The sequence below is a fragment of the Salmo salar genome, unplaced genomic scaffold (genome assembly GCF_905237065.1).
Source record: "Salmo salar unplaced genomic scaffold, Ssal_v3.1, whole genome shotgun sequence".
NCBI lineage: Eukaryota > Metazoa > Chordata > Actinopteri > Salmoniformes > Salmonidae > Salmo > Salmo salar.
Window position 1 is genome coordinate 109,558 of NW_025547441.1, and position 72,089 is coordinate 181,646.

Sequence of the window (72,089 nt, forward strand, 5' to 3'; positions counted from 1 at the left end):
ACTATAGTAGTTATTTATAAATGTGAGAATACCTAGCTGAGTAACATTTCATAAATGTGGCCTTAATATTTAAAGGTGAGCAAACTGTAAATTCCTTACAAATGGTTTATTACTGAATGTTATTATAAAGTGTTACCCATAATTGCATATTCTTACATTTTACCATCAACAAGTTACCCAATACAGAATTTATTTAGACCTGGACGTTATCTGTTATCATGCAGTATTGCACATTTCAACTTTACTAAACTTGATGAAGACGTTGTGTCACAATTGAGCCACTAGAGGGAGATGTTAAACAACATATAGAATGACTCATGACGTCCTCAAAATGTACTATTAGAAGGCTTACTATTTGTCATTAAGTAACACGGAACAACCACAGCCTTAGGTATTTGGAGTACACAATCCATAATGACTACAGTATCCTTTATAAAACAAGCGCCTTCTCCAAGTCATTCCATTCCAATCCAAATCAATCTGAATCAACACCACATGTATCTATGATGACAACACTGAGGTAAGTAATGCCAGTGTTCTGTTACATGAAATAAATACTTACAACAATTGTAGAAAAAAAACTATCAAACCTATGATTGCCAACGTAGGGAATAAAATTTTAGGATCTACGAACGTCTTAAATTCAAAGTTATTAAAAGTTTAGCTGTCACTTTGAACCATGGGTAAAAGAAAGCATAAATTATTGGATTCATTAAGGAATTAACAAGTGGCAGAAAAATGATGAAATATGATAAAAAATGGTCAACTAAAAAATAAAAAATAAAGTTAATAAATAGAGTTGGAATCCAACAAATTAAATAGTTCAAAACAACAATAGAAAGAGTTTTTGCTGCTTTTCTCTCAGACTTATTAGCCTGTAGAGTTTTAACACCAGACACACTGGCAGCCTATTTAGAAAACACCTTTCTGGCCTGTGATCTGGCCACCACAAAGATTTTCACATAGAGTGTTATAATAATAGAGCATGGGACAACCATTGTAATTACAATATCAACGATATTACCCCAGATTGACCCTTCAACAATTAAACATTCTGTCAAACACCTACTTGGTACCTGTACATTTACTAAGTTTTTTATAATAGCAGCATCGTATATGATAGAACAACACCAGGTAACGGATATACAACACATCATTCTTGTTGTTGTTATTTTAGAGTGGTACATTAAGGGATCAGACACAGCAACATAGCGGTCAATAGATATCAAGACCAAATTACCCAGAGATAAAGAAGTACATAAGAAAGTACTGTAGATCTGAAACACACAGAAATATTCCCCAAAATCCCAGCATGATTCCATTACTGCTACAGTCGTTGCTGGTATCACAATCAGTCCCACCAGGAGATCTGACGCAGCCAGAGAAAGGATGAGCAGGTTGGTTGGAGTGTGGAGCTGCTTGAAGTGAGAGATGGAGATGATCACCAGTATGTTCAAAAATACTGTAACTGCTGAAATCAATGAGAAGAAGATGTACAGTGTTATGTAGATAGATGTCAATAGCAAAGCCTTTCTGCAAGAAGAGTTTCCGTCTTGAAAACAGTACTGAACATCTTTGTTTTCCTCCATTTGTAATAAAAGGTAAAAATGCTGAGGTCCTTCTCCTGCTTGGTCCTGTGTGTGACCCTGTCAGGTCCACCGTCTGACAAACTCTGAGCTCTGCCTCTCTATTTATCCCTGAGTTACTGACAGAAACTCTCCTCCCCAGGATCTCACTACACACACACACACACACACACACACACACACACACACACACACACACACACACACACACACACACACCACCACCAACAAAACATACACAAGTGAGCACAGAATTGAACAAACGGTTTGTTAAACACATTTTTTGTGAAAGCATGATGTAATGTATGACAGGATTGGATGTTGCTGTGCCCACCTAGCCTGTCCTTCAGCCTTACTGATAGAGCTGAGAGAAAAGGTACATTTACCCAATTGAGCATTTTAATGGGGAAAATACAACATGGGTGATGTTTTTGTCACTCAAAGGCTATTTTACATGGGATGTCAAAGCTCAGTTTGGACCAAAATCCACAACCTCAGGACACATGACGACACGTCACATGTCAGCTGGCCAGTGTGTAGGAAAGTTGACAGTAGGGAAGTTGATAAGCCATAAGTTTATGGTGTACAAACGTATAGCAAATGCTATCAAAATTGTGACATTTCATAGGAACATTCCATAGACATTAAAATGTCCATCTGAACTGTTTTATTAATACACTACAAAATCAAATTAAAATCAAATGTTATTGGTCACATACACATATTTGTCAGATGTTATTGCGGGTGAAGCGAGATGCTTTGGTTCCTACAGTATCTCCAACAGTGCAGTAGTATCTAACAATTCACAATAATACACACAATTCTAAAAGTAAAAGAAGGGAATTAAGAAATATATAAATATTAGGACAAGCAATGTCTGAGTGGTATTGACAAAATATTCAGTAGAATACAGTATATACACATGAAATGGGTAAAATAGTATGTAAACATTATTAGAGTGATTAGTGTTCAATTTAAAGTCACCAGTAATTCCGTGTATATGTACATAGGGCAGCATCCTCTAAGGTGCAGGGTTGAGTAACCGGGTGGTAGTCGGCCTGTGATGGCTATTTAACAGTCTGGTGGATTTGAGATAGAAGCTGTTTTTCAGTCTCTCGGTCACAGCTTTGATGCACCTGTACTGACCTCGCTTTATGGATGGTAGCGGGGTGAACAGACCGTGGCTCGGGTGGTTGATGTCCTTGATGATGTTTTTGTCCTTCCTGTAACATTGGGTACTGTAGGTGTCCTGGAAGGCAGGAAATGTGCCCCCGGAGATGCGTTGGGCAGACCGCACCACCCTCTGGAGAGCCCTAAGTATTTTGACCCTTTACTCTGTACCTTGTTGAAGAATCTTTGCCAGCGATTGCAGGGTATGACGCTACAAGCTTGGCAGACCTGTATTTGGGGAGTTTCTCCCATTCTTCTCTGCAGATCCTCTCAAGCTCTGTCAGGTTGGATGGGAAGTGTTGCTGCAGCTATTTTCAGGTCTCTCCACAGATGTTCGATTAGGTTCTAGTCCAGGCTCTGGCTGGGCCACTCAAGCACATTCAGAGACTGGTCCTGAAGCCAATCATGCATTGTCTTGGCTGTGTGCTTAGGGTCGTTGTTCTCTTGGGTGGTGAACCTTCGACCCAGTTTGAGATCCTGAGCTCTCTGGAACAGGTTTTCATCAAGTGTCTCTCTGTACTTTGCTCCGTTCATCTTTCCCTTAATCGTGACTTGTCTCTCAGTCCCTGCCACTGAAAAACATCCCCTTAGCATGATGCTGCCACCACCATACTTCACTGTAGGGATGGTGCCAGGATTCCTCCAGAAATGACGGTTGGCATTCTGGCCAAAGAGTTCAATCTTGGTTTCATCAGACCAGAGAATCTTGTTTCTCATGGTCTGAGTGTCCTTTAGGTGCCTTCTGACAAACTCCAAGGCTATTATGTGCCTTTTACTGTGGTGTGGCTTCCATCTGGCTGCTCTAAAATATGCAGTGTTGTCACACAACACAACACAACAGATGTCTCAAGTTTTAAGGGAGCATGAGAATTGGAATGCTGGCATGCTTTCCGCAAGTATGTATTAAACCGGTGAGGAATGCCTAGATAGTTAGCGGGGTGGGCGCTAACAGCATTTAAATCGGTGATGTCACTCTCTCTGAGACCCGGCTTTTGTGGAGCGATGGGTAACGGTGCTTCGTGGGTGACAATTGTTGATGTGTGCAGAGGGTCCCTGGATTGAGCCCAGGTATGGGCGAGGAGAGGGACGGAAGCAAAACTGTTACATGTACCCCAGAGCTGTTGTTGGAGAATGTAATGTTAATTTCTCTACCATAAGCTGCCTCCCCATGTCATTTTAGAGAATTTGGCAGTACGTCCAACCGACATACTGCCAAAGTTCTCTTAATTCCCACATATGCTGAGAACTTGTTGGCTGCTTTTCCTTCACTCTTGTTGTAATGGTCAACATAGTATTTTGCATGCACAAACTACCACAGCGTTTTCCATAGTGGCCTTTATTAAGGTGTTTTATTTCGCTGCCATGGGCGAGCTTCTAGAGTCATCACAGAGTCACCCCAGACGGTTCTTGGAGCTTGCGCATGTGCAGAGTAATTTATGACCCCGTGGTGCCAGGGCAGATCTGATAAGAACTCAGCCTGGCAGATTCTGACACAAGGCTGGAGAGAGAGGGTGCCATGAATCTTGACCCTTTGTCAATCCAAGTAATTCGTTTCTCTCTCTCTAAGAGGTGAATTTTTAAGTTTATGTTTATATTGATGCTGTGTTTATAGCCCTTCATAGTCATGTTGTAAGTGTAATTCTATTTCCCAATTATTCATGTACATATATGTATATTGCATAGTCATAACCCTTATCATCACCACCTGGTAAGGCAACTGCAACTGCTTAAATCTATTTCTTGAACCGCATTGTTGGTTAAGGGCTTGGAAGTAAGTGTTTGACAGTATTCGGTATATTTGATTGAACTAATACTGTTTACATGTGTGTATATTTGTGCCTTACAGAACCACAACAATATGATTCTAAGTCATTCGGATGACCAAAATCATACAAACATCCTCAAATGGAAACATCTGTGTCTGTGTGTGTGGTGGTGACCACCAAGAGTACAGTGATGGGCCTAAACATCATGTTCTAACAGGACAGCACCATAGAGGACAGAACCAGACCAATCAGTTATAAGTATATAGCGTGTGAGGGAATTCACAGCCGACCGCTCAGATGGGTGAGGGCATACCAGCCAACCTTTTTTACGTTGTCCTTCTAACCAGAGATAATGACCACCACAGCTCCTGGCCTCCCCGGCTGGAGCCATCGTCTCCGCCACTGGAGCGTCATCACAGCCGGGACTCCCCAAGTCGCCAGTCTACTCCCCTGACAGACACTAGAGATACCTCCTGTCCTGAATGGGACAACAGCTATTTAACAGATCTTTGTCATTCCCCTCCGTTCTGGTAAGGTCAGAGTTCCCTTCCTTCCTTGTAGGGTGAAAGTTCCCCTCCTTCCCTGTTGGGTCAGAGTTCCCCTCCTTCCTGGTAAGGTCAGAGTTCCCTTCCTTCCTTGTAGGGTGAGAGGTTCCTTCCTTCCTGGTAGGGTCAGGTTTATAGTCCCCTGCCTTCCCAGAAGGCCAAGTATGTTCAGACCCTCAAGTAGGTCTAGTGTATCCTGCCATGCTAGGCCATAAGTTAGCTGCCATGTCTGAAGTCTCCTGTCCAGCTCAGATCGCAGCCCCTTACAAAAGCGGCAGCTCTAGCCTTTAGCTTGATGCGGATATTGCCTGTAATCCATGGCTTCTGGTTGGGATATGTACGTACGGTCATTGTGGGGACGACGTCTTCGATGCACTTATTGATGAAGCCGATGACTGAGGTGACATACTCCTCAATGCCTTTGGATGAATGCCGGTACATATTCCAGTCTGTGTTAGCAAAACAGTCCTGTAGCGTAGCATCTGCGCCATCTGACCACTTCCTTATTGAGCGAGTCACTGGTACTTCGTGCTTTAGTTTTCTTTATCTAGTCCTGGGCCTATCAATGCACTGAAGTTGTAAGGCAGAGATTTCCGAGTTGCTAAAAATATTAGTTAGCTAATATTAGGCTATAACTAGCAATGCAAATGGCTTTCTGAGATACGAGTAATATAACTACAAAGATCATGGATGTAATGTTATCTAGCAAGCCAGCAATGAAAACTACATTTTGACAAAATTAGAAATGTATACTATCTGTAAATTTTACTTGCTAGACTCTTACCCATTTATAGTACATGGATGAGTGCAGATAGCATACACTGTCATGGAAACCATGGTTGTAATCCGGAGATAGGTGTTTTATACAACATCCTTCTCTGCTCTCTTTTGAATCCCTCTACATATTTGCAATCAAAGCCATAATTTTTCTCCATCTCCTCAGCTATCATACTCTGCTTCCACCGGGCATCTCGGTCAATTTCTTCCATGACAACAACACTGTTGATTGTCATTTCTTCCCCATCATTGTCATCAGAAGACTCTACAATGTCTGGTTCAATGAAAATGTTTTTACATAAATCATGGATTTCCTCATAGTCTGATTAATTTTCAGAATCAGAGAGAGTCAACGTGGCATGATCGTCCTCCAGAAACTGGGCAGCAGTAGTAACACTTGCAATTCTTCAGGATATCTTTCAAAAAAGCAGAGGTAGAAAGGATTATCTACACATACTGAGCAGCTCATGTTATAGTCAGAAGCATGCTACATGGAAAACCAATCCAAACTCATCTCTCGACATGTCCAGCCAATCCATTATCTCAGCCAATCATGGCTAGCGGCAAGGTTCCTGTCTTTCTCCGTGACTAAAGCAACTAAGCTCGTAATTTTTTGTCTTTCGTATTTACAGATAGCATACACTTTTGTTACATGAAAGTTGCACATGAAAGTTGCACATATGTTCCAGAACGCATTTCTGCCAACCCCAAAAAAAGGATATTGATTAAAGTAAATGTTTACGGTCAAATGCCTCTTCTGGGAAGTAATGACGTGCGACATATGCCTAGTTTCCTGAAATGAGTCACATATAGAGAGTCAGTAGTAACACTTTAAAATAACACCATGTAATAAAGCATTTGTAATGGATTAGTAAGTTGTTTATTCATCATAAATGTATCATTACTCCCACATCTGTAACTGTTAGTAAGCTAGTTATTCACACATGTATTAATAAGTTATAACTAGTAAGGTGGTCATTCACATATTTATTTACCTCTTAAGGATCAGACCCTTAAATTTCCGCCTAAAATGACATCAAATCAACGTTTATTTGTGACTGACCAGCTCAAATCGGTCTTAAATTGCAACATTTGAAATATATTTTTTTACATTGGATAAAAGGAGCGACTCTAGAAAATGGTATATCATACATCGCAATTGAGGAAGAATAGGAAAGTAATTCTGCCTTGAAAGTTGATCAACTTGTATACTCATTTTTGAGAAAAGGGCCTTTGAAAGTTTTGGTACCTACTGGGGTGCTCTCCTTTGTCTATACCCATTCAGCATTGTTCACAACCTCTTAAGCCAGCCCCACCCATCTCTTCAAGGATTCACGTGTGAGGTCATGTGCTAAACAGTGAGTAGTATAGTAAAGATTAAGACTAAAAGTGGTAGTAGCCTACAATAAGGAACAATTCCAGGTAAACATAGTGTCCAGATATTTTTTAAATAAATATTACACACTTACACAGACACACTTCTTTAAATTGATGGGTCATGTTAAATAAATGCTATAACATCCAGTGTTGCAAAAAGTACTAAATTGTCATAGAGTAAAAGTATAAATAATTTCAAATTCCTTATATTAAACCAGACGACACAATTATTTTTGTATTGACGATAGCCAGGACTACACTCCAACACTCAGACATAATTTACAAGACAAATTCCAGATACAAATATTTTAGCATTATTATACAATAGTTGCGAAAAGGCAGGGTAGCCTAGTGGTTAGAGCGTTGTACTAGTAACCGAAAGATTGCAAGTTCGAATCCCGAGATGACAAGTTACAAATCTGTAATTTTGCCCCTGAACAGGCACTGTTCCTAGGTCGTCATTGAAAATAAGAATTTATCCTTAACTGACTTGCCAAGTTAAATAAAGGTATAATCAAATTAATTAGTTCTGAGATATCACTACACACAGTTCATACAGGGAATGTTAGCTACTGTAGCTAACCAGCCATCTAACAGATGGCTAGCTAACAGCAAGCTTTAACTAGCAATACAAACCGATAGTCATAGCTAACTAAATGAAGGTTCAATGGTTCAATGTTAGCTAGCTAACATTAGGCTATAACTAGCAATGCAAAATGCCATTCTGAGAAAACTACACTAACATTACACACACTTCATACACATAAGTGAATGTTAGCTAGCCTCTCTGGGCTAGGCGGGACGAATTTGTCCCACCTACGCAACAGCCAGTTGAATCCCGTGGCACGATTTTCAAATACCTTAGAAATGCTATTACTTCAATTTCTCAAACATATGACTATTTTACAGCATTTTAAAGACAAGACTCTCGTTAATCTAACCACACTGTCCGATTTCAAAAAGGCTTTACAACGAAAGCAAAACATTAGATTATGTCAGCAGAGTACCCAGCCAGAAATAATCAGACACCCATTTTTCAAGCTAGCATATAATGTCACAAAAACCCAGAAGACAGCTAAATGCAGCACTAACCTTTGATGATCTTCATCAGATGACACACCTAGGACATTATGTTATACAATACATGCATGTTTTGTTCAATCAAGTTCATATTTATATCAAAAAACAGCTTTTTACATTAGCATGTGACGTTCAGAACTAGCAAACTTCCGGGGAATTTACAAAAAATGTACTAAATTACTCACGATAAATGTTCACAAAAAGCATAACAATTATTTTAAGAATTATAGATACAGAACTCCTTTGTGCAATCGAGGTGTCCGATTTTAAAATAGCTTTTCGGTGAAAGCACATTTTGCAATATTCTCAGTAGATAGCCCAGCCATCACGGCTAGCCATTTAGACACCCACCAAGTTTAGCCGTGACCAAAGTCAGATTTACTATTACAAAAGTTTGATTACCTTTGTTGTCTTTGTCAGAATGCACTCCCAGGACTGCTACTTCAATAACAAATGTTGGTTTGGTCCAAAATAATCCATCGTTATATCCAAATAGCGGCGTTTTGTTAGTGCGTTCCAGACACTATCCGAAATGGTAAATCAGGGTTATGAGCATGGCGCAATTCGTGACAAAAAAATTCGAAATATTCCATTACCGTATTTCGAAGCATTTCAACCGCTGTTTAAAATCCATTTTTATGCCATTTTTCTCGTAAAAAAGTGATAATATTCCGACCGGAATCTCCGTTTAGGTAAACAGAGGAAAGAAAACAAAGCATTCGGTCGACGCGGGCACGCGCCTGAGTCTCACAGTACTGTAACCAGCCACTACCCAAACGCGCTACTTTTTTTCAGCCAGAGCCTGCAAAGCCACGATTCAGCTTTTTGCCACCTTCTGAGAGCCTATGGCAGCCGTAGGAAGTGTCACGTAACAGCAGAGATCCTTTGTAATGGATAGAGATGGCAAAGAAGGCCAAGAAATGGTCAGACAGGGTACATTCTGTACAGAATCTTCTCAGGTTTTGACCTGCCATTTGAGTTCTGTTATACTCACAGACACCATTCAAGCAGTTTTAGAAACTTTGGAGTGTTTTCTATCCAAAGCCAATAATTATATGCATATTCTAGTTACTGGGCAGGAGTAGTAATCAGATTAAATCGGGTATGTTTTTTATCCAGCCGTGTCAATACTGCCCCCTAGCACTAACAGGTTAATATCAAAACCAACGGCATCAAGAAAATAATCAACATGGGTACAAAACCTCATGCGCACCAGTAAACATGTGCACAAGCACTTACAACAAACAATCCCACACAAAGACATGGGGGGAACAGAGGGTTAAATACACAACAAGTAAATGAGGGAATTGAAACCAGGTGTGTGGAAAAACGAGACAAAACAAATGGAAAATGAAAAGTGGATCGACGATGGCTAGAAGACCGGCGACGCCGACCGCCGAGCGCCGCCCGAACAAGGAGAGGACCCGACTTCGGCAGAAGTCGTGACAGTAATGTTACTAGCAATACAAACCAATTGTCATAGCAAGCTAAAGTCAACCAAATAATGTTAGGTTCATTGATAGTTAGCAAGCCAGCCATCGAACTCCAGAGACTGCAACCCCTTTTATAAGACCTCCTGTGTTGTTTCCGTTTAGTTTGCATAGCTTGAATGTACGGTAGTGTTTCACTGATTTCAAAACGTGTTATTTTCAGAGTGAGAGAGTCAGCATTGTATGGCACGATAGTCATCTAGAAAGTAGTCCATCACAACTTTTTCCCACTGACCTTTGTCAATAGCACCTGATAAATTCAGGGCAGCAATATTATTGAGAGTAGTAGCAACATATTTGCAGTTCTCCATGGATAAAGTTATATATATAAAAGACTGCATTACAAGCAGCTCATTTTATAGACTGCAGACCAATCCAAACTCGTCTCTCGGCATGTCCAGCCCACTCATTATCTCAGCCAATCATGGCTTGCGGGAAGGTTGCTGACTTTCTTTGTGGCTTAACCAACTAGGCTTGTAATTTAACCATTTTATTCGTATTTACAGATGACGTACAAGTTTGATATAAAGGCACATGAAAGTTCACATGTTCGAGAAGGAATTTCAGCAAAGATTTATAAAAAATTGCATTTTCATAAGCTACAAAAATGTACGTTCATAAGGCTCTCCTGTGAAGTCGTGACTTGCAACATACGCCTAGTTTCCTGAAATCGGGTCACATTCGTCACGTGCGCCGAATACAACAGGTGTAGACCTTACAGTGAAATGCTTACTTACAGGCCAACGACAGTGCAATTTTTAAGTAAAAAAAATAGTTATTAGGGAAACAACAGATAAGGAAATACAAAATAAAAAAAACTGTAAAATGACAGTGAAAACCAGTTGGCTACAAACTGTTGTGAAAAGGGAGGATTCTCATGAACACCATGGCGTTCTCCGTTTTACTCTACAACCCCCACAAGTGTCACGGGACTCATCTAAAGGTAACCGGTTTAAAAAATGGATGAAAGTATGGAGGTTTTGTGCCTACCCCAATAAAAGTGTAAATAAATTATCTATATATATTTCCTGAACTTTCTTATATAGGACAGACACTTCAAAAACCTATTCCTTATGATTTTTATTTGACTGTCTTTTTTGCCATTTATGAATGTGTTATTCAATGTGTTTCTATGGGCTATAGTAGTAAAGGCCAAATCAAATATCTTTTGGAACTGACTTCAAATTGTTTATCTTAAAACAACCCCCCCCCAACCCCCAAAGGCTGAGACTTTTAATAATTAATGCCACCCGCCCATCTGCTAAATGACTTAAATGGAAAATGTGTAGCAGAGGTGAGTCAGAGGTACTTCTAAAATGTGTAGCAGAGGTACTTCTAAATCAGTGTCACCCTCAGTCCAAGAGGGACTTTCCTCTAGGACTATTGGTTAAGATGTTGGTTTTCCACTCAGGAAACCACGGTTCAGATCCCACCTGTGACAGAGTCATGATTCTTGACCTGTGCAGGGAAGACTAGTTTAGGGGTGAGGGTTGTACTGTGGCTGAGGCCTAATGGAAGTTGTACTCACACAAATAACAATAGAGCTGTACTCAGGTTCACTTTGAATGTTTATGCTGTTTTAGGGCCTTATTAGGTCCCTGGAGTAAAGCATTTGTGTGTCTCCAACACCTTAAATTGGTAGAATTCCTTAGAGTTTTGAACGTCATTCACAGAGCACAGGTTGAGTTTTGCTGATGTAATATGAAATCACAGTGTACTAGATGTGTGTGTGTGTGTGTGTGTGTGTGTGTGTGTGTGTGTGTGTGCGTGTGTGTGTGTGATTGTGTGTGTGTGTGTGTGTGTGTGTGTGTGTGCGTGTGTGTGTGTGTGATCTTGTTTGATACCTTTAATTGTTAGAGTGACGTGTCATTATTACAGAGCCTTGCATGTTAGTGCTAACAGGTCTCTCTGGAATCTGAGACAATAACAAACTATACAAACAATATGATTGGGTCAGAATACTGCAAGGTGATGTCTGGCAAATATTATGTGTCCCAATGATGTAACTGTCTCCCTCAACTTGAATAATTATTTCATAATTCAGTTCAGATGGACATTTGTACAAGTCTATGGAATGTTCCTATGGTATGCCATTAGCGCATACTGCATGAAGATATACCATCTTATCAACTGCCCAACTGTCAATTTTCATATGCACTGGCAAAAGGACATATGCCGTGATGTAGTTTCACAAGGCCATCCTTCCAAATGTCATTTCGTTGTCTTGACTATTGGAAGTCTAAAGAACTTCAGTAGGAGAGTTTGTGTTTGAGTGGCAGGGCTTGCATATAAGACTCACCATTAGTTTCTTATCATATTTATTTATTTATTTATTTATTTCACCTTTATTTAACCAGGTAGGCAAGTTGAGAACAAGTTCTCATTTACAATATGATACCTAGCTTGATGCTGAACATTTTTCAGAAACAAAACCTCTGTTTGGAGCTCCACCTATGCAAAAAAGTTGATTGGTTTGATAAGCGGCAACCTGTCACCAGTTCCCAGAACCTTTATAGAACCTTATGAAAGGGTTCTTTATGGCACCATGAAGGTTTCAATTAGAACCTTACGATCATGGTTCTTTACACCTTTAACTGTCTCTTCTTGAAAAACATGTTGAAAAAATGATTTCATCTTAAATTCCTATTACTTACAACTCAAAAATGAATTTCCAAAAGTATTTTTTTTTTTATTCCACTTTATATTTTGGAAATAACCGAACTCTACCAGGCAGTTAACTAATGTCAAGAGAGTCATACCAGCTATGCCATATTACAATGTTCAGACTACATTTGGAGTTAATATATGTGACATGTTTCAGGAAACTAGGCGAATGTCGCGGGTCAGTACTACACAGGAGAGCCGTTTGAACGTAAACTTTTTTTTCTACCAAATGCGTTCTCAAACATGTGAACTTTCATGTGGCTTATTAACAGACCTGTATGTCATCTGTAAATACTAATAATATTGTTCAATTAGGAGCCTAGTTGGTTTAGCCACAGAAAAGTCCACAACCTTCCCGCTAGCCATGATTGGCTGAGATAATGAGTGGGCTGGACATGCCGAGAGATGTGTTTGGATTGGTCTGCCATATAGCACGCTTCTGTCTATTTCAAATCAAATCAAATCAAATTGTATTGGTCACATACACATGGTTAGCAGATGTTAATGCAAGTGTAGCGAAATGCTTGTGCTTCTAGTTCCGACCATGCCGTAATATCTAACAAGTAATCTAACAATTTCACAACAACTACCTTATACACAGAAGTAAGTGTAAAGGAATGAATAAGAATATGTACACATAAATATATGGATGAGCGATGGCCGAATGGCATAGGCAGGATGCAGTAGATGGTATAGAGTACAGTATATACATATGAGATGAGTAATGTAGGGTAAACATTATATAAAGTGGCATTGTCTAAAGTGAATAGTGATACATGTATTACATCCAATTTTTATTATTAAAGTGGCTAGAGATTTGAGTCAGTATGTTGGCAGCAGCCACTCAATGTTAGTGATGGCTGTTTACCAGTCTGATGGCCTGGAGATAGAAGCTGTTTACCAGTCTGATGGCCTTGAGATAGAAGCTGTCCCTCAGTCTTTCGGTCCCAGCTTTGATGCACCTGCACTGACCTCGCCCTCTGGATGATAGCGGGGTGAACAGGCCCCCCTATTGGGTGATTGCGGTCCCCGATGATCTTTTTGGCCTTCCTGGGACATTGGGTGGTGTAGGTGTCCTGGAGGGCAGGTAGCCCGTCCCCGGCGATGCGTTGTGCAGAACTTACTACCCTCTTGAGAGCCCCGCGGCTGTGGGCGGAGCAGTTGCCGCACCGCCGACTGCGCATCTATAAAAGTTTGAGTGTTTTTGGTGACAAGACAAATTTCTTCAGCCTCCGGAGGTGGAAGAGGCGCTGCTGCGCCCTCTTCACCACGCTGTCCGTGTGGGTGGACCACGTCAGTTTGTTTGTGATGTGTATGCCGAGGAACTTAAAACTTTCCTCCTTCTCCACTACTGTCCTGTCGATGTTGATAGGGGGGTGCTCCCTCTGCTGTTTCCTAAAGTCCACGATCATCTCCTTTGTTTTGTTGACGTTGAATGTGAGGTTGTTTTCCTGACACCATACTCCGAGGACCCTCAGCTCCTCCCTGTAGGCCGTCTCGTCGTTGTTGGTAATCAAGCCTACTACTGTAGTGTCGTCTGCAAACTTGATAATTGAGTTGGAGACGTGCATGGCCACAGACATGGGTGAACAGGGAGTACAGGAGAGGGCTGAGAATGCACCCTTGTTGGGCCCCAATGTTGAGGATCAGCGGGGTGGAGATGTTGTTTCCTAAACTCACCACCTGGGGGCGGCCCGTCAGGAAGTCCAGGACCCAGTTGCACAGAGCAGGGTCAAGACCCAGGGTCTCGAGGTTAATGACAAGTTTGGAGGGCACTATGGTGTTAAATGCTGAGCTGTAGTCGATTAACAGCATTCTTACATAGGTATTCATCTTGTCCAGATGGGTTAGGGCAGTGTGCAGTGAGATTGCGATTGCGTCGTCTGTGGACTTATTGGGGCGGTAAGCAAATTGGAGTGGGTCTAGGGTGTCAGGTAGGGTGGAGGTGATATGATCTTTGACTAGTCTCTCAAAGCATTTCATGATGACAGAAGTGAGTGCTACGGGGATGATAGTTGTTTAGCACAGTTACCTTCGCTTTCTTGGGAACAGGAACAATGGTGGTCCTCTTGAAGCATGTGGGAACAGCAGACTGGGATAGAGATTGATTGAATACTTTACACCAGCCAGCTGGTCTGCGCATGCTCTGAGGACACGCTAGGGATGCCGTCTGGGCTGGCAGCCTTGCGAGGGTTAAGACGTTTAAATGTTTTACTCATGTTGGCTGCGATGAAGGAGAGTCTGCAGGTTTTGGTAGCTGGCCCTGTCGGTGGCACTGTATTGTCCTCAAAGCCCTCGAAGAAGTTGTTTAGTTTGTCCACATGGGCTGGTTTTCATTTTGTAGTCCATTATTGACTGTAGACCCTGCCACATTCCTCTCGTGTCTGAGCCGTTGAATTGCGACTCTACTTTGTCTCCATACTGATGCTTAGCTTGTTTGATTGCCTTGCGGAGGGAATAGCTACACTGTTTGTATTCGGTCATGTTTCCAGTCGCCTTGCCCTGATTAAAAGCAGTGGTTCGCGCTTTCAGTTTTGCACAAATGCTGCCATCAATCCACAGTTTCTGGTTGGGGAAGGTTTTAAAAGTCGCTGTTCGTACAACATCACCAATGCACTTGCTAATAAATTCGCTCACCGAATCAGCGTATACATCCATGTTGTCGTTCAACGCTATCCAGAACATATCCCAGTCCACGTGATTAAAGCAATCTTGAAGCGTGGAATCAGATTGGTCAGACCAGCATTGAACAGACCTGAGCACAGGCGTTTCCTGTTTTAGTTTCTGTCTATAGGCTGGGAGCAACAAAATGGAGTCGTGGTCAAATTTGCCGAAAGGATGGCGAGGGTATATAAAGCCTATATTTGAGCTGGTCTGTATGTCTAGGTAATATCCCTACGGCGGCTTTTATTTTTGTTTATCGCGTAGGGAAATTGCATAAGCCTATTGTCAAGTTAACCTGTTAGGGCTAGGGGGCAGCATTGACACGGCTGGATAAAAAACATACCCGATTTAATCTGGTTACCACTCCTACTCAGTAACTAGAATATGCATATACTTATTACATATGGATAGAAAACACCCTAAATTTTCTAAAACTGTTTGAATGGTGTCTGTGAGTATAACAGAACTCAAATGGCAGGTCAAAACCTGAGAGATTCCTTTACAGGAAGTGGCCTGTCTGACCATTTCTGGAACTTCTTTGCCATCTCTATCATTTACTAAGGATCTCTGCTCTAACGTGACACTTCCCACGTCTTCCATAGGCTCTCATAGCCCGGGAAAAAAGAGAATGTCGTCATTCCAGCCCCAGGCTGAAACACATTATCGCCTTTCTCAAGTGGCCCATCAAGAGACACTAGCTTATGCGCGTGACCCCGACCGCCCCGCCTTTGGGATTTTTTTCCTCTGTTTGCCGAAAAGGAGATTCCCTGTCGGAATTTTACCGCTTTTCTACGAGAAAAATGACGTAAAAATTGATTTTAAACAGCGGTTGACATGCTTCGACGTACGGCAATTGAATACTTTGAATTTTATTGTCAGGAATTGCGCCAAGCGCGCGACACTTCTTTACTATTTCGGATAGTGTCTGGAACGCACGAACAAAACGCCGCTATTCGGATATAACGATGGATTATTTTGGACCAAACCAACATTTGTTATTGAAGTAGACGTCCTGGGTGTGCATTCTGACGAAGACAACAAAAGGTAATGACATTTTTATAATAGTAAATATGATTATGGTGAGTGCTAAACTTGCCGGATGTCTAAATAGCGAGCCCGTGATGCCTGGGCTATATACTTAGAATATTGCAAAATGTGCTTTCACCAAAAAGCTATTTTAAAATCGGACATATCGAGTGCATAGAGGAGGTCTGTATCTATAATTCTTAAAATAATTGTTATGCTTTTTGTGAACGTTTATCGTGAGTAATTTAGTAAAATGTTAGCGAATTCCCCGTAAGTTTGCGGGGGTATGCTAGTTCTGAACGTCACATGCTAATGTAAAAAGCTGGTTTTTGATATAAATATGAACTTGATTGAACAAAACATGCATGTATTGTATAACATAATGTCCTAGGGTTGTCATCTGATGAAGATCATCAAAGGTGAGTGCTGCATTTAGCTGTCTTCTGGGTTTTGGTGACATTATATGCTGGCTTGAAAAATGGGTGTCTGATTATTTCTGGCTTGGTACTCTGCTGACATAATCTAATGTTTTGCTTTCGTTGTAAAGCCTTTTTGAAATCGGACAGTGTGGTTAGATTAACGAGAGTCTTATCTTTAAATGGCTGTAAAATAGTCATATGTTTGAGAAATTGAAGTAATAGGATTTTGAAGATTTTGAAAATCGCGCCACAGGCTGGCAGTGGATGTTACGTAGGTGGGACGAATTCGTCCCGCCGGTCCCATAGAGGTTAAAGTGTACTGTTAGTTAGCTAACGTTAGCTGGCTGGCTCGCTCGTTATGTGTAAGCGCTCCACTTTCTGGAGGACTGAGTTTTGAAATCAGTGGATTTCGAGTATGATAGCTAATGAGATGGAGAAAACACCTGTCTCTGGATTACATGTTCAAACTAAGGGCAACCATGGCATCCGACAGGAGACGTGTCCATTAATGATGTATACGGGTAGGATAGTCTAGCTAGCTACAATTTCAGATATTACACCTACCAAATTTTTACATAAAGTGGTTTCATTTCAAGTTAAAGTGTACTGTTAGCTAGCTAACGTTAGCTGGCTGGCTCGCTAGTGTCACGTCCTGACCAGTAAAAGGGGTTATTTGTATTGATAGTATGGTCAGGGCGTGGCAGGGGGTGTTTGTTTTGTGTGTATTGGGGTTTTTGGTTTACTATCTATGTTTTCTAATTCTATGTTTAAATCTAGTTTGTCTATTTCTATGTTGGGATTGTTTGGGGTTGATCTCTAATTGGAGGCAGCTGATCCTCATTGCCTCTGATTAGAGATCATATTTAAGTAGGGTTTTTTTTATTGTGTTTTATGGGGTGGTTGTTTCTAGTATAGTCTGTGCACCTTCCTGGACTGTTTTCGTCGTTTGTTTTGTTTAAGTGTTTTTTCTTTAATAAAATAAGAAGATGAGCACTTTACCCGCTGCGTTTTGGTCCACTCAATATGACCGCTGTGACAGCTAGCTAACATTACGTGTACTATCTTATTATTCATATCTCAGACCCATTTGCTTAACCAGTTATTGCCTAATGTTAGCTAGCTAACATTGAACCTGGTTGGTTAGCTACCTGCAGATTCATGCAGAGTAGTATTGTCATGAGTTGGGATTATGGTAAAAAATTTTAGCTAGCTAGCTACATGTCTTAATAAAAGACTACACTATGCAAGTATTCATTTCAATAGAATGTCATCGCAACAACTGTTGATAGACGTACTAGCTGGTAAATTCACTCTTGGTGTCTACTCAGATTTCAGACCACGGGTAAGATAGTCTAGCTAGCTACATTTTCAGATATTACACCTGTCTAATTTTGACAGAAAGCGCTTTCATTTCAAGTTTAACCCTCCTGTTTCATGTTAATTTATTCTGTGTTCCCGGTCCAAAAGGACCACCCCATTATAGCTGATTATAAATCCATAATAATTAATTTATTATCACCTAATACTGTGTTAGATCTTTTTATCAACTTAAGTTCTTGTGAACATTACAAGTTTTGAACTTCTATTTGCTATTTATGGCCTGTAGGCCTCATTGACCTGAGCTCATACAACTCGTTTTTGAGTAAAAAAAGCATAATGTATGGATTATTTTGACTATAACAAATGCTCAGTTGAAACGTATTGTACTATTTATCACAGACTACTTTGTGTCAAAGTTGAACAAGGACTCTCTCCTCCTCACCAGTGTCATGATCAAAGATATTTTACATTTAACATTTAAGTCATTTAGCAGACGCGACTTACAAATTGGTGCATTCACCTTATAATATCCAGTGGAACAACCACTTTACAATAGTGCATCTAAATCTTTTAAGGGGGGTTAGAAGGATTACTTTATCCTATCCCAGGTATTCCTTAAAGAGGTGGGGTTTCAGGTGTCTCCGGAAGGTGGTGATTGACTCCGCTGTCCTGGCGTCGTGAGGGAGCTTGTTCCACCATTGGGGTGCCAGAGCAGCGAACAGTTTTGACTGGGCTGAGCGGGAACTGTGCTTCCTCAGAGGTAGGGAGGCGAGCAGGCCAGAGGTGGATGAACGGAGTGCCCTTGTTTGGGTGTAGGGCCTGATCAGAGCCTGAAGGTACGGAGGTGCCGTTCCCATCACAGCTCCGTAGGCAAGCACCATGGTCTTGTAGCGGATGCGAGCTTCGACTGGAAGCCAGTGGAGAGAGCGGAGGAGCGGGGTGACGTGAGAGAACTTGGGAAGGTTGAACACCAGACGGGCTGCGGCGTTCTGGATGAGTTGTAGGGGTTTAATGGCACAGGCAGGGATCCCAGCTAACAGCGAGTTGCAGTAATCCAGACGGGAGATGACAAGTGCCTGGATTAGGACCTGCGCCGCTTCCTGTGTGAGGCAGGGTCGTACTCTGCGAATGTTGTAGAACATGAACCTACAGGATCGGGTCACCGCCTTGATGTTAGTGGAGAACGACAGGTTGTTGTCCAGGGTCACGCCGAGGCTCTTAGCACTCTGGGAGGAGGACACAAGGGAGTTGTCAACCGTGATGGCGAGATCATGGAACGGGCAGTCCTTCCCCGGGAGGAAGAGCAGCTCCGTCTTGTCGAGGTTCAGCTTGAGGTGGTTTTTGGAGGCAGGTGTTTCTAGTTGCCTCTGATTGAGAGTCCTATATATAGGTGTGTGTTTGGTTTGGGTTTTTGTGGGTAGTTGTATTTGCACTGCTGTTTGTTTAGCCTGCAAATCTGTTTGCTGTCGTTTTTGTTCATGTTGGTAGTGTTCTCTTGTTTTTTAATTAAAACCTTTTATGATGAACACTAACTCCGCTGCACCTTGGTCTCTCTCCGACGACAGCCCTTACACAAACAATATACTATGTGAGGCTCTGGTTAGCCTGTTTTCATGTTATCCAGAGCAGGGGTGCCAGGTAGCCTAGTGGTTAGAGAGTTGGGCCTGTAACCGAAAGGTTGCTAGAACGAATCCCCAAGCTGACAAGGTAAAAATAGGACTCTCAATCAGAGGCAACTAGAAACACCTGCCTCCAATTGAGAGTCCAACACCCAAACCTAAACATAGAAAACCTAAACTAGACAGAACGTAGAAATACATACAAAACACAAACCCTCTGCCACGTCCTGACCAAAACTAATACAATTACTCCCTCTGCTGGTCTGGACGTGACAGTTTGGTCATTGTGCTGCCACAGAATGAATTGTGAGCAAGGCTTCAAAAAAGCTTTATATACCAGAGCTGTGAGAAAAGTTCTAAATATTATTGAAACAATGTTGCCATTGTATGGGAGAATGCCAACAGGTGTGGTTCCCGTGGGGGAAAGATTCTATTGGGAAAGGTTCTTGTGGGGGTTGCCATGGAAGCCAAGACGGGGAGTGAAGTGTGTGTGTGTGTGTGTGTGTGTGAGTGTGTATGTGCTCAAATGCATGTGGAGGTCTGGGAGATGAAGTGTGTCCATCTGATGAATGGGCATGTGCCTGAATTCAATTTTATACACTAATTGTACTCTCACCCATTCATTTCTAATGACCGGTCATTTTTTACCAGGAACACCACAAGTGTACAAAAGTTTAAAAAGAAACACCCAAAATGTAACGAAAATCATCAAAATGTATTTTGTCTGTTCAGATGCCCTGTGTCGACAAAGTCATGCAACCTTATGACAATCAGATTAAATTAACTACATCTTCTGAGAGAAAACATGTAAGTTGGTCCAATTTGTCCGGAACACAGCAGGAGGGTTAAGTGTACTGTTAGCTAGCTAGCTAACATTAACTGGCTGGCTCGGGAGCTAACATTACGTGTATGATCTTATTATTCGCACCTTAGACCCATTTGCTTGACTAGTTATAGCCTAATGTTAGCTAGCTAACATTGAGCCTGGTTGGTTAGCTACCTGCAGATTCATGCAGGGTAGTATCACCATGAGTTGGGATTATGGTTCATTGTTTACCTAACTAGCTAGCTAGCTAGCTAGATGTCTTAACAAAAGTCTCTCGTCTGAGTGTGCCAGAGCGCAGAATAACTGATGAATTTACGAATGCTCAAAACCTGTGAAATATGGCCGGTGTCAATAAATGTTACCTTTCGGTTACAGGCCCAACTCTCTAACCACTAGGCTACCTGGCACCCCTGCTCTGGATAACATGAAAACAGGCTAACCAGCTCTGCTAGGGCGAGTAAAATGGTCAGAGTGTGGTGTTCTCTCATTATGTTTCTGGAAGTAGCTAGCAAGCTAGCCAATATTAGCCAGTTAGATTGGGTGCTTGACTGCCATTGTGAGGTCAGAATCTCGGATCAACCATACTCCAGTGTCCAGTGTGCGCTTGAAAGCTCCGAAAGCGAAACGTTCTGAATTTACAAATAGACAATCTGACTGCACAGTTTTTTTACTTTTTTTAAATGTAACCTTTATTTAACTAGGCAAGTCAGTTTAGACAAATTCTTAATTACAATGACAGCCTACACCGGCCAAACCCAGACGACACTGGGCCAATTGTGCACCGCCTTATGGGACTCCCAATCACGGCCGGTTGTGATACAGCCTGGATTCCAGTCACCAACGCTTTGGATAACATAACAGCCTAACCAGCTCTGCTAGGGTGAGTAATGTTCAGTGAGCTGTTCTCTCACTTGTGTTTGGAAGGAGCTAGCAAGTTAGCTTGGTTGCCTGACTGCTTTTAAATATATTTTAAATATATATATATATTGAAGTTATAGAATTTATGAGGTATTTGTATTTCGCGAAATACAAATACCTCATAAATGCTATAACTTCAATTTCTCAAACATATGACTATTTTACACCATTTTAAAGACAAGACTCTCGTTAATCTAACCACACTGTCCAATTTCAAAAAAGCTTTACAGCGAAAGCAAAACATTAGATTATGTCAGGAGAGTACCCTGTCAAAAATAATCACACAGCCTTTTTGAACTCCTTTATGCAATCGCGGTGTCAGATTTTAAAATAGCTTTTCGGCGAAAGCACATTTTGCAATATTCTGAGTAGATAGCCCGGCCATCATGGCTAGCTAATTTGACACCCACCAAGTTTGGCCCTCACCAAACTCAGATTTACTATAAGAAAAATTGGATTACCTTTGCTGTTCTTCGTCAGACTGCACTCCCAAGACTTCTACTTCAACAATAAATGTTGTTTTGGTTCCAAATAATCCATAGTTATATTCAAATTGCTCCGTTTTGTTCGTGTGCTCAGGTCAGTATCCGAAGGGTGACGCACGAGCGCACGTCGTGACAAAAAAATTCAAAATATTCCATTACCGTACTTCGAAGCATGTCAAACGCTATTTAAAATCAATTTTTATGCTATTTTTCTCGTAAAATAGCGATAATATTCCAACCGGGCAACGTTGTATTCATTCAAAGACTGAAAGAAAAACATGCAGTCGTCTCGTGGACGCGCATCTCCAGTGTCATTGTTCCCTGTCTGACCACTCACAAAAACTCCTGCTGTTTTTCGCCCAGAGACTGCAGAGACCCCATTCCACTTTCTGGCGCCTTCTGAGAGCCAATGGAAGCCTTAGAAAATGTGACGTTACAGCAGAGATGCTGTATTTTTGATAGAGATGCCACAGAAGGAGAACAAATTGTCAGACAGGGCACTTCCTGTATGGAATCTTCTCAGGTTTTGGCCTGCCATATGAGTTCTGTTATACTCACAGACACCTTTCTGGGCAAGAGTAGTAACCAGTTTAAATCGGGTACTTTATTTATCCGGCCGTGCAAATTCTGCCCCCTAGCCCCAACAGGTTAAATCACGGTTCATATAATTTTGATCAAAATAAAACACAATATCAGTGTTTCAAATTAACATTAATAGTAGTTGATTTTGTAATAAAATCTTCTAACTCACTCCAAAATCTTCTGACATGAGAACAGTCCCAAAATAAATGGTCAAGAGTCTCTTGTCACTACCACAACATACACATTTGTTATCAATAGCTTTTTTGAATCTGTGTATAATAACTCTTTATAGGGGTGCTTGACTGCTGTTGTTAATACAGAATGCTCGGATCAACCCTTAAGAGGGTGTGAACGATGCTGAATGGGTGTAGACAAAGAGAGCCCTCCAGTAGAAGTACCAGGACATTCAAAGGCCATTTTCTCAAAGGCCATTTGTAGCTCAGAATCTCTACTTTTGTCCAATGTAACAAACACAATTTCAAATTTTGCTACATAAGTAAGATTTGAGCTATGATATGACAAAATGCATTTTTATTACAATTATAGGCCTTATTTTATTGGCAACGTTATGTCTGAATATTGATTCATTAATCCCGTGGGTCATGAAACGTGGTTGTCAACAATTCAATCAATTTTTACACCAAAAATAATTATATTAAAAAAAAATGTTATCTACTCTTAGTCCACCATATTTTTACTGACATATCAACCACCTGGTTAAGAACATTTTTACAAAAATCGTGTTTTATAGCCTTTTTACATTTGAACTATTTATTGTCATATTCCTCCGAGACAGGATTGTGTCGAGGCACAGATCTGGGGAAGGGTAACAAAAAATTATGCTGCATTGAAGGTCTCCAAGAACACATTGGCCTCTATCATTCTTAAATGGAAGAAGTTTGTAACCACCAAGACTCTTCCTGGAGCTGGCCGCACGGCCAAACTGATCAATCGGTGGAGAAGGGCCTTGGCCAGGGATGGGATAACCTTCCAAAAGGACAAACATCTCAGCAGCACTCCACCAATCAGGCCTTTATGGTAGAGTGTCCCAACGGAAGCCAATCCTCAGTAAAAGGCACATGACAGCACGCATGGAGTTTGCCAAAAACACCTAAATGACTCTCAGACCATGAGAAACAAGATTCTGTGGCCTGAAGAAACCAAGATTGAACTCTTTGGCCGAGATGTCAAGAGTCACGTCTGGAGGAAACCTAGCACCATCCCTACGATGAAGCATGGTGGTGGCAGCATCGTGCTGTGGGGATGATTTTCAGCAGCAGGACAGGGAGACTAGTCAGGATCGAGGAAAAGATAATTTGGTCTTGATATCTATTGACCGCTATGTTGTTGACAATTTAGTATCATTCATCAGCTTTCTTCCTCTTGTTAATTCCTTAATTAATCCAATAATTGTTGCATTCTTTTATCCATGGTTCAAAATGACAGTGCAACATATTTTAATTCTGAAGTTAAGGTGTTCATAGTTCCTGTATTTGTATTTGTTTGACAAACATAGTTTTGATATAGGTACATTATAAAATTGTTGTAGATGCTTATTTCATGTAACAACATAGTGACATTATTCATCTCAGTGTTGTCATTATAGATACATACTGTGTTGTCATACGTGTCAGCGCACAAGCAAGCCAAACCAGGTTGTAAAGCCATTACCTTTGTAACCAATACCAGCCATAGGGCAACCTTTTGAGCATCTTATTATCGATTGTGTTGGATCTTTACCACGGTCCAAGTCAGGTCATAGCTACTTATTAACTGTTATGTGTCAAGCAACTAGATATCTGGCAGCTTTTTCCTTGCGTTCCATCACTTCGAATCAGTAGTTAAAGTGTTAACTAAATTTATTTCAACATTTGGGATTCCAAAAATCATCCAGTCAGATCAGGGGTCTAACTTTACCTCCCATTTATTTGCTCAGGTTCTCAAACAGCTTAAAGTTAAACACAATAAGTCTACTGCGTTCCATGCTCAGAGTCAGGGAGCTTTGGAACGTTTTCATCAAACATTAAAATCCTTGCTTCGTGCATACTGTACAGAACTGTCTGCAGATTGGGAGGAGGGGTTACCTTGGTTGTTACTAGCTGCTCGTGAAGTAGTGCAGGAAAGCACAGGGTTTAGCCCAAATGACTTAATGTTTGGGCATAAGGTGCGTGGGCCTTTAGCAGTGCTGCAGGATGGTAGTTTGCCTGAAGAACCACCTCGGAACCTTATTGACTATGTAAATGGTTTTAGGCTGAAGTTGTATAGGGCTGGTGAACTGGCGAAAGAAAAACAAATATGTTCTCAACAGAAAATGAAACTGAAATATGACGGACAGGCTGAGCTGCGTGAGTTTAGTCCCGGTGATTGTGTACTTGCTCTTTTGCCTCTTGTAAGTTCACCTTTTCAGGCAAAATACTGTGGTCCTTTCACTGTGTTGCGCAGTGTCAGATTTGAACTATCTTATTGAAACCCCTGGTCATAGGAAGTCCTCTAAATTATGCCATGTGAACCTGTTAAAATGTTATCACTCCAGTGGTCTAAGCAAAGTGGAAGGCACTCCAGCGGTGAGGTCAGCGTTGACTGCTGCTCCAGTCACTGCATCTTGTGGCTTTAACTTTGTGGAGGGTTGAGAAGAGAAGGAAGTTAGGGTTTCGGATGAGATCTTACAAGGTCGGTTGAAAAACTCCCAGACTTTGCAAAGATCTTTTTTTTTTTGGTAGATCATTTAGACTCTGAGAAACGTGATGAATTGGTAGCTCTTATTAGAAGCTACCCTGTTGTGTTTTCTGACACTCTATCGAAAACCCATTTAATTGAGCATGACATCGACATCGGAAATGCTAAGCCTATCAAACAGAGATGTTATCGTGCATCTCAGAAGAAGAGACTGCAATTGGAAACAGAGGTGCAGTATATGTTGGACAATAGTATTGCGGAGCCATGTTATTCAAATTGGGCTTCACCCTGTCTTCTGGTCAAAAAGTCTGATTCCACTTTCAGACCTTGCACTGATTATAGAAAAGTTAACAATGTTACTAAAGCAGACCTTTACCCTCTTCCTAGGATGGAGGACTGTATTGATCAAGTTGGGTCAGCAAAGTATGTCAGCAAATTTGATCTTTTAAAGGGATATTGGCAAGTACCCCTTACCAAAAGAGCTTGTGCGATTGCTGCCTTTATAACTCCATCTGGTTTGTTCTCTTATACAGTGATGCCTTTCGGCTTGCGGAATGGTCCAGCCACCTTCCTGAGGCTGATGAATCGGGTGGTCTCAGGTCTGGAAGGGTGTGCCGTGTATTTGGACGACGTGGTCGTCTACTCAGACTCCTGGGAGAAGCATGTCTGGAGAGTGCAAGCCCTGTTCGAAAGACTGGTGTGGGCCAGGTTGACTATCAATTTGGCAAAGTGTGAGTTTGGGAGTCATATATGTAGGAGTATGTTTGTCACTGGGGTTTGTGGGTGGTTGTTTTTACACTGCGTTTATAGCCTGTAAAACTGTTACTGTTGTCACCTTCATTGTTTTTTCAAGTGGATGCTTTACTCTTTTTTGGTAATAAATAACCATGAGTATTCACATACCTGCTGCGCCTTGGTCCATTTATGAAGACAACCGTTACAGAACCACCCACCAAAGGACCAAGCAGCAGAAGAGGAGGAAGCCACAGGAGAAGAAAATGGAGGAATGGACCTGGCAGGACGAAAGAAAATTCTGGGCGGACAAGTTAAGGGAGCTAAGGAAACCCGAGAGGCACCCCCAATAAAAAAAATTTGGGGGGCACACGGGTAGCTTGGCCAGGCCAGGGAAGAGCCGTAAGCCAGCTACCCGTGACTACAGGGAGGTGCATATGAGGTGGAGGGCGCCATGTTACGCTGTGGTACGCACCATCTCGCCTATACGGAAGCACAGCCCAGTTCGCCCAGTACCAGCGCCCCGGAGGTGCCAGGGCTAGGGGAGCATCGAGCCGGAAGGGGTGATGCCAACCCTGCACTCAAGACCGCCAGTGCGCCGTTTCGGTCTGGTGTTTCCCGCTAGACGCACTAGCATGGAGGTGCGTGTCTCCAGGCTGGCACGTCCAATACCAGCCCCACGTATCAGGAGTCTAGTGTGTCAGCCCAGCCTCGCCAGTCAACAGTCACCAGAGCTGCCCGCCAGTCAACAGTCACCAGAGCTGCCCGCCAGTCAACAGTCACCAGAGATGCCCGCCAGTCAACAGTCACCAGAGCTGCCCGCCAGTCAACAGTCACCAGAGCTGCCCGCCAGTCAACAGTCACCAGAGCTGCCCGCCAGTCAACAGTCACCAGAGCTGCCCGCCAGTCAACAGTCGCCAGAGCTGCCCGCCAGTCGTAAGTCGCCAGAGCTGCCCGCTAGTCAGAAGCTGCCAGAGTGGCCAGACTGCCCGGTTCTGCCAGAGTGGCCAGACTGCCCGGTTCTGCCAGAGTGGCCAGACTGCCCGGAACTGCCAGAGTGGCCAGACTGCCCGGAACTGCCAGAGTGGCCAGACTGCCCGGAACTGCCAGAGTGGCCAGACTGCCCGGAACTGCCAGAGTGGCCAGACTGCCCGGAACTGCCAGAGTGGCCAGACTGCCCTGAACTGCCAGACTGGCCAGACTGCCCTGAACTGCCAGAGTGGCCAGACTGCCCTGAACTGCCCAAGTGGCCCTCCTGCCCTCCGGCCCAGCCCGAGTGGCCCTCCTGCCCTCCGGCCCAGCCCGAGTGGCCCTCCTGCCCTCCGGCCCAGCCCGAGTGGCCCTCCTGCCCTCCGGCCCAGCCCGAGGGGCCCTCCTGCCCAGCCCGAGGGGCCCTCCTGCCCTCCGGCCCAGCCCGAGTGGCCCTCCTGTCCCCCGGCCCAGCCCGAGGGGCCCTCCTGTCCCCCGGTCCAGCCCGAGTGGTCCGTCTGCCAGGGTTAGCCCGAGTGGCCCGTCTGCCTGGCGCAGCTATGGGCGCCATCAAAGTGGGCGACGCCGAAGGTGGAGCGAGGTCCACGTCCTGCACCTGAGCCACCTCCAGGATAGGTGGGTTGGGGAGGGAGGGTGTAGCACAGTGCCGTCGGTGATGGCAGCCACCCTCCCTTCCCTCCCTTCTTGTTTAAGGGTTAGTGTTTATGGGTTTTGTTGGGGATTTTTGTTTGTTGGTGGGTTTTTTTTTGTGGTTAGGTGCATTCCGGGGTCTGCACCTTGAGGGGGGGTACTGTCACGTCCTGACCTGCAGATGGAGCTGTTGTAGTAGTTTGGGGGTCAGGACGTGGCAGTCTTGTGTGTGTGTTTGAATGTTCTGTGTGTCTTGTGACTCCTGATCAGGAACAGCTGGGGATCGTTGTTGCTGATTGGGAGTCATATATGTAGGAGTATGTTTGTCACTGGGGTTTGTGGGTGGTTGTTTTTACACTGCGTTTATAGCCTGTAAAACTGTTACTGTTGTCACCTTCATTGTTTTTTCAAGTGGATGCTTTACTCTTTTTGGTAATAAATAACCATGAGTATTCACATACCTGCTGCGCCTTGGTCCATTTATGAAGACAACCGTTACAGTTTCCTCCAGCATCTTCACAAGGTCTTTTGCTCTTGTTCTGAGATTGATTTGCACTTTTTTGCAAGAAGGAGACAGAACGCGTCTCCTTCCTGAGCGATATGACGGCTGCGTGGTCCCATGGTGTTTATGCTTGCCTACTATAGTTTGTACAGATGAACATGGTACCTTCAGGTGTTTGGAAATTGCTCTCAAGGATGAACCAGACTTGTGGAGGTCACCAATTTTCTTTTCTGAGGTCTTGGATGATATCTTTTGATTTTCCCATGATGTCAAGCAAAGAGGCACTGAGTTTGAAGTAGGGCCTTGAAATACATGCACAGGTACACCTCCAATTGACAAAAATGATGTCAATTAGCCTATCAGAAGCTTCTAAAGCCATGACATAATTTTCTGGAATTTTCCAAGCTGTTCAAAAGCACAGTCAACTTAGTGTATGTAAACTTCTGACCTACTGGAATTGTGATTAAGTGAAATAATGTGTCTGTAAACAATTGTTGGAAAAATTACTTGTGTCATGCACAAAATAGATGTCCTAACCGACTTTCCAAAACTATAGTTTGTTAACCTCTCTAGGCTACCTACGTAACAGCCACGGCTATCCTGTGGCGCGATTTTTAAAACCTTAAAAATCCTATTACTTCAATTTCTCAAAGATATGACTATTTTACAGCCATTTAAAGACAAGACTCTCGTTAATCTACCCACACTGTCCGATTTCAAAAAGGCTTTACAACGAAAGCAAAACATTAGATTATGTCAGCAGAGTACCAAGCCAGAAATAATCAGACACCCATTTTTCAAGCCAGCATATAATGTCACCAAAACCCAGAAGACAGCTAAATGCAGCACTCACCTTTGATGATCTTCATCAGATGACAACCCTAGGACATTATGTTATACAATACATGCATGTTTTGTTCAATCAAGTTCATATTTATATCAAAAAACAGCTTTTTACATTAGCATGTGACGTTCAGAACTAGCATACCCCCGCAAACTTCCGGGGAATTCGCTAACATTTTACTAAATTACTCACGATAAACGTTCACAAAAAGCATAACAATTATTTTAAGAATTATAGATACAGACCTCCTCTATGCACTCGATATGTCCGATTTTAAAATAGCTTTTTGGTGAAAGCACATTTTGCAATATTCTAAGTACATAGCCCAGGCATCACGGGCTCGCTATTTAGACACCCGGCAAGTTTAGCACTCACCATAATCATATTTACTATTATAAAAATGTCATTACCTTTTGTTGTCTTCGTCAGAATACACACCCAGGACAGCTACTTCAATAACAAATGTTGGTTTGGTCCAAAATAATCCATCGTTATATCCGAATAGCGGCGTTTTGTTCGTATGCGTTCCAGACACTATCCGAAATAGTAAAGAAGTGTCACGCGCTTGGCGCAATTCGTGACAATAAAATTCTAAGTATTCCATTACAGTACTTCGAAGCATGTCAACCGCTGTTTAAAATCAATTTTTACGACATTTTTCTCGTAGAAAAGCGATAATATTCCGACAGGGAATCTCCTTTTCGGCAAACAGAGGAAAAAAATCCCAAAGGCGGGGGCGGTCGGGGTCACGCGCATAAGCTAGTGTCTCTTGATGGGCCACTTGAGAAAGGCGATAATGTGTTTCAGCCTGGGGCTGGAATGACGACATTCTGTTTTTTCCCGGGCTCTGAGCGCCTATGGACGACGTGGGAAGTGTCACGTTAGAGCAGAGATCCTTAGTAAATGATAGAGATGGAAAAGAAGTTCAACAAATGGTCAGACAGGCCACTTCCTGTAAAGGAATCTCTCAGGTTTTGACCTGCCATTTGAGTTCTGTTATACTCACAGACACCATTCAAACAGTTTTAGAAAATTTAGGGTGTTTTCTATCCATATGTAATAAGTATATGCATATTCTAGTTACTGAGTAGGAGTGGTAACCAGATTAAATCGGGTATGTTTTTTATCCAGCCGTGTCAATGCTGCCCCCTAGCCCTAACAGGTTAACAAGAAGTTTGTGGATTGGTTGAAAAACGAGTTTTAATGACTCCAACCTAAGTGTATGTAAACTTCCGACTTCAACTGTACTTCTTCCCATCTTAGCTACTGTTGTATCAATATGTTTTGACCATGACAGTTTACAATCCAAGGTAACTCCAAGCAGTTTAGTCACCTCAACTTTCTCAATTTTCACATTATTTATTACAAGATTTAGTTGAGGTTTAGGGTTTAGTGAATGATTTGTCCCAAATACAATGCTTTTCGCTTTAGAAATATTTAGGACTAACTTATTCCTTGCCACCCACTCTGAAACTAACCACAACTCTATGTTAAGTATTGCAGTCATTTCAGTCACTGTAGTAGCTGACATGTATAGTGTTGAGTCATCCGCATACATAGACATTCTGGCTTTTCTCAAAGCCAGTGGCAATTCATTAGTAAAGATTGAAAAAAGTAATGGGCCTAGACAGCTGCCTTGGGGAATTCCTGATTCTATCTGAATTATGTTGGAGAGGCTTCCACTAAGGAACACCCTCTGTGTTCTGTTAGGCAGATAACGCTTCATCCACAATATAGCAGGGGGTGTGAAGCCGTAACACATACGTTTTGCCAGCAGCAGACTATGACCGATCATGTCAAAAGCCACTCTGAAGTCTAACAAGACAGACCCCACTATCTTTTTATCATCAATTTCTCTCAGCCAATCATCAGTCATTTGAATAGGTGCTTTGCTTGTTGAATGTCCTTCTCTATAAGCATGCTGAAAGTTTCTTGTCAATTTCTTTACTGTAAAATAGCATTGTATTTGGTCAAACACAATTTTTTCCAAAGGTTTACTAAGGGTTGGTAACAGGCTGATTGGTCGGCTATTTGAGCCAGTAAAGGGGGCTTTACTATTCTTAGGTAGCGGAATGACTTATGCTTCCCTCCAAGCCTGGGGGCACACACATTCGAGTAGGCTTAAATGGAAAATATTGCAAATAGGAGTGGAAATATCATCCACTATTATCCTCAGTATTTTTCCATCCAGTAGTGACACCTCTAGTACTGAGATGCAGTGCCTTAGACCACTGCGCCACTCAGGAGAATAGTTACATTTCTTCAGTCCATCCCTAAAATGTTTACCTAAAAAGGTGGTGGGGTGGCCACTTTGTTGTTGTTTGAACTGCAGATTGCCCCTTTAGGATTCGTGAATGATAGAGGAATATGTGTTTTTTTTTATGTTTTCTGAATTACAATTCGAGACAAAGTAATTATTGAGCTACATGGGCCTACACAATCCATATTTGAACATGTTTGATATTTAAGAGATACCATTTTGAAAACAGTTGCATCTTGAGTTCCTTCACTCCCATTGATTTTGGGCCAAAATTGACCAATAAAATAGAAAGCCAGAGGGACAAAGTCAGACAACATTTGGTTTGTTTATGCAGATCGAGGTCTATATTGACTTTGACATTCCAAATATTGTAAATTGAAACCTAGGTTCCTACTTCAGGAGTGTGAAGCTAATATGTCTGGTTTTGTCAATCCGATGCGGCCGCTGCCATGGCTGTGTAGAGAAACATCTGTTCTTCAACGTGTCCGTCCTGCAGCCAGTGGAGCAGCTTTCTCTTTCAGCTGGAAATGAAAATCCAGTGGGAACCAAGATTCCTCCTGGTCCCACAGGCCCTCAGCATTTCCTTGTATATAGTGCCACGAGGCAAACTGCAGACTGGTGCTGTCCCAGTAGGTGCAACAGGAACCACACCGTAAAACATTTCCTGTAAAATGTTCAGTAACTTACTGGAAACTTTACAATTGGCACTATGCATTGGGGCAGGTAGAGTTCCAATGGCATCCGCCAAACCCAGATTCGTCTGTCAGACTGCCAGATAGTGAAGCGTGATTCATCACTCCAGAGAACGTGTTTCCACTGCTCCAGAGTCCAATGGCGGTGTGCTTTACACCACTCGAGCCGTCACTTGGCATTGAGCATGGTGATCTTAGGCTTGTGTTCGGCTGCTTGGCCATGGAAACACATTTCATGAAGCTCCCGACTAACAGATATTGTGCTGATGTTGCTTCCAGAGGCAGTTTGGATCTCGGTAGTGAGATGTGATACCAAGGACAGAGGATTTTTACTCGGTATGCGCTGCAGAACTCAGCCTTCCAGTTCTGTGAGCTTGTGCGGGCACCTAGATGTTTCTACTTCACAGTGCTTACAGTTGACCGGGGGAGCTCTAACAGGGCAGAAATTTGACTGAATCCCTTATATGACTGTAACTCAGCAAAATCTTGCATTTATATTTTTGTTCAGTATAGAATAAGTCAAGTTATCCCTCTGTCACAGATTGTGATTGATAGTGACTTCCTCTGGTCACTGTACATACTGAAAATAATCCCTGGCCCCTGTTTCAATCCGCAGGAAAACAATTAAAATTTTTTGTCTTTACTCAAGCACATTGGATATGAGATCAAATGTTAAATATGAGGCGACATGATAGAATGTCACCTTTTATTTGAGGGTATTTTCATACATACAGTACATTCAGAAAGTATTTATACCCCTTGACTTTTTCCACATTTTGTTACGTTACAGCACTATTCTAAAATTGATTAACATATTTTTTTCTGTCATCGGTCCACACACAATACCCCATAAACTGTTTTTTAGAATTTCTTGCAATTGTATTTGCAAATAAAAACAGAAATACCTCATTTACATAAGTATTCAGACCCTTTGCTATGACTCGAAATTGAGCTAAGGAGCATCCTGTTTCCATTGATCATCCTTGAGATGTTTCTACAACTTGATTGGAGTCCACCTGTGGTTGATTCAATTAATTGGACATGATTTGAAAAGTCACACACCTGTCTATATAAGGTCCCACATTTGACAGTTCATGTCAGAGCCTGAACCAAGACAGGAAGGAATTGTCTGTAGAGCTCCTAGACAGGATTGTGTCGAGGCACCGATCTGGGGAAGGGTAACAAAACATTTCTGCAGCATTGAAGGACCCCAAGAACACAATGGCGTCCATCATTCTTAAATGGAAGAAGTTTGGAACCACAAAGAATCTTCCTAGAGCTGGCCGCCCAGCCAAACTGAGCAATCGGGGGAGAAGGGCCTTGGTCAAGGAGGTGACCAAGAACCAGATGGTAACTCTGAGAGAGCTCCAGTGTTCCTCTGTGGAGAAGGGAGAACCTTTCAGAATAACAAATATCTCTGCAGCACTCCAACAATGAGGCCTTTATTGTAGAGTGGCCAGACTGAAGCCACGCCACAGTAAAAGGCACATAACAGCCTTGGAGTTTGCGAAAAGGACTATCAGACCATGAGAAACAAGATTCTCTGGTCTGATGAAATCAAAATTAAACTCTTTGGCCTGAATGCCAAGCGTCGCATCTGGAGGAAACCTGGCACCATCCCTACGGTGAAGCATGGTGGTGGCAGCATCATGCCGTCGGGATGTTTTTCAGTGGAAGGGACTGAGAGACTAGTCAGGATAAAGGAAAAGATGAACGGAGCAAAGTACAGAGAGATCCTTGATCTCAATCACGGACTACAAAAGAAAAACCATCCCCATCGCGGACCACAATGTCTTGCTCCCAGACAGACTAAACAACTTCTTTGCTCGCTTTGAGGACAATACAGTGCCACTGACACGGCCGCTACCAAAACCTGCGGGCTCTCCTTCACTGCAGCCAACGTGAGTAAAATATTTAAACGTGTTAACCATCGCAAGGCTGCAGGCCCAGATGGCATCCCCAGCCGCATCCTCAGAGCTTGCGCAGACCAGCTGGCTGGTGTGTTTACAGACATATTCAATCAATCCTTATCCCAGTCTGCTGTTCCCACATGCTTCAAGAGGGCCACCACTGTTCCTGTTCCCAAGAAAGCTAAGGTAACTGAGCTAAATGACTACCGCCCCGTAGCACTCACTTCCATCATCATGAAGTGCTTTGAGAGACTAGTCAAGGACCATATACTCTCCACCCTACCTGACACCCTAGACCCACTCCAATTTGCTTACCGCCCCAATAGGTCCACAGACGACGCAATCTCAATCACACTGCACACTGCCCTAACCCATCTGGACAAGAGGAATACCTATGTAATAATGCTGTTCATCGACTACAGCTCAGCACTTAACACCATAGTACCCTCCAAACTCGTCATTAAGCTCGAAACCCTGGGTCTCGACCCCGCCCTGTACAACTAAGTCCTGGACTTCCTGACGGGCTGCCCCCAGGTGGTGAGGGTAGGTAACAACATCTCCACCCTGCTGATCCTCAACACTGTGGCCCCACAAGGGTGCGTTCTCAACCCTCTCCTGTACTGCCTGTTCACCCACGACTGCTTGGCCATGCACGCCTCCAACTGAATCATCAAGTTTGCAGACGACACTACAGTGGTAGGCTTGATAACCAACAATGACGAGACGGCCTACAGGGAGGAGGTGAGGGCCCACGGAGTGTGGTGTCAGGAAAATAACCTCACACTCAATGTCAACAAAACAAAGGAGATGATCGTGGACTTCAGGAAACAGCAGAGGGAGCAGCCTCCTATCCACATTGACGGGACAGTAGTGGAGAGGGTGGAAAGTTTTAACCTGTTGGGGCTAGGGGGCAGTATTTGCACTGCCGGATAAAAAACGTACCCGATTTAATCTGGTTACTACTCCTGCCCAGTAACTAGAATATGCATATAATTATTGGCTTTGGATAGAAAACACCCTAAAGTTTCTAAAACTGTTTGAATGGTGTCTGTGAGTATAACAGAACTCATTTGGCAGAACAAAAGCTGAGAAGATTCCTTACAGGAAGTGGCCTGTATGACCATTTCTTTCCCTCCTTGATAATCTCTAACAAAAACAGGGGATCTCTGGCATGACGTGACACTTCCTACGGCTCCCATAGGCTCTCAGAACCCGGGAAAAAGCTGAATGACGTAATTCAAGGCCCAGACTGAAACACACTAGCGCGTTTGGCAAGTGCTCTATCAGAGGGCCATTAGACTGAGGCTCGTGCATGAGGGGATAGCATGCTTTTACTTTCACTCTCTTTGTAATAAAAAACGATTTCCCGGTCGGAATATTATCGCTTTTTAACGAGAAAAATGGCATAAAAATTGATTTTAAACAGCGGTTGACATGCTTCGAAGTACGGTAATGGAATATTTAGAATATCTTTGTCACGAAATGCGTCGTGCTCGTAACCCTTATTTACCCTTTCGGATAGTGTCTTGAACGCACGAACAAAACGGCGCTATTTGGATATTACAATGGATTATTTGCGACCAAACCAACATTTGTTATTGAAGTAGAAGTCCTGGGAGTGCATTCTGACGAAGACAGCAAAGGTAATAACATTTTTCTTATAGTAAATCTGACTTTGGTCAGGGCTAAACTTGCTGGGTGTCTAAATAGCTAGCCCTGTGATGCCGGGCTATCTACTTAGAATATTGCAAAATGTGCTTACACCGAAAAGCTATTATAAAATCGGACATATCGAGTGCATAGAGAAGTTCTGTATCTATAATTCTTAAAATAATTGTTATGTTTTTTGTGAACGTTTATCGTGAGTAATTTAGTCAATTCACCGGAAGTGTTCGGTGGGAATGCTAGTCACATGCTAGTCACCTGCTAATGTAAAAAGCTGTTTTTTGATATATATATGAACTTGATTGAACAGACATGCATGTATTGTATAACATAATGTCCTAAGATTGTCATCTGATGAAGATCATCAAAGGTTAGTGCTGCATTTAGCTGTGGTTTGGGTTTATGTGACATTATATGCTAGCTTGAAAAATGGGTGTCTGATTATTTCTGGCTGGGTACTCTGCTGACATAATCTAATGTTTTTCTTTCGTTGTAAAGCCTTTTTGAAATCGGACAGTGTGGTTAGATTAACGAGAGTCTTGTCTTTAAAATGCTGTAAAATAGTCATATGTTTGAGAAATTGAAGTAATAGCATTTATAAGGTATTTGAATAACGCGCCACGGGATTCAACTGGCTGTTGAGTAGAGGTTAAGAGAGGTTAAGTTCCTCGGCGTACACATCACGGACAAACTGAAATGGTCCACCCACACAGACAGCGTGGTGAAGAAGGCGCAGCAGCGCCTCTTCAATCTCAGCAGGCTGAAGGAATTCGACTTGTCACCAAAAACACTCACAAACTTTTACAGATGCACAATCGAGAGCATCCTGTTGGGCTGTTTCACCGCCTGGTATGGCAACTGCTCCGCCCATAACTGGAAGGCTCTCCATAGGGTAGTGAGGTCTGCACAACGCATCACCGGGGGCAAACTACCTGCCCTCCAGGAAACCTACACCACCCGACGTCACAGGAAGGCCAGAAAGATCATCAAGGACAACAACCACCCGAGCCACCTGCCTGTTCACCCCGCTATCATCCAGAAGGCGAGGTCAGTACAGGGGCATCAAAGCGGGGACCGAGAGACTGAAAAACAGCTTCTATCTCAAGGCCATCAGACTGTTAAACAGCCATCACTAACATTGAGTGGCTGCTGCCAACATACTGACTCAACTCTAACCACTTTAATAATGGAAAAATTTATGTAATAAATGATTCACTAGCCACTTTAAACAATGCCATTTTATATAATGTTTACATACCCTACATTACTCATCTCATGTGTATATACTGTACTCTATACCATCTACTGCATCTTGCCATCTTGATGTAATAAATGTATCACTAGCCACTTTAAACAATGCCACTTTATATAATGTTTACATATCCTACAATACTCATCTCATGTGTAAATACTGTACTCTATACCATCTACTGCATCTTGCCTATGCCGTTCGGCCATCACTCATTCATACATTTTTATGTACATATTCTTACTCATTCCTTTACACTTGTGTGTATAAGGTAGTTGTTGTGAAATTGTTAGGTTAGATTACTTGTTAGATATTACTGCACGGTCGGAAATAGAAGCACAAGCATTTCGCTACACTCGCATTAACATCTGCTAACCATGTGACCAATAACATCTGCTAACCATGTGACCAATAACATCTGCTAACCATGTGTATGTGGCAAATACATTAGATTTGATTTGATGATTTGATGAAAACCTGCTCCAGTGCTCTCAGGATCTCAGACGGGGTCAAAGGTTCACCTTCCAACAGAACAACGACCCTAAGCACATATTCAAGGCAATGCAGGAGTGGCTTCGGGAAAAGTCTCTGAATGTGCTTGAATGGATCAGCCAGAGACTGGACTAGAACCTGACCGAACGTCTGTGGAGAGACCTGAAAATAGCTGTGCAGCGACGTTCCCCATCCAACCTGACAGAGCTTGAGAGGATCTGCAGAGAAGAATGGGAGAAGTTCCCCAAATACAGGTGTGCCAAGCTTGTAGCGTCATACCCTGTATTCGCTGGCAAAGATGCTTCAACAAGGTACTGAGTAAAGAGTCAGAAAACTTAGGGATGTCCAGAAGGTAGTGCGCTCTGACCAACGCATCACCGGGGGCACTCTGCCTGCCCTCCAGGACATCTACAGTACCCGATGTCACAGGAAGGCCAAAAAATCATCAAGGGCATCAACAACCCGAGCCACGGCCTGTTCAGCCCGCTATCATCCGGAAGGAGAGATCAGTACAGATGCATCAAAGCTGGGACCGAGAGATTGAAAAACAGCTTCTATCTCAAAGCTATCAGACTGTTAAATACCCATCGCTAGGCAACTACCACCCAGTTACTGAACCCTGCACCTTAGAGGATGCTGTCCTACAGTCTGTACATAGACATGGAATCACTGGTCACTTTAATAATGTTTACATACTGCTTTACTCATCTCATATGTGTATATACTGTATTCTGCTGTATTTTTTGTCAATACCACTAAGACATTGATTGTCCAAATATTTATATATTTCTTAATTCCATTCTTTTACTTTTAGATTTGTGTGTATTGTTGTCACGGTCGTCGTAGTGAATGGACCAAGACGCATTGGGTACGTGAATGCTCATGTTTATTTTACAAAATAAAACACGAAAACAATGAACGGACGACAAACAGTCTTGCAGGCAACACACAGCTATCTATGCAAAGAATAATCTCGCACAAATCCCATGACAAACACATTCCTAATTATAGGACCTTCAATCTGAGGCAACGATAGACAGCTGCCTCCAATTGAAGGCCCCAATCCCAATTACCTAAACACAGATCTAAACACCCTAGAACAGACATAGAAATATACAAACATAGAACAATGACCAAAACCCCGGAATACATAAATCAAACACCCCTCTACATACACACACACCCCAAACCATATAAAACAAATACCCCCTGCCACGTCCTGACCAAACTATAATAACAAATAACCCCTTTACTGGTCAGGACGTGACAATCGTTGCGAATTGTTAGATACTACTGCACTGTTGGAGCTAGGAAGAAATGCATTTCACTACACCCGCAATAACATCTGCTAAGCATGTGTTTGTGACCAATAAAATTAGATTTTGATTTGATTTTGTAGTATATTAAAGGTAATAAACCTTGAAACGTAATGTTAAGTTAAATTATGTATTTAGATATTGGTTCCCTTACCCTGTGAGCAGTCTATGAACTGCTCTTAGTCTATGCCACTCTGACATTGTTCATCCGTATATTCATATATTCTTAATTCCAGTCCTTAACTTAGATTTGTGTGTATTAGGTATTTGTTGTGCAATTGTTAGATATTACTTGTTAGATTTGCTGCACTGTCAGAACTAGATGCATAGCACTTAGCAACACTCGCAATAACATCTCCTAAACACATGTTTTTGACCAATAAAATTTGATTTGATTTGATACTAATGAGTGCAATCAGTCACTTCCTAGAAACAAGAATGTTATCATTTTCAGACAAACACGTTACTTCCTTCAGCACACTATTACAACAGTGTGACTGTTTTCAAATAAATGTTCAATATATATTTTTTCATATTCAAGTTGTGTTGCTTATTGTTTAACCACTGATATGTTCTAGGTCATTTTGGGAACTTAAGGAGCATCAGGTACTGCTGGAATGTCTACCAATAGCATGTCCATCTTTTTGTGATAAATTACACTGGTCACTGTTCAAAACATTTATAAAGTATTAAGAAAGTATGAATAGTCCTCACATTGGATGAGGGACTGCAAAACTACTTTACTAACAATCACTAACAATCACGGTTCATAAGAATATTTATTAAACATCTGACGAATGATCTTCTGAATCATTGTTACAGACTATAAAAGTTGTTTATAAATGTGTGAATAACTAGCTTACTAAAATAAATATAAAAGAAATGATAATAAACAATTTACTAATCCATTATAAACTATTTAGTGTGTTGCCCAATCTCTATATTCATTCAGAGTAAACAGCTTCTGAGAGAGCTGCTCTGGTGTGACCCCTGACCTAGCAGCAGTGATGTAGTGAGAGTAGTGGTAGTGAGAGTAGTGGTAGTGAGAGTAGTGGTAGTGAGAGTAGTGGTAGTGAGAGTAGTGCTAGTGAGAGTAATGGTAGTGAGAGTAGTGGTAGTGAGAGTAGTGGTAGTGTTCATAACCAGTATGTTGAGGTTCAAGTGTATGCTGTGGTCTCCTGCTCTGTTGTGTTGAATAATTAATGTATATACTATAGTAGTTATTTATAAATGTGATAATACCTAGCTGAGTAACATTTCACAAATGTGGCCTTAATATTAAATGGTGGGCAAACTGTAAATGCCTTACAGATGGTTTATTACTGAATGTTATTATAAAGTGTTACCCATAATTGCATATTCTTACATTTTACCATCAACTACTTACACAATACACAATTTATTTAGACCTGGACGTTATCTGTTATCATGCAGTGTTGCACATTTCAACTATACTACACATGAGGAAGATGTTGTGTCACAATTGAGCCACTAGAGGGAGATGTTATACAACATATAGAATGACTCATGACGTCCTCAAAATGTAGTATTAGAAGGCTTACTATTTATCATTAACCTCTTGGGGCTAGGTGGGACGCTAGCGTGCCACCTGTGGTGCACTCCATCAACAGCAGGTGCATTTCAAGAGCGGCAAATTTGAATCCAAATAAATGTCAAAATTCAAATTTTTCAAAAATACAACTATGTTACACCATTTGAAAGATAAACATCTCCTTAATCTAACCACGTTTTACGATTTCAAAAAGGTTTTACGGCGAAAGCATAAATTTAGAGTATGTTAGGACAGTACATTTACAAGAGTTGTGTGTAATGTTTTGTCAAGTCAAAGACAGGGTCACCAAAACCATAAAACCAGCTAAAATGATACACTAACCTTTTACAATCTCCATCAGATGACACTCCTAGGACATTATGTTAGACAATGCATGCATTTTTAGTTCTATCAAGTTCATATTTATATACAAAAACAGCGTTTTACTATGGCATTGATGTTGAGGAAATCGTTTCCCTCCAATAACCGGCAGTCAAGTCAGCGTCACAAATTAAATAATTAAAATTAGAAAACATTGGTAAAATATTATATTGTCATTTAAAGAATTATAGATTTACATCTTTTGAACGCAATCAACTTGCCAGATTTAAAAATAACCTTACTGGGAAATCACACTTTGCAATAATCTGAGCACTGTGCCCAGAAAAATACGCGTTGCGATACAGACTAGACGTCATGTTGGGGAGATCTAAAATCGAAAATACTATGTAAATAATCCATTACCTTTGATTCTCTTCATCAGATGTCACTTCCAGGTATCACAGGTCCATAACGAATGTAGTTTTGTTCAAAAAAGCTCATCATTTATGTCCAAAAATCTCCGTCTCGTTAGCACATGATGTAAGCCAGCCGGACTTCTCGTCATGAACGAGGGGAAAAAATATATTTCCGTTCGTTCAAACATGTCAAACGTTGTATAGCATAAATCATTAGGGCCTTTTTTAACCAGAACATGAATAATATTCAAGGTGGACGAATGCATAGCCTTTTATAACGTATTGGAACGAGGGTACCCAACATGAAGTAGCGCGCCAGGTGTCTAATGGGACATCACCGTTCCATGGCTCTTGTTCGGTCAGATCTCCCTCCAGAAGACTCAAAACACTTTGTAAAGGCTGGTGACATCTAGTGGAAGCAATAGGAAGTGCCAAAATATTCCTAAACCCCTGTGTTTTTCAATGGGAGAGGTTTAAAGTCAATACAACACATCAGGTATCCACTTCCTGTCAGAAAATGTCTCAGGGTTTTGCCTGCCAAATGAGTTCTGTTATACTCACAGACACCATTCAAACAGTTTTGGAAACTTTAGAGTGTTTTCTATCCATATATAATAAGTATATGCATATTCTAGTTACTGGGTAGGATTAGTAACCAGATTAAATCGGGTACATTTTTTTTATCCAGACGTGCAAATGCTGCCCCCTAGACCCAACAGGTTAAGTAACACAGAACAACCACAGCCTTAGGTATTTGGAGTACACAATCCATAATGACTACAGTATCCTTTATAAAACAAGGGCCTTCTCCAAGTCATTCCATTCCAATCCAAATCAATCTGTATCAACACCACATGTATCTATGATGACAACACTGAGGTAAGTAATGCCAGTGTATTGCTACGTGAAATAAATACTTACAACAATTGTAGAAAAAAAAATATCAAACCTATGATTGCCAACGTAGGGAATAAAATTTTAGGAACTATGAACGTCTTATCTTCAAAGTTAATAAAAGTTTAGCTGTCACTTTCAACCATGGATAAAAGAAAGCATATATTATTGGATTCATTAAGGAATTAACAAGTGGCAGAAAAATGATGAAATACGATAAAAAATGGTCAATTAAAAAAGGAAAAAAAAAGTTAATAAATAGAGTTGGAATCCAACAAATTAAATAGTTGAAAACAACAATAGAAAGAGTTTTTGCTGCTTTTCTCTCAGACTTATTAGCCTGTACAGTTTTAACACCAGACACACTGGCAGCCTCTTTAGAAAACACCTTTCTGGCCTGTGATCTGGCCACCACAAAGATTGTCATATAAAGTGTTATAATAATAGAGCACGGGACAACCATTGTAAATACAACGTCAATGATATTACCCCAGGTTATTCCTTCAACAATAAAACATTCTGTCAAACACCTACTGGGTACCTGTACATTTACTAAGTTTTTTATAATAGCAGCATCGTATATGATAGAACAACACCAGGTAACGGATATACAACACATCATTCTTGTTGTTGTTATTTTAGAGTGGTACATTAAGGGGTCACACACAGCAACATAGCGGTCAATAGATATCAAGACCAAATTGCCTAGAGATAAAGAAGTACATAAACAAGCAATATAGGCATGAAACACACAGAAATATTCCCCAAAACCCCAGCATGATTCCATTACTGCTACAGTCGTTGCTGGTATCACAATCAGTCCCACCAGGAGATCTGACGCAGCCAGAGAGAGGATGAGTAGGTTCGTTGGAGTGTGGAGCTGCTTGAAGTGAGAGATGGAGATGATCACCAGTAGGTTAAAAAATACTGTAACTGCTGAAATCAATGAGAAGAAGATGTACAGTGTTATGTAGATAGATGTCGATAGCAAAGCCTTTCTGCAAGAAGAGTTTCCGTCTTGAAAACAGTACTGATCATCTTTGTTTTCCTCCATTTGTAATAAAAGGTAAAAATGCTGAGGTCCTTCTCCTGCTTGGTCCTGTGTGTGACCCTGTCAGGTCCACCGTCTGACAAACTCTGAGCTCTGCCTCTCTATTTATCCCTGAGTTACTGACAGAAACTCCCCTCCCCAGGATCTCTCTGCACACACACACACACACACACGCACGCACGCACGCACGCACACATGCACACACACACACACACACACACCACCACCACCACCACCACCACCAACAAAACATACACAAGTGAGCACAAAATTGAACAAACGGTTTGTTAAACACATTTTTTGTGAAAGCATGATGTAATGTATGACAGGATTGGATGTTGCTGTGCCCACCTAGCCTGTCCTTCAGCCTTACTGATAGAGCTGAGAGAAAAGGTACATTTACCCAATTGAGCATTTTAATGGGGAAAATACAACATGGGTGATGTTTTTGTCACTCAAAGGCTATTTTACATGGGATGTCAAAGCTCAGTTTGGACCAAAATCCACAACCTCAGGACACATGACGACACGTCACATGTCAGCTGGCCAGTGTGTAGGAAAGTTGACAGTAGGGAAGTTGATAAGCCATAAGTTTATGGTGTACAAACGTATAGCAAATGCTATCAAAATTGTGACATTTCATAGGAACATTCCATAGACATTAAAATGTCCATCTGAACTGTTTTATTAATACACTACAAAATCAAATTAAAATCAAATGTTATTGGTCACATACACATATTTGTCAGATGTTATTGCGGGTGAAGCGAGATGCTTTGGTTCCTACAGTATCTCCAACAGTGCAGTAGTATCTAACAATTCACAATAATACACACAATTCTAAAAGTAAAAGAAGGGAATTAAGAAATATATAAATATTAGGACAAGCAATGTCTGAGTGGTATTGACAAAAAATTCAGTAGAATACAGTATGTACATATGAAATGGGTAAAATAGTATGTAAACATTATTAGAGTGATTAGTGTTCAATTTAAAGTCACCAGTAATTCCGTGTATATGTACATAGGGCAGCATCCTCTAAGGTGCAGCGTTGAGTAACCGGGTGGTAGTCGGCCTGTGATGGCTATTTAACAGTCTGATGGCTTTGAGATAGAAGCTGTTTTTCAGTCTCTCGGTCACAGCTTTGATGCACCTGTACTGACCTCGCTTTATGGATGGTAGCGGGGTGAACAGACCGTGGCTCGGGTGGTTGATGTCCTTGATGATGTTTTTGTCCTTCCTGTAACATTGGGTACTGTAGGTGTCCTGGAAGGCAGGAAATGTGCCCCCGGAGATGCGTTGGGCAGACCGCACCACCCTCTGGAGAGCCCTAAGTATTTTGACCCTTTACTCTGTACCTTGTTGAAGAATCTTTGCCAGCGATTGCAGGGTATGACGCTACAAGCTTGGCAGACCTGTATTTGGGGAGTTTCTCCCATTCTTCTCTGCAGATCCTCTCAAGCTCTGTCAGGTTGGATGGGAAGTGTTGCTGCAGCTATTTTCAGGTCTCTCCACAGATGTTCGATTAGGTTCTAGTCCAGGCTCTGGCTGGGCCACTCAAGCACATTCAGAGACTGGTCCTGAAGCCAATCATGCATTGTCTTGGCTGTGTGCTTAGGGTCGTTGTTCTCTTGGGTGGTGAACCTTCGACCCAGTTTGAGATCCTGAGCCCTCTGGAACAGGTTTTCATCAAGTGTCTCTCTGTACTTTGCTCCCTTAATCGTGACTTGTCTCTCAGTCCCTGCCACTGAAAAACATCCCCTTAGCATGATGCTGCCACCACCATACTTCACTGTAGGGATGGTGCCAGGTTTCCTCCAGAAATGACGGTTGGCATTCTGGCCAAAGAGTTCAATCTTGGTTTCATCAGACCAGAGAATCTTGTTTCTCATGGTCTGAGTGTCCTTTAGGTGCCTTCTGACAAACTCCAAGGCTATTATGTGCCTTTTACTGTGGTGTGGCTTCCATCTGGCTGCTCTAAAATATGCAGTGTTGTCACACAACACAACACAACAGATGTCTCAAGTTTTAAGGGAGCATGAGAATTGGAATGCTGGCATGCTTTCCGCAAGTATGTATTAAACCGGTGAGGAATGCCTAGATAGTTAGCGGGGTGGGCGCTAACAGCATTTAAATCGGTGATGTCACTCTCTCTGAGACCCGGCTTTTGTGGAGCGATGGGTAACGGTGCTTCGTGGGTGACAATTGTTGATGTGTGCAGAGGGTCCCTGGATTGAGCCCAGGTATGGGCGAGGAGAGGGACGGAAGCAAAACTGTTACATGTACCCCAGAGCTGTTGTTGGAGAATGTAATGTTAATTTCTCTACCATAAGCTGCCTCCCCATGTCATTTTAGAGAATTTGGCAGTACGTCCAACCGACATACTGCCAAAGTTCTCTTAATTCCCACATATGCTGAGAACTTGTTGGCTGCTTTTCCTTCACTCTTGTTGTAATGGTCAACATAGTATTTTGCATGCACAAACTACCACAGCGTTTTCCATAGTGGCCTTTATTAAGGTGTTTTATTTCGCTGCCATGGGCGAGCTTCTAGAGTCATCACAGAGTCACCCCAGACGGTTCTTGGAGCTTGCGCATGTGCAGAGTAATTTATGACCCCGTGGTGCCAGGGCAGATCTGATAAGAACTCAGCCTGGCAGATTCTGACACAAGGCTGGAGAGAGAGGGTGCCATAATTCTTGACCCTTTGTCAATCCAAGTAATTCGTTTTTCTCTCTCTAAGAGGTGAATTTTTAAGTTTATGTTTATATTGATGCTGTGTTTACAGCCCTTCACAGTCATGTTGTAAGTGTAATTCTATTTCCCAATTATTCATGTACATATATGTATATTGCATAGTCATAACCCTTATCATCACCACCTGGTAAGGCAACTGCAACTGCTTAAATCTATTTCTTGAACCGCATTGTTGGTTAAGGGCTTGGAAGTAAGTGTTTGACAGTATTCGGCATATTTGATTGAACTAATACTATTTACATGTGTGTATATTTGTGCCTTACAGAACCACAACAATATGATTCTAAGTCATTCGGATGACCAAAATCATACAAACATCCTCAAATGGAAACATCTGTGTCTGTGTGTGTGGTGGTGACCACCAAGAGTACAGTGATGGGCCTAAACATCATGTTCTAACAGGACAGCACCATAGAGGACAGAACCAGACCAATCAGTTATAAGTATATAGCGTGTGAGGGAATTCAAAGCCGACCGCTCAGATGGGTGAGGGCATACCAGCCAACCTTTTTTACGTTGTCCTTCTAACCAGAGATAATGACCACCACAGCTCCAGGCCTCCCCGGCTGGAGCCATCGTCTCCGCCACTGGAGCGTCATCACAGCCGGGACTCCCCAAGTCGCCAGTCTACTCCCCTGACAGACACTAGAGATACCTCCTGTCCTGAATGGGACAACAGCTATTTAACAGATCTTTGTCATTCCCCTCCGTCCTGGTAAGGTCAGAGTTCCCTTCCTTCCTTGTAGGGTGAAAGTTCCCCTCATTCCCTGTTGGGTCAGAGTTCCCCTCCTTCCTGGTAAGGTCAGAGTTCCCTTCCTTCCTTGTAGGGTGAGAGGTTCCTTCCTTCCTGGTAGGGTCAGGTTTATAGTCCCCTGCCTTCCCAGAAGGCCAAGTATGTTCTGACCGTCAAGTAGGTCTAGTGTATCCTGCCATGCTAGGCCATAAGTTAGCTGCCATGTCTGAAGTCTCCTGTCCAGCTCAGATCGCAGCCCCTTACAAAAGCGGCAGCTCTAGCCTTCAGCTTGATGCAGATATTGCCTGTAATCCATGGCTTCTGGTTGGGATATGTACGTACGGTCATTGTGGGGACGACGTCTTCGATGCACTTATTGATGAAGCCGATGACTGAGGTGACATACTCCTCAATGCCTTTGGATGAATGCCGGTACATATTCCAGTCTGTGTTAGCAAAACAGTCCTGTAGCGTAGCATCTGCGCCATCTGACCACTTCCTTATTGAGCGAGTCACTGGTACTTCCTGCTTTAGTTTTCTTTATCTAGTCCTGGGCCTATCAATGCACTGAAGTTGTAAGGCAGAGATTTCCGAGTTGCTAAAAATATTAGTTAGCTAATATTAGGCTATAACTAGCAATGCAAATGGCTTTCTGAGATACGAGTAATATAACTACAAAGATCATGGATGTAATGTTATCTAGCAAGCCAGCAATGAAAACTACCTTTTGACAAAATTAGAAATGTATACTATCTGAAAATTTTACTTGCTAGACTCTTACCCATTTATAGTACATGGACGAGTGCAGATAGCATACACTGTCATGGAAACCATGGTTGTAATCCGGAGATAGGTGTTTTATACAACATCCTTCTCTGCTCTCTTTTTTAATCCCTCTACATATTTGCAATCAAAGCCAGAATTTTTCTCCATCTCCTCAGCTATCATACTCTGCTTCCACCGGGCATCTCGGTCAATTTCTTCCATGACAACAACACTGTTGATTGTCGTTTCTTCCCCATCATTGTCATCAGAAGACTCTACAATGTCTGGTTCAATGAAAATGTTTTTACATAAATCATGGATTTCCTCATAGTCTGATTCATTTTCAGAATCAGAGAGAGTCAACGTGGCATGATCGTCCTCCAGAAACTGGGCAGCAGTAGTAACACTTGCAATTCTTCATGATATCTTTCAAAAAAGCAGAGGTAGAAAGGATTATCTACACATACTGAGCAGCTCATGTTATAGTCAGAAGCATGCTACATGGAAAACCAATCCAAACTCATCTCTCGACATGTCCAGCCAATCCATTATCTCAGCCAATCATGGCTAGCGGCAAGGTTCCTGTCTTTCTCCGTGACTAAAGCAACTAAGCTCGTAATTTTTTGTCTTTCGTATTTACAGATAGCATACACTTTTGTTACATGAAAGTTGCACATGAAAGTTGCACATATGTTCCAGAACGCATTTCTGCCAACCCAAAAAACGCATATTGATTAAAGTAAATGTTTACGGTCAAATGCCTCTTCTGGGAAGTAATGACGTGCGACATATGCCTAGTTTCCTGAAATGAGTCACATATAGAGAGTCAGTAGTAACACTTTAAAATAACACCATGTAATAAAGCATTTGTAATGGATTAGTAAGTTGTTTATTCATCATAAATGTATCATTACTCCCACATCTGTAACTGTTAGTAAGCTAGTTATTCACACATGTATTAATAAGTTATAACTAGTAAGGTGGTCATTCACATATTTATTTACCTCTTAAGGATCAGACCCTTAAATTTCCGCCTAAAATGACATCAAATCAACGTTTATTTGTGACTGACCAGCTCAAATCGGTCTTAAGTTGCAACATTTGAAATATATTTTTTTACATTGGATAAAAGGAGCGACTCTAGAAAATGGTATATCATACATCGCAATTGAGGAAGAATAGGAAAGTAATTCTGCCTTGAAAGTTGATCAACTTGTATACTCATTTTTGAGAAAAGGGCCTTTGAAAGTTTTGGTACCTACTGGGGTGCTCTCCTTTGTCTATACCCATTCAGCATTGTTCACAACCTCTTAAGCCAGCCCCACCCATCTCTTCAAGGATTCACGTGTGAGGTCATGTGCTAAACAGTGAGTAGTATAGTAAAGATTAAGACTAAAAGTGGTAGTAGCCTACAATAAGGAACAATTCCAGGTAAACATAGTGTCCAGATATTTTTTAAATAAATATTACACACTTACACAGACACACTTCTTTAAATTGATGGGTCATGTTAAATAAATGCTATAACATCCAGTGTTGGAAAAAGTACTAAATTGTCATAGAGTAAAAGTATAAATAATTTCAAATTCCTTATATTAAACCAGACGACACAATTATTTTTTATTGACGATAGCCAGGACTACACTCCAACACTCAGACATAATTTACAAGACAAATTCCAGATACAAATATTTTAGCATTATTATACAATAGTTGCGAAAAGGCAGGGTAGCCTAGTGGTTAGAGCGTTGTACTAGTAACCGAAAGATTGCAAGTTCGAATCCCGAGATGACAAGTTACAAATCTGTCGTTTTGCCCCTGAACAGGCACTGTTCCTAGGTCGTCATTGAAAATAAGAATTTATCCTTAACTGACTTGCCAAGTTAAATAAAGGTATAATCAAATTAATTACTTCTGAGATATCACTACACACAGTTCATACAGGGAATGTTAGCTACTGTAGCTAACCAGCCATCTAACAGATGGCTAGCTAACAGCAAGCTTTAACTAGCAATACAAACCGATTGTCATAGCTAACTAAATGAAGGTTCAATGGTTCAATGTTAGCTAGCTAACATTAGGCTATAACTAGCAATGCAAAATGCCATTCTGAGAAAACTACACTAACATTACACACACTTCATACACATAAGTGAATGTTAGCTAGCCTCTCTGGGCTAGGCGGGACGAATTTGTCCCACCTACGCAACAGCCAGTTGAATCCCGTGGCACGATTTTCAAATACCTTAGAAATGCTATTACTTCAATTTCTCAAACATATGACTATTTTACAGCATTTTAAAGACAAGACTCTCGTTAATCTAACCACACTGTCCGATTTCAAAAAGGCTTTACAACGAAAGCAAAACATTAGATTATGTCAGCAGAGTACCCAGCCAGAAATAATCAGACACCCATTTTTCAAGCTAGCATATAATGTCACAAAAACCCAGAAGACAGCTAAATGCAGCACTAACCTTTGATGATCTTCATCAGATGACACACCTAGGACATTATGTTATACAATACATGCATGTTTTGTTCAATCAAGTTCATATTTATATCAAAAAACAGCTTTTTACATTAGCATGTGACGTTCAGAACTAGCATACCCCCCGCAAACTTCCGGGGAATTTACTAAAAATTTACTAAATTACTCACGATAAACGTTCACAAAAAGCATAACAATTATTTTAAGAATTATAGATACAGAACTCCTTTGTGCAATCGAGGTGTCCGATTTTAAAATAGCTTTTCGGTGAAAGCACATTTTGCAATATTCTCAGTAGATAGCCCAGCCATCACGGCTAGCCATTTAGACACCCACCAAGTTTAGCCCTGACCAAAGTCAGATTTACTATTACAAAAGTTTGATTACCTTTGTTGTCTTTGTCAGAATGCACTCCCAGGACTGCTACTTCAATAACAAATGTTGGTTTGGTCCAAAATAATCCATCGTTATATCCGAATAGCGGCGTTTTGTTCGTGCGTTCCAGACACTATCCGAAATGGTAAATCAGGGTTATGAGCATGGCGCAATTCGTGACAAAAAAATTCGAAATATTCCATTACCGTACTTCGAAGCATTTCAACCGCTGTTTAAAATCCATTTTTATGCCATTTTTCTCGTAAAAAAGCGATAATATTACGACCGGGAATCTCCGTTTAGGTAAACAGAGGAAGGAAAACAAAGCATTCGGTCGACACGGGCACGAGCCTGAGTCTCACAGTACTGTAACCAGCCACTACCCAAACGGGCTACTTTTTTTCAGCCAGAGCCTGCAAAGCCACGATTCAGCTTTTTGCCACCTTCTGAGAGCCTATGGCAGCCGTAGGAAGTGTCACGTAACAGCAGAGATCCTTTGTAATGGATAGAGATGGCAAAGAAGGCCAAGAAATGGTCAGACAGGGTATATCCTGTACAGAATCTTCTAGGGTTTCGACCTGCCATTTGAGTTCTGTTATACTCACAGACACCATTCAAGCAGTTTTAAAAACTTTGGAGTGTTTTCTATCCAAAGCCAATAATTATATGCATATTCTAGTTACTGGGCAGGAGTAGTAATCAGATTAAATCGGGTATGTTTTTTATCCAGCCGTGTCAATACTGCCCCCTAGCACTAACAGGTTAATATCAAAACCAACGGCATCAAGAAAATAATCAACATGGGTACAAAACCTGATGCGCACCAGTAAACATGTGCACAAGCACTTACAACAAACAATCCCACACAAAGACATGGGGGGAACAGAGGGTTAAATACACAACAAGTAAATGAGGGAATTGAAACCAGGTGTGTGGAAAAACGAGACAAAACAAATGGAAAATGAAAAGTGGATCGACGATGGCTAGAAGACCGGCGACGCCGACCGCCGAGCGCCGCCCGAACAAGGAGAGGACCCGACTTCGGCAGAAGTCGTGACAGTAATGTTACTAGCAATACAAACCAATTGTCATAGCAAGCTAAAGTCAACCAAATAATGTTAGGTTCATTGATAGTTAGCAAGCCAGCCATCGAACTCCAGCTGGTTAGCTTACAGCAAGCTTTAGCTTGCAATGAAAACAACTTTGACAAAAATAGAAATGTTTAATATCTGAATCTGTAGCTAGATTCTTACCTGTATACATGGAAGCTTCATGAGAGACTGCAACCCCTTTTATAAGACCTCCTGTGTTGTTTCCGTTTAGTTTGCATAGCTTGAATGTACGGTAGTGTTTCACTGATTTCAAAACGTGTTATTTTCAGAGTGAGAGAGTCAGCATTGTATGGCACGATAGTCATCGAGAAAGTAGTCCATCACAACTTTTTCCCACTGACCTTTGTCAATAGCACCTGATAAATTCAGGGCAGCAATATTATTGAGAGCAGTAGCAACATATTTGCAGTTCTCCATGGCTAAAGTTATATATATAAAAGACTGCATTACAAGCAGCTCATTTTATAGACTGCAGACCAATCCAAACTCGTCTCTCGGCATGTCCAGCCCACTCATTATCTCAGCCAATCATGGCTTGCGGGAAGGTTGCTGACTTTCTTTGTGGCTAAACCAACTAGGCTTGTAATTTAACCATTTTATTCGTATTTACAGATGACGTACAAGTTTGATATAAAGGCACATGAAAGTTCACATGTTCGAGAAGGAATTTCAGCAAAAAAAAAAAAATTGCATTTTCATAAGCTACAAAAATGTACGTTCATAAGGCTCTCCTGTGAAGTCGTGACTTGCAACATACGCCTAGTTTCCTGAAATCGGGTCACATTTGTCACGTGCGCCGAATACAACAGGTGTAGACCTTACAGTGAAATGCTTACTTACAGGCCACCGACAGTGCAATTTTTAAGTAAAAAAATAGTTATTAGGGAAACAACAGATAAGGAAATACAAAATAAAAAAACTGTAAAATGACAGTGAAAACCAGTTGGCTACAAACTGTTGTGAAAAGGGAGGATTCTCATGAACACCATGGCGTTCTCCGTTTTACTCTACAACCCCCACAAGTGTCACGGGACTCATCTAAAGGTAACCGGTTTAAAAAATGGATGAAAGTATGGAGGTTTTGTGCCTACCCCAATAAAAGTGTAAATAAATTATCTATATATATTTCCTGAACTTTCTTATATAGGACAGACACTTCAAAAACCTATTCCTTATGATTTTTATTTGACTGTCTTTTTTGCCATTTATGAATGTGTTATTCAATGTGTTTCTATGGGCTATAGTAGTAAAGGCCAAATCAAATATCTTTTGGAACTGACTTCAAATTGTTTATCTTAAAACAACCCCCCCAACCCCCAAAGGCTGAGACTTTTAATAATTAATGCCACCCGCCCATCTGCTAAATGACTTAAATGGAAAATGTGTAGCAGAGGTGAGTCAGAGGTACTTCTAAAATGTGTAGCAGAGGTACTTCTAAATCAGTGTCACCCTCAGTCCAAGAGGGACTTTCCTCTAGGACTATTGGTTAAGATGTTGGTTTTCCACTCAGGAAACCACGGTTCAGATCCCACCTGTGACAGAGTCATGATTCTTGACCTGTGCAGGGAAGACTAGTTTAGGGGTGAGGTTGTACTGTGGCTGAGGCCTAATGGAAGTTGTACTCACACAAATAACAATAGAGCTGTACTCACGTTCACTTTGAATGTTTATGCTGTTTTAGGGCCTTATTAGGTCCCTGGAGTAAAGCATTTGTGTGTCTCCAACACCTTAAATTGGTAGAATTCCTTCGAGTTTTGAACGTCATTCACAGAGCACAGGTTGAGTTTTGCTGATGTAATATGAAATCACAGTGTACTAGATGTGTGTGTGTGTGTGTGTGTGTGTGTGTGTGTGTGTGTGTGTGCGTGTGCTTGTGCGTGTGTGTGTGTGTGTGTGTGTGCGTGTGTGTGTGTGTGTGTGTGATCTTGTTTGATACCTTTAATTGTTAGAGTGACGTGTCATTATTACAGAGCCTTGCATGTTAGTGCTAACAGGTCTCTCTGGAATCTGAGACAATAACAAACTATACAAACAATATGATTGGGTCAGAATACTGCAAGGTGATGTCTGACAAATATTATGTGTCCCAATGATGTAACTGTCTCCCTCAACTTGAATAATTATTTCATAATTCAGTTCAGATGGACATTTGTACAAGTCTATGGAATGTTCCTATGGTGTTTTTGGTGACAAGACAAATTTCTTCAGCCTCCGGAGGTGGAAGAGGCGCTGCTGCGCCCTCTTCACCACGCTGTCCGTGTGGGTGGACCACGTCAGTTTGTTTGTGATGTGTATGCCGAGGAACTTAAAACTTTCCTCCTTCTCCACTACTGTCCTGTCGATGTTGATAGGGGGGTGCTCCCTCTGCTGTTTCCTAAAGTCCACGATCATCTCCTTTGTTTTGTTGACGTTGAATGTGAGGTTGTTTTCCTGACACCATACTCCGAGGACCCTCAGCTCCTCCCTGTAGGCCGTCTCGTCGTTGTTGGTAATCAAGCCTACTACTGTAGTGTCGTCTGCAAACTTGATAATTGAGTTGGAGACGTGCATGGCCACAGACATGGGTGAACAGGGAGTACAGGAGAGGGCTGAGAATGCACCCTTGTTGGGCCCCAATGTTGAGGATCAGCGGGGTGGAGATGTTGTTTCCTAAACTCACCACCTGGGGGCGGCCCGTCAGAAAGTCCAGGACCCAGTTGCACAGAGCAGGGTCAAGACCCAGGGTCTCGAGGTTAATGACAAGTTTGGAGGGCACTATGGTGTTAAATGCTGAGCTGTAGTCGATTAACAGCATTCTTACATAGGTATTCATCTTGTCCAGATGGGTTAGGGCAGTGTGCAGTGAGATTGCGATTGCGTCGTCTGTGGACTTATTGGGGCGGTAAGCAAATTGGAGTGGGTCTGGGGTGTCAGGTAGGGTGGAGGTGATATGATCTTTGACTAGTCTCTCAAAGCATTTCATGATGACAGAAGTGAGTGCTACGGGGATGATAGTTGTTTAGCACAGTTACCTTCGCTTTCTTGGGAACAGGAACAATGGTGGTCCTCTTGAAGCATGTGGGAACAGCAGACTGGGATAGAGATTGATTGAATACTTTACACCAGCCAGCTGGTCTGCGCATGCTCTGAGGACACGCTAGGGATGCCGTCTGGGCTGGCAGCCTTGCGAGGGTTAAGACGTTTAAATGTTTTACTCATGTTGGCTGCGATGAAGGAGAGTCTGCAGGTTTTGGTAGCTGGCCCTGTCGGTGGCACTGTATTGTCCTCAAAGCCCTCGAAGAAGTTGTTTAGTTTGTCCACATGGGCTGGTTTTCATTTTGTAGTCCATTATTGACTGTAGACCCTGCCACATTCCTCTTGTGTCTGAGCCGTTGAATTGCGACTCTACTTTGTCTCCATACTGATGCTTAGCTTGTTTGATTGCCTTGCGGAGGGAATAGCTACACTGTTTGTATTCGGTCATGTTTCCAGTCGCCTTGCCCTGATTAAAAGCAGTGGTTCGCGCTTTCAGATTTGCACAAATGCTGCCATCAATCCACAGTTTCTGGTTGGGGAAGGTTTTAAAAGTCGCTGTTCGTACAACATCACCAATGCACTTGCTAATAAATTCGCTCACCGAATCAGCGTATACATCCATGTTGTCGTTCGACGCTATCCAGAACATATCCCAGTCCACGTGATTAAAGCAATCTTGAAGCGTGGAATCAGATTGGTCAGACCAGCATTGAACAGACCTGAGCACAGGCGTTTCCTGTTTTAGTTTCTGTCTATAGGCTGGGAGCAACAAAATGGAGTCGTGGTCAAATTTGCCGAAAGGATGGCGAGGGTATATAAAGCCTATATTTGAGCTGGTCTGTATGTCTAGGTAATATCCCTACGGCGGCTTTTATTTTTGTTTATCGCGTAGGGAAATTGCATAAGCCTATTGTCAAGTTAAAGTGTACTGTTAGTTAGCTAACGTTAGCTGGCTGGCTCGCTCGTTATGTGTAAGCGCTCCACTTTCTGGAGGACTGAGTTTTGAAATCAGTGGATTTCGAGTATGATAGCTAATGAGATGGAGAAAACACCTGTCTCTGGATTACATGTTCAAACTAAGGGCAACCATGGCATCCGACAGGAGACGTGTCCATTAATGATGTATACGGGTAGGATAGTCTAGCTAGCTACAATTTCAGATATTACACCTACCAAATTTTTACATAAAGTGGTTTCATTTCAAGTTAAAGTGTACTGTTAGCTAGCTAACGTTAGCTGGCTGGCTCGCTAGTGTCACGTCCTGACCAGTAAAAGGGGTTATTTGTATTGATAGTATGGTCAGGGCGTGGCAGGGGGTGTTTGTTTTGTGTGTATTGGGGTTTTTGGTTTACTATCTATGTTTTCTAATTCTATGTTTAAATCTAGTTTGTCTATTTCTATGTTGGGATTGTTTGGGGTTGATCTCTAATTGGAGGCAGCTGATCCTCATTGCCTCTGATTAGAGATCATATTTAAGTAGGGTTTTTTTATTGTGTTTTATGGGGTGGTTGTTTCTAGTATAGTCTGTGCACCTTCCTGGACTGTTTTCGTCGTTTGTTTTGTTTAAGTGTTTTTTCTTTAATAAAATAAGAAGATGAGCACTTTACCCGCTGCGTTTTGGTCCACTCAATATGACCGCTGTGACAGCTAGCTAACATTACGTGTACTATCTTATTATTCATATCTCAGACCCATTTGCTTAACCAGTTATTGCCTAATGTTAGCTAGCTAACATTGAACCTGGTTGGTTAGCTACCTGCAGATTCATGCAGAGTAGTATTGTCATGAGTTGGGATTATGGTAAAAATTTTTAGCTAGCTAGCTACATGTCTTAATAAAAGACTACACTATGCAAGTATTCATTTCAATAGAATGTCATCGCAACAACTGTTGATAGACGTACTAGCTGGTAAATTCACTCTTGGTGTCTACTCAGATTTCAGACCACGGGTAAGATAGTCTAGCTAGCTACATTTTCAGATATTACACCTGTCTAATTTTGACAGAAAGCGCTTTCATTTCAAGTTTAACCCTCCTGTTTCATGTTAATTTATTCTGTGTTCCCGGTCCAAAAGGACCACCCCATTATAGCTGATTATAAATCCATAATAATTAATTTATTATCACCTAATACTGTGTTAGATCTTTTTATCAACTTAAGTTCTTGTGAACATTACAAGTTTTGAACTTCTATTTGCTATTTATGGCCTGTAGGCCTCATTGACCTGAGCTCATACAACTCGTTTTTGAGTAAAAAAAGCATAATGTATGGATTATTTTGACTATAACAAATGCTCAGTTGAAACGTATTGTACTATTTATCACAGACTACTTTGTGTCAAAGTTGAACAAGGACTCTCTCCTCCTCACCAGTGTCATGATCAAAGATATTTTACATTTAACATTTAAGTCATTTAGCAGACGCGACTTACAAATTGGTGCATTCACCTTATAATATCCAGTGGAACAACCACTTTACAATAGTGCATCTAAATCTTTTAAGGGGGGGTTAGAAGGATTACTTTATCCTATCCCAGGTATTCCTTAAAGAGGTGGGGTTTCAGGTGTCTCCGGAAGGTGGTGATTGACTCCGCTGTCCTGGCGTCGTGAGGGAGCTTGTTCCACCATTGGGGTGCCAGAGCAGCGAACAGTTTTGACTGGGCTGAGCGGGAACTGTGCTTCCTCAGAGGTAGGGAGGCGAGCAGGCCAGAGGTGGATGAACGGAGTGCCCTTGTTTGGGTGTAGGGCCTGATCAGAGCCTGAAGGTACGGAGGTGCCGTTCCCATCACAGCTCCGTAGGCAAGCACCATGGTCTTGTAGCGGATGCGAGCTTCGACTGGAAGCCAGTGGAGAGAGCGGAGGAGCGGGGTGACGTGAGAGAACTTGGGAAGGTTGAACACCAGACGGGCTGCGGCGTTCTGGATGAGTTGTAGGGGTTTAATGGCACAGGCAGGGATCCCAGCTAACAGCGAGTTGCAGTAATCCAGACGGGAGATGACAAGTGCCTGGATTAGGACCTGCGCCGCTTCCTGTGTGAGGCAGGGTCGTACTCTGCGAATGTTGTAGAACATGAACCTACAGGATCGGGTCACCGCCTTGATGTTAGTGGAGAACGACAGGTTGTTGTCCAGGGTCACGCCGAGGCTCTTAGCACTCTGGGAGGAGGACACAAGGGAGTTGTCAACCGTGATGGCGAGATCATGGAACGGGCAGTCCTTCCCCGGGAGGAAGAGCAGCTCCGTCTTGTCGAGGTTCAGCTTGAGGTGGTTTTTGGAGGCAGGTGTTTCTAGTTGCCTCTGATTGAGAGTCCTATATATAGGTGTGTGTTTGGTTTGGGTTTTTGTGGGTAGTTGTATTTGCACTGCTGTTTGTTTAGCCTGCAAATCTGTTTGCTGTCGTTTTTGTTCATGTTGGTAGTGTTCTCTTGTTTTTTAATTAAAACCTTTTATGATGAACACTAACTCCGCTGCACCTTGGTCTCTCTCCGACGACAGCCCTTACACAAACAATATACTATGTGAGGCTCTGGTTAGCCTGTTTTCATGTTATCCAGAGCAGGGGTGCCAGGTAGCCTAGTGGTTAGAGAGTTGGGCCTGTAACCGAAAGGTTGCTAGAAAGAATCCCCAAGGTAAAAATAGGACTCTCAATCAGAGGCAACTAGAAACACCTGCCTCCAATTGAGAGTCCAACACCCAAACCTAAACATAGAAAACCTAAACTAGACAGAACGTAGAAATACATACAAAACACAAACCCTCTGCCACGTCCTGACCAAAACTAATACAATTACTCCCTCTGCTGGTCTGGACGTGACAGTTTGGTCATTGTGCTGCCACAGAATGAATTGTGAGCAAGGCTTCAAAAAAGCTTTATATACCAGAGCTGTGAGAAAAGTTCTAAATATTATTGAAACAATGTTGCCATTGTATGGGAGAATGCCAACAGGTGTGGTTCCTGTGGGGGAAAGATTCTATTGGGAAAGGTTCTTGTGGGGGTTGCCATGGAAGCCAAGACGGGGAGTGAAGTGTGTGTGTGTGTGTGTGTGTGTGTGTGTGTGTGAGTGTGTATGTGCTCAAATGCATGTGGAGGTCTGGGAGATGAAGTGTGTCCATCTGATGAATGGGCATGTGCCTGAATTCAATTTTATACACTAATTGTACTCTCACCCATTCATTTCTAATGACCGGTCATTTTTTACCAGGAACACCACAAGTGTACAAAAGTTTAAAAAGAAACACCCAAAATGTAACGAAAATCATCAAAATGTATTTTGTCTGTTCAGATGCCCTGTGTCGACAAAGTCATGCAACCTTATGACAATCAGATTAAATTAACTACATCTTCTGAGAGAAAACATGTAAGTTGGTCCAATTTGTCCGGAACACAGCAGGAGGGTTAAGTGTACTGTTAGCTAGCTAGCTAACATTAACTGGCTGGCTCGGGAGCTAACATTACGTGTATGATCTTATTATTCGCACCTTAGACCCATTTGCTTGACTAGTTATAGCCTAATGTTAGCTAGCTAACATTGAGCCTGGTTGGTTAGCTACCTGCAGATTCATGCAGGGTAGTATCACCATGAGTTGGGATTATGGTTCATTGTTTACCTAACTAGCTAGCTAGCTAGCTACATGTCTTAACAAAAGTCTCTCGTCTGAGTGTGCCAGAGCGCAGAATAACTGATGAATTTACGAATGCTCAAAACCTGTGAAATATGGCCGGTGTCAATAAATGTTGCATAAAAGCGTAATAATGTTTTTACTATTAGCACAGTTTTTATTTAACTAGGCAAGTCAGTTAAGAACACTATCTTATTTACAATGGCGACCTAAGAACAGTTGGGTAACTTCTTTGTTCAGGGGCAGAACGACAGATTTTTACCTTGTCAGCTTGGGGATTCGTTCTAGCAACCTTTCGGTTACAGGCCCAACTCTCTAACCACTAGGCTACCTGGCACCCCTGCTCTGGATAACATGAAAACAGGCTAACCAGCTCTGCTAGGGCGAGTAAAATGGTCAGAGTGTGGTGTTCTCTCATTATGTTTCTGGAAGTAGCTAGCAAGCTAGCCAATATTAGCCAGTTAGATTGGGTGCTTGACTGCCATTGTGAGGTCAGAATCTCGGATCAACCATACTCCAGTGTCCAGTGTGCGCTTGAAAGCTCCGAAAGCGAAACGTTCTGAATTTACAAATAGACAATCTGACTGCACAGTTTTTTTACTTTTTTTAAATGTAACCTTTATTTAACTAGGCAAGTCAGTTTAGACAAATTCTTAATTACAATGACAGCCTACACCGGCCAAACCCAGACGACACTGGGCCAATTGTGCACCGCCTTATGGGACTCCCAATCACGGCCGGTTGTGATACAGCCTGGATTCCAGTCACCAACGCTTTGGATAACATAACAGCCTAACCAGCTCTGCTAGGGTGAGTAATGTTCAGTGAGCTGTTCTCTCACTTGTGTTTGGAAGGAGCTAGCAAGTTAGCTTGGTTGCCTGACTGCTTTTAAATATATTTTAAATATATATATATATTGAAGTTATAGCATTTATGAGGTATTTGTATTTCGCGAAATACAAATACCTCATAAATGCTATAACTTCAATTTCTCAAACATATGACTATTTTACACCATTTTAAAGACAAGACTCTCGTTAATCTAACCACACTGTCCAATTTCAAAAAAGCTTTACAGCGAAAGCAAAACATTAGATTATGTCAGGAGAGTACCCTGTCAAAAATAATCACACAGCCTTTTTGAAATCCTTTATGCAATCGCGGTGTCAGATTTTAAAATAGCTTTTCGGCGAAAGCACATTTTGCAATATTCTGAGTAGATAGCCCGGCCATCATGGCTAGCTAATTTGACACCCACCAAGTTTGGCCCTCACCAAACTCAGATTTACTATAAGAAAAATTGGATTACCTTTGCTGTTCTTCGTCAGACTGCACTCCCAAGACTTCTACTTCAACAATAAATGTTGTTTTGGTTCCAAATAATCCATAGTTATATTCAAATTGCTCCGTTTTGTTCGTGTGCTCAGGTCAGTATCCGAAGGGTGACGCACGAGCGCATGTCGTGACAAAAAAATTCAAAATATTCCATTACCGTACTTCGAAGCATGTCAAACGCTATTTAAAATCAATTTTTATGCTATTTTTCTCGTAAAATAGCGATAATATTCCAACCGGGCAACGTTGTATTCATTCAAAGACTGAAAGAAAAACATGCAGTCGTCTCGTGGACGCGCATCTCCAGTGTCATTGTTCCCTGTCTGACCACTCACAAAAACTCCTGCTGTTTTTCGCCCAGAGACTGCAGAGACCCCATTCCACTTTCTGGCGCCTTCTGAGAGCCAATGGAAGCCTTAGAAAATGTGACGTTACAGCAGAGATGCTGTATTTTTGATAGAGATGCCACAGAAGGAGAACAAATTGTCAGACAGGGCACTTCCTGTATGGAATCTTCTCAGGTTTTGGCCTGCCATATGAGTTCTGTTATACTCACAGACACCATTCAAACAGTTTTAGAAACTTTAGAGTGTTTTCTATTCAAATCTACTAATTATATGCATATTCTCGTTTCTGGGCAAGAGTAGTAACCAGTTTAAATCGGGTACTTTATTTATCCGGCCGTGCAAATTCTGCCCCCCTAGCCCCAACAGGTTAAATCACGGTTCATATAATTTTGATCAAAATAAAACACAATATCAGTGTTTCAAATTAACATTAATAGTAGTTGATTTTGTAATAAAATCTTCTAACTCACTCCAAAATCTTCTGACATGAGAACAGTCCCAAAATAAATGGTCAAGAGTCTCTTGGTCACTACCACAACATACACATTTGTTATCAATAGCTTTTTTGAATCTGTGTATAATAACTCTTTATAGGGGTGCTTGACTGCTGTTGTTAATACAGAATGCTCGGATCAACCCTTAAGAGGGTGTGAACGATGCTGAATGGGTGTAGACAAAGAGAGCTCTCCAGTAGAAGTACCAGGACATTCAAAGGCCATTTTCTCAAAGGCCATTTGTAGCTCAGAATCTCTACTTTTGTCCAATGTAACAAACACAATTTCAAATTTTGCTACATAAGTAAGATTTGAGCTATGATATGACAAAATGCATTTTTATTACAATTATAGGCCTTATTTTATTGGCAACGTTATGTCTGAATATTGATTCATTAATCCCGTGGGTCATGAAACGTGGTTGTCAACAATTCAATCAATTTTTTCACCAAAAATAATTATATTAAAAAAAAATGTTATCTACTCTTAGTCCACCATATTTTTTACTGACATATCAACCACCTGGTTAAGAACATTTTTACAAAAATCGTGTTTTATAGCCTTTTTACATTTGAACTATTTATTGTCATATTCCTCCGAGACAGGATTGTGTCGAGGCACAGATCTGGGGAAGGGTAACAAAAAATTATGCTGCATTGAAGGTCTCCAAGAACACATTGGCCTCTATCATTCTTAAATGGAAGAAGTTTGTAACCACCAAGACTCTTCCTGGAGCTGGCCGCACGGCCAAACTGATCAATCGGTGGAGAAGGGCCTTGGCCAGGGATGGGATAACCTTCCAAAAGGACAAACATCTCAGCAGCACTCCACCAATCAGGCCTTTATGGTGGAGTGTCCCGACGGAAGCCAATCCTCAGTAAAAGGCACATGACAGCCCGCATGGAGTTTGCCAAAAACACCTAAATGACTCTCAGACCATGAGAAACAAGATTCTGTGGCCTGAAGAAACCAAGATTGAACTCTTTGGCCGAGATGTCAAGAGTCACGTCTGGAGGAAACCTAGCACCATCCCTACGATGAAGCATGGTGGTGGCAGCATCGTGCTGTGGGGATGATTTTCAGCAGCAGGACAGGGAGACTAGTCAGGATCGAGGAAAAGATAATTTGGTCTTGATATCTATTGACCGCTATGTTGTTGACAATTTAGTATCATTCATCAGCTTTCTTCCTCTTGTTAATTCCTTAATTAATCCAATAATTGTTGCATTCTTTTATCCATGGTTCAAAATGACAGTGCAACATATTTTAATTCTGAAGTTAAGGTGTTCATAGTTCCTGTATTTGTATTTGTTTGACAAACATAGTTTTGATATAGGTACATTATAAAATTGTTGTAGATGCTTATTTCATGTAACAACATAGTGACATTATTCATCTCAGTGTTGTCATTATAGATACATACTGTGTTGTCATACGTGTCAGCGCACAAGCAAGCCAAACCAGGTTGTAAAGCCATTACCTTTGTATCCAATACCAGCCATAGGGCAACCTTTTGAGCATCTTATTATCGATTGTGTTGGATCTTTACCACGGTCCAAGTCAGGTCATAGCTACTTATTAACTGTTATGTGTCAAGCAACTAGATATCTGGCAGCTTTTTCCTTGCGTTCCATCACTTCGAATCAGTAGTTAAAGTGTTAACTCAATTTATCAGGGGTCTAACTTTACCTCCCATTTATTTGCTCAGGTTCTCAAACAGCTTAAAGTTAAACACAATAAGTCTACTGCGTTCCATGCTCAGAGTCAGGGAGCTTTGGAACGTTTTCATCAAACATTAAAATCCTTGCTTCGTGCATACTGTACAGAACTGTCTGCAGATTGGGAGGAGGGGTTACCTTGGTTGTTACTAGCTGCTCGTGAAGTAGTGCAGGAAAGCACAGGGTTTAGCCCAAATGACTTAATGTTTGGGCATAAGGTGCGTGGGCCTTTAGCAGTGCTGCAGGATGGTAGTTTGCCTGAAGAACCACCTCGGAACCTTATTGACTATGTAAATGGTTTTAGGCTGAAGTTGTATAGGGCTGGTGAACTGGCGAAAGAAAAACAAATATGTTCTCAACAGAAAATGAAACTGAAATATGACGGACAGGCTGAGCTGCGTGAGTTTAGTCCCGGTGATTGTGTACTTGCTCTTTTGCCTCTTGTAAGTTCACCTTTTCAGGCAAAATACTGTGGTCCTTTCACTGTGTTGCGCAGTGTCAGATTTGAACTATCTTATTGAAACCCCTGGTCATAGGAAGTCCTCTAAATTATGCCATGTGAACCTGTTAAAATGTTATCACTCCAGTGGTCTAAGCAAAGTGGAAGGCACTCCAGCGGTGAGGTCAGCGTTGACTGCTGCTCCAGTCACTGCATCTTGTGGCTTTAACTTTGTGGAGGGTTGAGAAGAGAAGGAAGTTAGGGTTTCGGATGAGATCTTACAAGGTCGGTTGAAAAACTCCCAGACTTTGCAAAGATCTTTTTTTTTGGTAGATCATTTAGACTCTGAGAAACGTGATGAATTGGTAGCTCTTATTAGAAGCTACCCTGTTGTGTTTTCTGACACTCTATCGAAAACCCATTTAATTGAGCATGACATCGACATCGGAAATGCTAAGCCTATCAAACAGAGATGTTATCGTGCATCTCAGAAGAAGAGACTGCAATTGGAAACAGAGGTGCAGTATATGTTGGACAATAGTATTGCGGAGCCATGTTATTCAAATTGGGCTTCACCCTGTCTTCTGGTCAAAAAGTCTGATTCCACTTTCAGACCTTGCACTGATTATAGAAAAGTTAACAATGTTACTAAAGCAGACCTTTACCCTCTTCCTAGGATGGAGGACTGTATTGATCAAGTTGGGTCAGCAAAGTATGTCAGCAAATTTGATCTTTTAAAGGGATATTGGCAAGTACCCCTTACCAAAAGAGCTTGTGCGATTGCTGCCTTTATAACTCCATCTGGTTTGTTCTCTTATACAGTGATGCCTTTCGGCTTGCGGAATGGTCCAGCCACCTTCCTGAGGCTGATGATTCGGGTGGTCTCAGGTCTGGAAGGGTGTGCCGTGTATTTGGACGACGTGGTCGTCTACTCAGACTCCTGGGAGAAGCATGTCTGGAGAGTGCAAGCCCTGTTCGAAAGACTGGTGTGGGCCAGGTTGACTATCAATTTGGCAAAGTGTGAGTTTGCCAAAGCTACAGTCACATACCTAGGCAAGGTTGTTGGTCAGGGTGTTGTCTGTCCCGTGGAAGCCAAGGGCCAGGCTGTGAAGCAGTTCCCACAGCCCTCCACAAAGAAAGAACTGATGCGCTTCCTGGGAATGGCGGGGTACTACCGTGCTTTCTGTAAACTTTCGGTAGTAGTGTCCCCACTGACCAATCTGTTGAAGGCCAAGGCTGAATTTATCTGGTCCACCCAGTGTCAAGAGGCATTTGATGCAGTTAAGGCTCTTTTGTGTTTGGCACCCGTGTTGGCAGCACCAAATTTTGGGAAACCTTTCAAATTGCAGGTAGACGCCAGTCAAATCGGTGCTGGGACTGTGCTTCTCCAGTAAAATGATGACAATGTTGAGTGTCCAGTCAGTTTCTTTTCCCGGAAATGTAATAAGTATCTGCAAAACTATTCTGTAATTGAAAAGGGGGCTTTAACCGGGTTGGAGAGCCCTGTTATAAAATATGCATAATATGCATCCTCCAATCGAAACGTTTGCCTATGCCCAGACATATTGTCTCAAGAAATGTTACCTTTCTAATACCCTCAAACAGCAAGTTAGGCATACATAACAGACATCCTGCACAGTGACTCTGAGTTTTGATGCATAATGATATACATTTTTAATTATTCGGCTTCTGCTAACCAACCTCAAATCCCATTAGAAATTAGGTGTTTTTGTGGTTACAGTAATGTAATAGGCCTGCTTTGCTATTCGGTGCTGTTATATATAATACAAATTCATCTTTATGTGATCTTGTGAGACATTGATCTTTGATCTAACTTTACTAAAGAGCACCATTGTGAGAAGTGATCATCTTCTATCTGTAATTCTAATAATAATAAGTGATGAGTAGGACTATTAGGCAACATATCTTGATGAGTGTTATTTTAAATGACTGGATGGTCCTTCGTGGTTCTTAAAGGACAGCGCTAAATAAACTTTGATTTGATTTAGCTTGAAAAAACACATGGTTACAATATACCTATTGCAAAATGAAATAAAAAAGAGGGCTGAACTATCAATTCATCATTTATCATTTATTTGCATAGATTTGATCATCAAATCAACCAGGCAGTGAACTTAAATCATTACTTCGTAGAATTGCAGGAAATTAGTTTTCAAACAGTCATAAAATCTATCTTTTGGTGTATTGTATTCATGCATCTCAATAAACTAGAACCATAATGCATTATTACCGTCAACCTGCCCAATTCACATTTCCGATTTCTTACCCTGACACACACTAATGGGCCCTGTGTCTCAACCAATAGTCAATATTGGCTAAAAATCCCAAGCAGGGCTACAGCAACTTCCAGAAAAAAAGGGGGACAGAGCAGCCAACCTCCATAGAACCTGCTCTGCCCCCCTGAAGGACAGTGTCACTCACACATCTATTCGCTTGGGTCTTCTCCCTGGGAGTTTTCTGACATTATTTTTCCAAATATTTTAAAATTAAAGGCCTATTCTAAAAAATGTTGAATTGTTTTTTTTTTACCCCTAATCAATCTACTCACAATACACCATAGTGACTGTAATAATATTTTAAGATAATACACAACGCAGAGGACTAATGGCCAAGAGGGAATTAACGATCAATGGAAATAGTTTTTTTCTGTAATATGGAATTAATGATCAATGGGTCAGGGACATGGAAGAAATTTGTCTTGGCGTTGAGCCTGAAACAGGATACTTGTTATTTGGCCATTGGCCCAGTTTCATTGCAAGGAATTCTAATTGGTCAACCACAGGCTAGGGTTTGGTTATAAAACTACATCCTCTACCTTTGTTCTGTGGAGAGAATCACTGAGGACAGGGGAGAATGAACATCTACCTAATGGCCTAATATCTATCATTTGCCCTCTTTGAATATACCTATTTTTCTCCTCTTGATTAATTTTGGGGTCTGTGTTATTGAAGAGTAAGGTCAACTGCTAACCTGATGAAACGTTTAAAACAGAAATATACATAAATATTCAGACCCTTTACCCTCTACCTTGTTGAAGCACCTTTGGCAACAATTTCTGTGATGATACAAGCGTGGCACACCTTTATTAGGGGAGTTTCTTCCATTCTTCTCTGTAGATCCTCTCAAGCTCTGTCAGGTTGGATGGGGAGCGTCACTGCACAGCTGTTTTAATGTCTCTCCATAGATGTTCCATCGGGTTTAAGCCCGAGCTCTGGCTGGGACACTTAACCTCTATGGGCTAGGTGGGACGCTAGCGTGCCACCCGTGGTGCACTCCATCAACAGCAGGTGCATTTCAAGAGCGGCAAATTTGAATCCAAATAAATGTCAAAATTCAAATTTTTCAAAAATACAACTATGTTACACCATTTGAAAGATAAACATCTCCTTAATCTAACCACGTTTTACGATTTCAAAAAGGTTTTACGGCGAAAGCATAAATTTAGAGTATGTTAGGACAGTACATTTACAAGAGTTGTGTGTAATGTTTTGTCAAGTCAAAGACAGGGTCACCAAAACCATAAAACCAGCTAAAATGATGCACTAACCTTTTACAATCTCCATCAGATGACACTCCTAGGACATTATGTTAGACAATGCATGCATTTTTAGTTCTATCAAGTTCATATTTATATACAAAAACAGCGTTTTACTATGGCATTGATGTTGAGGAAATCGTTTCCCTCCAATAACCGGCAGTCAAGTCAGCGTCAGAAATTAAATAATTAAAATTAGAAAACATTGGTAAAATATTATATTGTCATTTAAAGAATTATAGATTTACATCTCTTGAACGCAATCAACTTGCCAGATTTAAAAATAACCTTACTGGGAAATCACACTTTGCAATAATCTGAGCACTGCGCCCAGAAAAATACGCGTTGCGATACAGACTAGACGTCATGTTGGGGAGATCTAAAATCGAAAATACTATGTAAATAATCCATTACCTTTGATTCTCTTCATCAGATGTCACTTCCAGGTATCACAGGTCCATAACGAATGTAGTTTTGTTCAAAAAAGCTCATCATTTATGTCCAAAAATCTCCGTCTCGTTAGCACATGATGTAAGCCAGCCGGACTTCTCGTCATGAACGAGGGGAAAAAATATATTTCCGTTCGTTCAAACATGTCAAACGTTGTATAGCATAAATCATTAGGGCCTTTTTTAACCAGAACATGAATAATATTCAAGGTGGACGAATGCATACTCTTTTATAACGTATTGGAACGAGGGTACCCAACATGAACTAGCGCGCCAGGTGTCTAATGGGACATCACCGTTCCATGGCTCTTGTTCGGTCAGATCTCCCTCCAGAAGACTCAAAACACTTTGTAAAGGCTGGTGACATCTAGTGGAAGCAATAGGAAGTGCCAAAATATTCCTAAACCCCTGTGTTTTTCAATGGGATAGGTTTAAAGTCAATACAACACATCAGGTATCCACTTCCTGTCAGAAAATGTCTCAGGGTTTTGCCTGCCAAATGAGTTCTGTTATACTCACAGACACCATTCAAACAGTTTTGGAAACTTTAGAGTGTTTTCTATCCATATATAATAAGTATATGCATATTCTAGTTACTGGGTAGGATTAGTAACCAGATTAAATCGGGTACATTTTTTTTATCCAGACGTGCAAATGCTGCCCCCTAGACCCAACAGGTTAAGGACATTCAGAGACTTGTGCCGAAGCCACTCTTGCGTTGTCTTGGCTGTGTGCTTAGGGTCATTGTCCTGATGGAAGGTGAACCTTCGTCCCAGTCTGAGGTCCTGAGCACTCTGGAGCAGGTTTCATCAAGGATCTCTCTTTACTTTGCTCCGTTTATCTTTCCCTCGATCCTGACTGGTCTCCCAGTCCCTGCCACTGAAAAACATCCCCACTGCATGATTCTTCCACCACAATGCTTCACCACAGGGATGGTGCCAGGTTTCCTCCAAACATGACACTTGGCATTCAGGCCAAAGAGTTCAATCTTGGTTTCATGAGACCAGAGAATCTTGTTTCTCATTGTCTGAGAGTACTTAATAAGGTGCATTTTGGCAAACTCCAAGGCTGTCATGTGCCTTTTATTGAAGTGTGCCTTCCGTCTTGCCACTCTACAATAAATACCTGATTGTTGGAGTGCTGCAGAAATAGTTGTCCTTCTGGAAGGTTCTCCCATCTCCACAGAGGAACCTTCAATCCTGCAGACATTTGTCTCCAGATCTGTGCCTCGACTCAATCCTGTCTCAGAGCTGCACTGTCAACTGTGGGAATTTAAATAGATAGGTGTGTTCATTTCCAAATCATGTCCAATCAATTGAATCTACCACATGTGGACTCCAATCAAGTTACAGAAACATCAAGGATAATCAATGGAAACAGGATGCACCTTAGCTCAATTTCGAGTCTCATAGCAAAGGGTCTGAATACTTATGTAAATAAGGTATTTCTGTTTTTATTTTTAATACATTTGCAAATTGACAAAAAAAGTTTTATGGGGTATTGTGTGTAGATTGATGAGAAATAAAAATAATTTCATGCATTTTCGAATAAGGCTGTAACGTAACAAAATGTGGAAAAAGTCAAGGGGTATGAATACTTTCCGAATGCACTGTATGTATGTCAGGGAGCTGAGGGCCTAGCAGGGCAGAGGACTTGGAACACACTACTAAATCTGAGGACTGCAAGCCAGGTATAGTGGGAGGCCGCAAATCTAGCCAAGCAGGGAACGTATATAGCCTAGTGCTAGTATAGGTGACTGGGTGCAGGCTGAGGGCTGTGAACTGTCTAACTGCACACCTAGAGGAGCAGATAACTCTGGGTCTAGCGGGACGGGAGACCCAGGGCCTAGAACTAGGGCAGGTGGTTTGGCATGTAACACAGAGGGAGCTGACTGCTTGCTGACTGAGGCTGTGTGCTGCCGACCAACTGAGGGCAGATGCTGCAAACCTAGTGGGGCAGATAACCTAAAGCCTGGCAGAGCAGCAGACTGAGGGCCGACTAGAGCTGGAGACAGTGAGAACAACTCTGAATCTGACAGGGAGAACGACTCTGAACCTGACAGAGAGAACGACTCTGAACCTGACAGAGAGAACGACTCTAAACCTGACAGGGAGAATGACTCTGAACCTGACAGGGAGAACAACTCTGAACCTGACAGGGAGAACGACTCTGAACCTGACAGGGAGAACAACTCTGAACCTGACAGGGAGAATGACTCTGAACCTGACAGGGAGAACAACTCTGAACCTGACAGGGAGAATGACTCCAGACCTGACAGGGAGAATGACTCTGAACCTGACAAGGAGAACGATTCTGGACCTGACAGAGAGAACGACTCTGGACCTACCAGGGATACTGACACTGGACTTGGAGAATAGTAGAGCGCTGGCCCTACTAGAGCAACTGGTACCTTTGAACCTAGCGAGGCAAGAGCCTGATGACCCACATGGGCTAGAACCCTCGGAGGCCGGAACTATCACAGTCCTAGCAGGTTGGGCCAGCAGGACTCCAGGCCTGGACTGGCCAGTCCCATCAGGCTGTGACTGGAGAGACCCCTGTACTTGACCTCTGCTGTAGCTGCAGGCTGTGGCTCCATCCAAGGAGCGGGTAACGACTTCAGTGCGGGCTTGGACTCTGGGCCAGGAGCAGTGAGGGGCTCCTGAGGGAGAGCAGGTGGAGTCTTTGTGGCTGAAGTTTCCAGGGTAGCAGACAGTCGAACCTCGGGCACCCGAGTGTCGGCCACACAGGGAGGAAAAGACAACTGCGACGGCAACCAGAACAGGCCCTTGACAGAGGCTAGCTGTGGTTCCACGACTGGAGCGGGAGTCTCCTTGACTCTGGCTAGTCAAGACGCTGGCTGAGGAGGGTGCAGACCATGGTGTTGTGGAATGTGCACTCTTGATTTCATATACTTGGGAGTTAGGATGGTCTGGGGAACAGAAGTGATCCCGACGCTCCTGTGCCTCTGGCCGGGGGGCCTAGAGGGACGTCAGTCAGGAGAGAGGCTGGATCACCTCCCATAGTCTGTTCAGGACTTGGGGGCTGTGAAGAGACCTCTTGTGGCATGTCTTGTGGGTTATGTATGGGTGTTAGAGCTGTGCACCAGTAGTTCAAACAGACAGCTCGGTGCATTCAACATGTCAATACCTCTCATAAATACAAGTACTGTAGTGATGAAGTCAATCTCTCCTCCACTTGGAGCCAGGAGAGACTGACATGAATATTGTTAATATTAGCTCTCGGTGTACATTCAAGAGCCAGCCGTGCTGCCATGTTCTGAACCAATTGCAACATTTCCTAAGTCCTTTTTTGTGGCACCTTACCACACGACTGAAAAGTAGTCCAGGTGCGACAAAACTAGGTTTTGCTGTTAAGAAGGTAGAGCAGTGCTTTATTATAAACGTACAGTTGAAATCAGAAGTTTACATACACCTTAGCCACATACATTTAAACTCAGTTTTTCACAATTCCTGACATTTAATCCGAGTAAAAATCCCCTTTCTTAGGTCAGTTTGGATTACCACTTTATTTTAAGAACGTGAAATATCAGAATAATAGTAAAGAGAATGATTTATTTCAGCTTTAATTTCTTCCATCACATTCCCAGTGGGTCAGAAGTTTACATAAACTCAATAAGTATTTGGTAGCGTTGCCTTTAAATTTTTTAACTTGGGTCAAATGTTTCGGGTAGCCTTCCAAAAGCTTCCCACAATAAGTTTGGTGAATTTTGGCCCATTCCTCCTGACAGAGCTGGTGTAACTGAGACAGGTTTGTAGGCCTCCTTGTTCACACACAATTTTTCAGTTCTGCCACAAATTTTCTATAGGATTGAGGGCAGGGCTTTGTGATGGCCACTCCAATACCTTGACCTTGTTGTCCTTAAGCCATTTTGCCACAACTTTGGAATATGCTTGGGGTCATTGTCCATTTGGAAGACCCATTTGCGACCAAGCTTTAACTTCCTGACTGATGTCTTGAGATGTTGCTTCAAGATATCCACATAATTTCCCATCCTCATGATGCCATCTATTTTGTGAAGTGCACCAGTCCCTCCTGCAGCAAAGCACCCCCACAACATGAAGCTGCCACCCCTGTGCTTCACGGTTGGGATGGTGTTTTTCGGCTCGCAAGTCTCCCCCTTTTTCCTCCAAACATAACAATGGTCATTATGGCCAAACAGTTCTATTTTTGTTTCATCAGACCAGAGGACATTTCTCCAAAATGTACGATCTTTGTCCCCATGTTGCAAACTGTAGTCTGGCTTTTTCATGGCGGTTTTGGAGCAGTGGCTTCTTCCCTGCTGAGTGGCCTTTCAGGTTATGTCTGTGGATACAGATACTTTTGTACCTGTTTCTGTCACGTCCTGACCAGCAGATGGAGCTGTTGTAGTAGTTTGGGGGTCAGGACGTGGCAGTCTTGTGTGTGTGTTTGAATGTTCTGTGTGTCTTGTGACTCCTGATCAGGAACAGCTGGGGATCGTTGTTGCTGATTGGGAGTCATATATGTAGGAGTATGTTTGTCACTGGGGTTTGTGGGTGGTTGTTTTTACACTGCATTTATAGCCTGTAAAACTGTTACTGTTGTCACCTTCATTGTTTTTTCAAGTGGATGCTTTACTCTTTTTTGGTAATAAATAACCATGAGTATTCACATACCTGCTGCGCCTTAGTCCATTTATGAAGACAACCGTTACAGAACCACCCACCAAAGGACCAAGCAGCAGAAGAGGAGGAAGCCACAGGAGAAGAAAATGGAGGAATGGACCTGGCAGGACGAAAGAAAATTCTGGGCGGACAAGTTAAGGGAGCTAAGGAAACCCGAGAGGCACCCCCAATAAAAAAAATTTGGGGGGCACACGGGTAGCTTGGCCAGGCCAGGGAAGAGCCGTAAGCCAGCTACCCGTGACTACAGGGAGGTGCATATGAGGTGGAGGGCGCCATGTTACGCTGTGGTACGCACCATCTCGCCTATACGGAAGCACAGCCCAGTTCGCCCAGTACCAGCGCCCCGCAGGTGCCAGGGCAAGGGGAGCATCGAGCCGGAAGGGGTGATGCCAACCCTGCACTCAAGACCGCCAGTGCGCCCTTTCGGTCCGGTGTTTCCCGCTAGACGCACTAGCATGGAGGTGCGTGTCTCCAGGCTGGCACGTCCAATACCAGCCCCACGTATCAGGAGTCTAGTGTGTCAGCCCAGCCTCGCCAGTCAACAGTCACCAGAGCTGCCCGCCAGTCAACAGTCACCAGAGCTGCCCGCCAGTCAACAGTCACCAGAGCTGCCCGCCAGTCAACAGTCACCAGAGCTGCCCGCCAGTCAACAGTCACCAGAGCTGCCCGCCAGTCAACAGTCACCAGAGCTGCCCGCCAGTCAACAGTCACCAGA